The 70,299-nt window shown below is 45.1% G+C and overlaps 1 protein-coding gene across 1 annotated transcript; it reads left to right on the forward strand.

The window, feature by feature from the left end:
* The first annotated feature begins 12,260 nt into the window (after window positions 1-12,260).
* Window positions 12,261-58,529, forward strand: LOC129332256 (cytochrome P450 2J2-like). Its single transcript, XM_054983229.1, has 9 exons — window positions 12,261-12,431; window positions 30,063-30,225; window positions 32,235-32,384; window positions 34,414-34,574; window positions 35,848-36,024; window positions 50,786-50,927; window positions 52,608-52,795; window positions 54,341-54,482; window positions 57,951-58,529. The coding sequence occupies exons 1-9, from the start codon at window positions 12,261-12,263 to the stop codon at window positions 58,136-58,138; spliced, it is 1,482 nt and encodes a 493-aa protein (XP_054839204.1). The 3' UTR covers window positions 58,139-58,529.
* Window positions 58,530-70,299: the final 11,770 nt, after the last annotated feature.

The following is a 70,299-nucleotide window of genomic DNA, read 5'->3' on the forward strand; positions in this document are numbered from 1 at the left end:
ATTGCAATAATTGTTGGAAATAAAATCATTAATATAAATCAGACCTGGATAGACAGGACCCATTTTTTTCTGAGACTCACAGTAGATTACACAATTATAAGAACAATCTAAAATAATGAAAAAAAAGTGGGAGGCAGGGATATACAGATCATGTGACATCAGCAACATCACCAATGTCAGTATATTATTTCTGGGTATAACTGGTTTTACCATTCATTTTTGGGTGATTCCTAGAGCTACCCATTGTCAATTCTGGGTTGCACCCAGACGTGATATGCTAACCAGTAGGTCGCTCCCCCCTTTTATCTCACCACCACTCCAATTACTCAATTAAAAGCTGTCATTCAGGGTGCCATTTAGGGTAATTGTTTTACTGAATCGATCTGTCTGTTATTTATGGTTTCATTGTTGGTTTTAAATATGGTTGTTATTCGCCCTGAGCCCATTCGTGGGGAGAGGGAATATAAGTCAAATCAATCAAATAAATCAATAAAAAGCAAAGAAATAAAAGCAAAGAAATAAAAACAAATTTTACATCCCTTTCTTGGATACACCCTTTAACGTGGTGAGGGGGTTTGAGTGTTTCAGTGACGCTGAGAGCAACACCATCAGGATTACAGGCTTGGTCAGGAGTCTAAACTTCTGGAAGAAACGCTCAAGGCGGAATGGTCAAAGCTGAGACACCAGACTAAGATGTATCCACCTCCTTCAAGAATCAACGGTCACATCAGCAGAAGAGAACTGAATGTTCCAATGGTGATGGGAGTGGAAGAATTCTTGAAGTTTAGCTACTAGGCAGCAGCAGTAGTGGAAGGTGACACTGGCGGAGGATATTTCACAGATAACAGCAGTGTCACTTCATCTAACCCTGGTCACTACTCCGAAGCGGAAGAAGGCAATGATAAACCTTTCTGCTAATCTCTTACCTTGAAAACCCTATGATGAGACAATCCAAAATGAAAAAAGATATAGTGCTGGAAGACAGAACCCCCAGGTCAGATGGCACTCAATTGGCTACTGGGGAAGAGCCAAGGACAAGTACGAATAGCGCTATTCTTAATGATGGGACTGGATTAAAGCCAAAAGGATGTCCAGTTGCAGACATGAATGGATGCAAAAGGAACACCCAAAGCTGTGCGACACACATAATAGGAACATAGAATGTGAGAAATATGAAAACAGATAAGCTAGAAATCATAACACAGGAAATGGAATGTTTAAACATTGCAGTCTTGGGTGTGAGTGAACTAATGTGGACCGACTCAGGACATTTTCAGTCAGAAAATCACAGTGTTTTATTGTGGAAATGAACTCAAAAGAAATGGTGTTGCTCTAATAGTGAGGAGAGACATAGCGCAAGCAGTTAAGAGCTACAACGCAAAGTCTGACCAAGTAATATCAATCAGACTTCAGGGAAAGCCTGTTAACATAACCATCATTCAAGTTTATGCTCCAACTATGGCTACTGAGGAGAAAGAAATAGAAAACATTTATGAAAGTATCCAAGAAGAAATTGACCATACACCTAAACAAGATATGCTGATAATCATAGGCAACTGGAATACAAAAGTAGGCGATAAAGCAGAATCAAACATAGTTGGAAAATTTGGATTAGGATCATGAAATGAAGCAGGAGAGCGGCTCATAGAATTTTGTGAAGCCAACAACCTGTTCATTGCTAATACATGCTTCAGGCAACCAAAAAGATGATTGTATACGTGGAAATCACTGGGTAACCATTACAAGAATCAAATAGATTACATAATTGGAAGCAGTAGATGGAGAAGCTCTATTCTCTCAGCTAAAACAAGACCAGTAGCTGATTGCAATACAGATCATGAGTTGCTGATATCAAAAATAAGAACAAAGCTGAAGAGAAACACTTAAAGAATCATAATGCCAAAATACAATTTAAATAATATTCCTGAAGAATTTAAAGACCAGGTAAGGAACAGATTTGCAATACTAAGTTTAATTGATTGTGAATGAGAAGAACTATGGGCTGAAACTAGAGATACTATCAAGGAAGAATGTGCAAAGACTATTCCTGTAGCCAGAAGAAAGGAGAAGGTTAAATGGATGTCTGATGAAACTTAAAATTGCTAAAGATAGACGAGAAGCAAAAACAAAAGGCAACAGAAATAGGGTAAAAACTCTAAATACATCTTTTCAGCAGCTTGCACGCAGAGACAAAGAAATCTAATATAATAACCAGTGCAAAGAAATAGAAGAGAACAACAAAAAAGGAAGAACAAGAGATTTGTTCCAAAAGATCTGAGAAATCAAAGGGAAATTCAAGCCACGGCTTGGGGTGCTGAAAGATCAACATGGAAATACAGTATCTGACCAGGACAAAATAAAGGAAAGAGGGAAACAATACACTGAGGAATTATACAAAAGAGATGGAAGGATGACAGATACTTTTGACGAAGAATCTTTTGATGAAGAACCAGAAATCCTAGAAAGTGAGGTAAAAGCTACACTCAAAGCAATTGAGAGAAACAAAGCACCTGGAGTAGATGGAATACCAATAAAACTAATTCAAGCCACAGAAATGGAGTCCATCAGAATCTTAACAAGAATATGCCGACAAATATGGAAAACAAAACAATGGCCCACCAACTGGAAACATTCAGTCTACATTCCAATCCCCAAAAAAGGGGATGCCAAGGAGTGCAGCAACTATCAGACAATTGAGATAATTTCCCATGCAAGCAAAGTGATGCTCAAAATTATACAGCAAAGACTCTTACCATATATGGAATGAGAAATGCCAGATGGTCAAGCTGGATTCACAAAAGGAAGAGGCACCAGAGATCACATTGCAAATTTACGATGGTTAATGGAACATACCTAGGAATTGCCGAAGAAAATCAGCCTGTGTTTTATAGATTATGGCAAAGTTTTTGACTGTGTAGATCATGAAAAGCTATGGAGAGTTTTAAAAGAAATGGGGGTTCCACAACATCTGACTGTTTTGATGCACAACCTGTACTCTGGACAAGAGGCTACTGTCAGGACAGAATATGGGGGAAAAGAATGGTCTCCAATTGACAAGGGTGTCAGACAAGGATGCATATTATCTCCCTGAGGACAGAAGCTCCCACAAATGCCTTCCATTGGCAGTGGATATTTTATGTTACAGCTGCTGTCCTACTTCGTGAGTTCAAGTTTTGCTACATTGAGCTGTACATTAGCCAAAGTCCACTACAAAATAGAAGATTTTGCAAAATAAGTAATGTGATGTATCCTCTCCCAACAAATAGTCTTATATTCAGAAAAAATGTGTATATTTAGAATTGCATCAGAAAGGGGGAGGGGGTTACATCTCAGCCTTGTGACATCATCCATTTATCCCTGTTTTCAAAGCAGTTTTTTTCTATTAAAACAAAAATATTGGCTAAAAAGGACAGATGCCAAATGGCCTTTGAAATGCAACAAGTAAGGTTTTGAGTGATGAAACTCATTGGGTAGTCGATGATAAATGGATAGATTTAATTAAGCAACAAATGGTAAAAAGAAAAGGGAAAGGGGAAAAATCAGGGGAGATAGTGACTTAGAAAAAGGAGATTGGAACTGCAGGGAGATTAGTTAATGCTCAGCTTACAATTGATCACATTTGTAAGTTGTGTGCCTGATTAGTGGAAGTTTAAAAATTCTGAGGTTGTGTTATTCCAGAGTCAGTTAGAGTATAGTGAGCAAATAGATTAAAGAGAAGTAGAATTTGCTGCCAGAGGGGCTTAGATTGATTCATGGAGGATAAGTCTATCAATGGCTACTAACTTCTGGTGTGAGACACCCCCTCCCTTATTTTCCTGGTTTCATTTACTTGATATGTTTGAAGATCATGCATTTCTCACCTGCAGATTACCTTCAGTCACACAGTAAAGATCCTTGTCCTGGCATTATTATATGCCAAAGGAATATGACTCCCATCAATCTATCTTGAAGTGATACCTTTATAAACCCTTGTCTCCAACTACCATTCCAAACATCCATCAATCTCCCCCTCCCTGAGATAATATTTTACCGCCAAGTTGTTGTCAGTAATATCCAGGGCTTTTTTTCAGCTGGAACGTGGTGGAATGGAGTTCCGGCACCTCTTGAAAATGGTCACATGGCCAGTGGCCCCACCCCCTGATCTCCAGACAGAGGGGAGTTTAGATTGCCCTCCGCGCCATGCAGCGTGGAGGGCAATCTAAACCCCTTCTGTCTGGAGATGTGACCATTTTCACTGAGGCCGATTTAAACTTTTAAAAACTCCCCCCTTGTTCCAGCTGACCCAATGTAACGTCATTGTGCGGTCCTAAGTTCCACCACTGAGTTCCACCACTTCTTTTCCCAGAAAAAAAGCCCTGGTAATATCTACCAATAAAGTTCAAATTTCTTGGCTCCAATCCAATCACAATTAAGAACATCCTATTTTCCCTGTCATTTATGCATTTTTCTGTTTAAATATGGTCTCGGAACCCCCTGTAAACTGCAGAAGGTTTTTCTCCAACTTCCTACTACAGCTCCATGTGTGCTGATGTATGTCCTTTGGAGCCTCATGCCAGCCTTTCTCTTCCCTTCATCAGATGTCCCAGGATGACCTTTTCAGGACAAGATTGCATGCTTTACCTGCCTCTATTATACTATTAGACCCAGTCACTTGAACGTGCAGAATAGCCATCCACTGCTGCCTTAGTACTCTTTGGTCAGTACAAGCAAGTTCAAACAATGAAAAATAACTTAAAACATCCTGTCCTCCTTATGCTGGGGAGACAGTTTGCAATAAAAGTTCTGTGAAAACTTAACTGGAGCAAGAGCCTGAGCTCACCTCCATCCCAGTTGTAAATCTACCTCCTTATCGAGAATCTCTGCCAAACCCTCAGGCTGCTTCCTGGTATGAGGCAAGCAAAACTTATCCACTTTCTGAGCAACTGCCAAAATAGGCTTCATCTCAGACCGCAGCAACTCTGCCAGCCCTTCTCCTGATGCTTGGCTCTGAATGCTCTCTGGCACAATGCTCAGCAGCCTCCGTTTTCTGCGTTTCAAAGATGAGCACAAACTCATATTGAAGCAGCACTTTGTAATCATTAGTGTTTTCTGCACTGGGCTTTTTCATCAGTTTTGGTCCCATATTCCATCGATTTCTTTCCAGAGTTCTGCATGCACAGTCAAAATATCCCGATTCAGTCTCCATACTGTTTCCCAGACTTTTTTGCACTCCACATGGAGAAAGGCTGCATCTGCCACAGAATCAACCTGCCCCTGGCTTTTCTGCAGCTTTTCTCCCTGCACACATTCCCTGATGTATCCCCCCCCTAAGAAAGTCAAACCAGGGCTTTTTTGAAGTGCAGAATGTAGTAACGACACGAGACAGGGTCTGGATGCAAAGTCTGTTCCTCCAACATGGAGGCGAGAGTTTTATTCACTTGTATTCAGGAACTCCCGGATGCCCAAATATGGCTATTGCAACAGTTACAAGTTACACATTCCATTCTCAGCCAACTAAGCAAAATATGCTGTGTCCAGACTTTTGTCTTATCTAGGAAGCATGACGGAAAGAAAGGTACATCATGAGCCTCTGAGCATAGGAGAATGTTACTTAGAGTGTATGGGAGTGTTGTGCTCTGTGAATGGTGAGAGACTTATTGTTACACATTTAAACTACTCCCTGAGTCTTCCCGTGTGGCATGCCAACTGACCAGGAGATCAGGAACGTAGAAATGTAAAAGAGCAATTAATGGAGGCTGTGTGGCATGCCTACTCCAGCCTACAGCAGAATGCTTTCTTGGGTATGAGACCTGGCCCTGGTCCTGCCTTTCACCCTCCCCTTTATTTCCTTATATTCTGATTGGCTGAACAGCAACCAATCCAGTCTTTTCCTTGTTTTGTTTTTTAAAAATTAAATAGCAACTTTGCAAAAAAACAAAAAACAAAAAAACCACCCTTCTAACTAGGGGGGGGGGATACACTGCAATATGGCTAACATGATAAGTCTGAAGATATTTTAAAGTTTTCACCTGTGCTTCCAGTACTTTTTTTAGTCGATTCCTTTATCACGTAATTTTTTTTTTAAAGAGAGCAATGTTGCAAAATGGCAACTTTAGTTCTATTTTTAAAAGACAAAATGAATTTTTCTAGTGCAGAAATAAAAAACAGACACTACTTTGGTTCGATGCCCTCAAAGCGTAGAATTAAAGAATCGAAGCGGTTCTTTATTGATGAATAAAGCAGATCCAATCCTCATGGGTTGAATAAACAGAAAGCCCAATGTAAAGTTCACCCTGCGGAAGAGGCCATTCTTTCTTGGCTTCTATTGACTTGCGAGCCTCAGTTTGGAGATCTCCTTCCCGGGTAGCCTCAACTCTAGCCAAAGCTGAGTCTGTAGTCATAGTCTATAGTGGCAAAATCCATTTTGCCTCCAGACGACCATAGGTAAGCAGGCAAGTAGACTCTCCTGGCTGCAGGAAAGTTATTTTACTTCTCCTGCAGCCTTGCTGTCACCCCTCTGGTTGACTCCATCTTGTTTTACTCATTCAAAATAACAAACATTCCTGAAGCACAAGATATATACCCAGCACAACTAGCTATCAAGCTGCATGGTGCTTTGTGGCTTCAATATGCATCCCACTTCTCCCACCATATCACCAACCTCAAGTCCCTAGGACCACTAAAGTGGGGGGGGGGGCTCAGGAATAAAATACACTTCTGGGGGGCAAGAACCAGTTCCCTCTAGCTAACCCTCACCTTTGAGATGAAGGAAGTAAAGTTTCCAGCTGTACCAGATGTTAATCAAGAAGCCAGCTCTGAGATGTAGACCACCTGCAGAGGGAGTTCCAAAAAGTAAGTTGAGAGCTGAGACCTAATAGGCCAAAACACTGGATTCAGATTGAAGCTACCAAACCCGGTAATACCAAACAAGAGTAAAATTATATTGTTGAAGGCTTTCATGGACAGAGAATGTTAGTTGTTGTAGAATTTCTGGGCTGTATGGCCATGGTCTTGGCATTGTAGTTCCTGATGTTTTGCCAGCAGCTGTGGCTGGCATCTTCAGAGATGTAGCACCAAAAGACAGAGATCTCTCGCTGAGTTGTAGTTCCCGATGTTTCGCCAGCAGCTGTGACTGGCGTCTTCAGAGGTGTAGCACCGAATACCTCAGAATACAGTGAAGCCTCCCTCCATTAGCATTCCACACCCTGGGAAACTCTTACAGGATGACTTAGCCCAACCCCACCTGCCTGAGTAGATATAAATTACCTGCCAACTTCTTTTCCACACTGTGACACTGAGAGATCTCTGTCTTTTGGTGCTGGCGAAACGTCAGGAACTACAATGCCAAGACCATGGCCATACAGCCCAGAAAATCTACAATAACTAAAGAGTAAGATTAATAAATTTCTTAAGGGTTGTGCTAAAGATTACAAATATAGCAACTGTACAAGACAGGAAAGAAAAGAATAAAATCTAAACAATTAAAGCCTAAGATACTAAACAGGATGGGTGTTGCTAAGACGTGATATGGCTCTCTGTAGCCATAATCAGAGCAACCATCCATCACTTGCACTGTAAGCACTAACTCCCTTGACGGTAGTTCTACTCTTTGGCTTCAAAATCCAGGCCAGAGTTTGATGGATAGTTGACCTTCTAGAACCATCAAGGAATCTTCCTTACAATGCAGAGTTCCCTGAAAGTCCAGTGCCATCAACCATTTCCTTGTCTTTGTTAATCAGGCTTGCCACTCAGGTAAATCTATCAAGCCAGACCTCACCCTTTGTCCAACAGGCCTGAGGTGGCCACCTGTCAGGTAAACTGATAACCTCCCTGCTGACTTTTCCATACTTACCCCATACTTTTAAATCATGCCCATATCTGGAGTTCTTTCTACTGTTCACACCCCCCGAATTCAAGTCTTCCAATCGGCTTACTCCCTAAATGCAGTAACCCTGGTAAGGACCCGTAGCCTGCACACTTTGTTCTTGTGCCAGAAGATTGCAAACCACCCTCGCTGCCTCCTGACCTCAAAGCTTTTGCTCAGCTCATTTCTAGACTGCAGACGCTCAGCCAATCCTCGCCAGCCTGCAGATACTGAAACTCCCAAGTGCTCTGCACCCATCCTCCTTGCTCCAAAGCCAGTGTTCTAACTATTTCAGCAAGCCCTGCTGGCCTGCGCCATGCCAAGCCACTACCTGCTGCTGACACTTCCCTTTAACTCTCTAGATGCCATCCGAAGTTGCTTGGGGAGGGAAGTCTGCCATGCGCGCCCCAGTCATTGGACTTGAGAGGGGGGACAAGCAAGCTTAAAAGACCTTATGAACACTGCACTCCACAATGCTTTTTCTGCCCAATGCCTTTTCTGATACGGGGAGGGGGGATGGAATGCCACAGACTCATTCACCAAGTGAATTGTTCACACTGCAGTCTCTCTGGACTCCGGAGTGGAGGGGGGAAGGGGAGGAGATGTAAAAGCTCTCTTTACTTCATAGTGTACATAGTTGCATTTCTTTTACCTCTGATTACCATTTGATTGAATGTATTCCTGTATTGAACCCATTGATTGTTGCTTATTGTCTGAATTAATTTGGATCCGCTTTTAATTACTGATTCCATTGGTTGTGTCATGTTTGTGTTCAATCATGACATGATTGTCTCTATGTTGTAACCACAATGCTCATTATTTACCTGATGTATTCTCTCCTTAGTGCAAGTGTTACTTTTGAGACCCAGAGTGGGCATCTCTTGTTATCTTATAGAAATATCTCTTGTTATCTTACTGAAATATCCTCCTCTAAGCTAGCACTGACCCTGGAGCGTCCATATGCCAGCTCTTGCCACTTCACCCAGATGCTGGGAATGTATGATTGTATACTGAATGTCTAGACATAACTAGAGGTGGGCACGATCCAAAAAAAAATACCGATCAAGCTGATCGTGGATTGGCGCCGGCAACAATCCCGAATTAATGATCCACACCGGTCATCTCCCATTTCCGATCCATGGATCGTGGATTGTGGAGGCAAAAGCGGAGGGGCGCCCCACTGTTCCCAGTGATACAGGAACTGTGGCTGATGCTGGTGGCATCTGTGTTTGTGTTTGGCTGTCTGTGTTTGGCTGTCAGAGCTGCCTATCAGGGTTTGCAGGGATGAGATTGGAGTGCCCATGACTACAGAACACCCCCTTCCCCCTCCCTCAGGTGTCTTCTCCCAGCTGGTGACTGCTTTGCTGCTCTGTTGTTGGAAGGAAGCCCTGCTGATCAAGGCAAGCTGGGCTTCCATTTGGGTTTCCAGCACGACAGAAGGAGGGCAAACACAGCTCAGGCATTCCCTTGGCTCCATTGCCAGGGGAATAGATTGTTGGTGCCTGAGTGTCTGGCTTCCTGATCCGAGCACGATCGCCCCGATCCAGCCCCCCTCCTGACTGCTGGATCATTGGCCATGCCCAAGCACGATCCGCCGGGTCCCGATTGCGTGATCGCCATTATCGTGGTTTTTTTTTTAATCGTAATGCGGATTGTGCCCATCTCTAGACATAACTAAAAAGGGTTCTCACAGGACCCGTGTATATTGCGCGCCAAAACCTCAACAGTTATTTGAGTGCGGGGAAATCAAGTATAACATAGAACTGCTGGCCTTGCCTTATCAGTTCTACCAAGCTCTGTGATGGAGTGCAGACCTGAACTGTCAAATCCTAAATAAAGGTTTTCTACTGGAACCAATGTGTGTTCACTGGAGCGGGGCTGAGGGATCCACCTGCCAGGAACTGGCAGGTTGCTGAGTTGATCTTTGGTTATTACATTCTGCTTTACTGGATTTTTATCATTCTCACTTCCCTTTATTCTATCTGGACTTACTGCCTCCATTTATGCCACTGTTTGTGTGTTTTTGTGGTGCATTGTCATTTATTTTTTGATTATTTGCTTTTCATTAACTCTATTTGATTTCCATTGGACTTTTCCATTAATCATGTTGCCATTAATGCCTAGGTTAATTTACTGCATTTCCTTCACTTACTGCTTTGGGGTATTTTTTTAGTGTATCACATTGTTCGCATTTCCTTTGCTTTGGTTATCACATTCATATTCATTGCTTATGTTTTTCCATTCCATTGCTTTATGGTGTAAAGTTTTACTGTTTTGCATTTTAAGTAAAGGTTAGTTAGAAAATTGACTTCTTCCTGTCTCCTCAGTCCACAAGAGAGCAGCCACTGGTTTCCAAAATCATTTTTTGCTTTTAATCTCGCTTGTTCTAAATGCTCCCGTTTTTTCTAGTTGATGACTCTGCCTCCCTATTCCTCCTCCATACACCCTCTTTCCTCCTTCCTCCTTGATTGGAATCTCCAACACCATTGACACTCTGAAAAGATGGGACAAAAATCGCCAGTGGGACTTGCTCCTTTGTTGGGGGGTGGGGGAATTGTAAATGGTCACACCTGCCCTCACAATATTAAGATGACTTATGGCAATATCATAAGCACTTCTCCTCATTTGTTTAAAACACAGACAAGCTGCCTAGTTAGGCAGGAGATGGGAAATTACTGGAATGTGAGAGGTGAAGTAAGACTAACTTAGCCCCAGCCTGGATGTGTACAAAACTATAGAACAATGGAGGTCTCCAGAAGTACTTTAATGAACCCATTCACACCTTTCCCATTCTATACTTACCCACTTTCCTATTATAGCCTTATCCATCCAGTCATTGTGGGTTATCAAATAATCTTTTTACACCTATAGTTCGTCTCAGGAAGACCTAATCAAACCTTCCTAGTTGTTCCACCTTGGAGAAAATTCAGTAACCTTATTGTCTTACCTCAGAGACAGTTTCCCAATCCTTTGTCCCACTTTGGGAAGAACAATTAAGGTTCCACTGCCCTAAACCATTGTTTTAGGGCAGGACTGTCAGTCCTGCCTCAGGGCATGTTTTACTGTCCGGCCATGTGCTTAGAGTGTGTATGTTCTGGACCTTCCACCACCCTCAAATGGCATGTCTGAGTCCTTCTCCTCTTCTTGCCATGAAGTGCTGGTCACTGAAGCTGCTCTCCCTCAGACTCTATCTTCTGGATCTGGTAACTATAAGCCCAACTCTGCAATTCTCTCCAACTTTCCTCTCATTTTTTTCTAGTTAGCTCTGTGTGTGTGCTGTGTGTTTTGTGTCCAATTGATCAGTAGTATTTTAAATAAAAAACCCTTTTTCATTGAACATCTGCCTGCTTATTGAAAGGGTGCTCTAGAGGAAGGGATCCTCATGTACACAGGTGCAAAAGATTGTAGTTATCCCCCTCTTGCAAGCTTCTCCTTGCTGCTAATTCCCCCCAACCCACAAGGAGACCTGTTCTTTGGGTAACACACCCTCTGTGGTGTTCCCTTCACCTTTTCCCTCACACTACTTTCTCCTTGACTCTCAGCCAGCATTTATGAGGAAATGGGCCTTCTACTGGACTCTGCTGGGTCCTTTCCATTCCTTCAGGACTTGGAGGCTGCTTGTAGGTGGGTCAATCCCAGATGGCCCACTTGTGGTCTTCCCCGGTGGTCTGTAGCCCACTGCGCCATATCCAGCTTAACAGGAAGGCTGTCTCTTTCTACGGGCCCTGAGTACTTGAATTCCAACTGGGATAACCAGTGCTGCCATCATTCTCTTCAGCCCAGCCTTTTCCCTTTAAATCAGGCCCCATTCTCCCAATGTTTTCTCTATGCCCCTTCCGGCCCAGCTGTGTTTTCTTTCATCTGGGCTGTCGGAGGTGTGGTGACAACACCCAGGCCTTGTGGGCTCACCAGAGGATGTGGTGCCAGAAACTGTGCTGGGAAATGTAGCATTAAGAGCCACATCAAGGGCCACAGTTCCAGAAGACACATAGCTGGGAGTCGGGCCGTCACATTGGAATAGCTCTGGTTGATGGTTGATGGGAGTTGTTAGGAAATATACTATTTTGCTTGTTCTTTGTTTTAATATCTGCTAGCATTTAATCAGGAAAAGTTTTACACTCTCACTGTACTGTACTCAGTCCTTCAATAAACAACTTTGGAGTATACTGACGTTTGCTCATAAATTGTCTTCCCCATAATTATTTTGATAGTACCATTGTTACCACATTCCAAAACTACTTGGCTATGGTGCCAGGAGACTCCCTCTATATTTAGCTTAATCTATGGAGTATATAAAAGGATGCCCACAGAAAACTGAGACAACACTCTGAGGAAAGAAAAGCCACTAGAGAAAGAACGTTCATCTCACCTAGCTGTGCTAGAAAGACACAAGGGCGGAGAAAACAAAACAAGGATAATGCTGAGTGTACAGGCATTTCTGCTTTTTCTACTGGCATGTCTCCTAATTCTGTATCTTCTGAAACTGCTCTGGTCTCAGAGTTCTTACCCTCCAGGGCCTCCTCAACTTCCATTCATTGGAAGCACTTGGGTATTAGGGTTGACGCCTTCTCTAGACACTACCATTAAGGTAAGTCATTCTATTTTATTGATTTATTTAATCAGTTCATTTTATCACCTCCCTACACAAAATATGCAATGCAACCAGACTAGATTATACCATTCGGCAATAAACAATTCCATCAAATGGAATTATATCACTAAACAAGAAGAAATGAAGAACAGTATAATATACAGTAAACAATGTGATGAGTATAATGAAGGTAATATCGAGTAAACAATACATTGGGGTTGGACAAAATGTTTTAAAAAAACAGAGTTAACTACAGCCCTCTGTGTGTGTGTTACGTGCTGCCAAGTTGCTTCCAACTTAGGGTGATCCTATTTATGAACACATCCTATCATTAACAGACTTGCTCAAATCTTGCAAACTGGAGGACGTGGCTTCTTTTATTGAATCAAGACGTCTTGTTTTAGATCTTCCTCTTTTCCTACTGCCTTCTACTCTTCTTAGCATCGTTAACTTTTCCAGAGAGTCTTGTCTTCTCACGATGTGACCAAAGTACGGTAGCTTCAGTTTTGTCAATTTAGCTTCTAGGGAGAACATAGGGTTGATTTGATCTACAACCCACTTATTTGTCCTTTTGGCTGTCCATAGTATCTACAAAACTCTCCTCCATCACTGAAGACTGAGGTGATGTTCATTAGAAAGGCTGAGGTCTTAGAGGGAATTGTGCTTCCTATGTGTGATGGAATTCAGCATAACAACACCAACTCAGTGAATAATCTATGGTTTAAACTAGGCTCAACATTACTAATGGAGAGGCAAGTTATTTAAGCTGTAAAAAATGCTTTCTGCCATTTTAATTTAAATGTGAGGGTGGCTCTCTACTTTGATGTGGATGATGTGGTATATAAATGAAGCAGACAAAAAATAAGCTCGTAGGAGTCTTTGGCTCCATCATTTTGTGTATCGGCAAAGATCTGAAGTCATATTTTATCACAGAAGGTGCAAAGTCATTGTTTAATCTTTTTTGTAAGGGTTCTATGGGGCTAATTTAGGACGCAAACTTTCACACACATGTAAGTTAAGGGGGGGGAACCTTTTATTTATTTATTTATTTATTTATTTATTTATTTATTTTTATTCTCCCCCCCCCCACATTTCCTGCAGGCTCAGGGCAGATTACAAGATACATAAAGATTAAAATATATAAAAATTAACGATTCCAAAAAGATCACATTTACACAAGCCTTTAAGAATTAGAACAATCAAACTATTGTTTTCTTTTATTTAACCAAAATCATAAGTGCAACAAAACGAAGAAACTTTCAGCCAACAATGTCTATGAATCCACTCAAAGTAAGCAACTTCAACTTGTTGGATCCCACCAAGTAACAGAGACTTTTGCCACAATCCTTCCAATTTGAAGCAATTGGCTTCTCTCCTTCTCTTGGGGAATTACAGCCCTGAAAGACCATTGCTATCCCAGTAATAACACCAACCAAACTCTGTACTCATATACCACTTTTAATCATATTGTTCACATACAACATTTCTGATTACCTTATTCAAGGTGATAAGAGCACATTAATTATTATCAAGCTCCACAGCAACCAGCTTCCTCCTCAGCTGCCTGGCTCTAACTAGCTGAAAGGGGTTACAATTGCATTCAGAAAAATCTGCACCAATACCTGCATTCAGGTCATTACCATACATCCCGGAAGATCTAGTTATTATTCCGGAGATAGGGGGGATAAAAACAACCACTCCTGTGCTGTTTATCTTATATGTTTTTTTTTAACAAGCCAATTGCCTTAACAGTAATTGGCTTGTTTGGAAGATGTTGAGATCTAAACGTGATACAGACACTCCCTTTGAGAGGATATATTAGAAAGAGAACAGTTTAGTAGATTTCATTATTTGGGGTGTAGTTAATTCCACACCCCATTGCTCCATATGCTAGAGTATTTTAAAAGAATTCAGAAGACATCAGCAAAATGCCCTTCCCTTCCTTTCTGCTCTACCTCTCTTCCATTGCTATTTCTTTCTTTCCTACTGCACCTATCTTTAAGTATCTATTGATTCCGGTTCCTGCAAGCCTTTCGAGATGACTTTGGAGATGCTGGACCAGCACCACATGAGAAGAGTTTAAGGCAGGACTTAACACGAATGTGTGTTTGTTTATGGAGTTATGAAACCAGATTTCCTGGTTGGAAACCGGTGGAAGAAAAACATGTGATTGTTAATTCCAGCTCCACTGGATCATTGGCTCTGAAGGACCATTTTGCAACCCGCTATTAAAGTGATTTTGATACATTTTAATTGAGGAAATTTTTGTTAACTTGCATTCCTGATAGAATTAAAAAAGTGGAAACTGGTAGCTTTTATATTCTTGAGTTTGTAAACATGAACCATAAATATATGTGTTTGTATTAATACACATGTATTTGTGTATGTGGGAATTGATGGATTGTATGGTTAATAAGCCAATACACTGTTGATTAACAGAGTGATCATATACCCCAGTTACTTCTCCTGGGCACCAGAGGCCAGAAACACTGCAGGATATAGAATCTGTGTCCATAACACCATCATTTTCTTATGAGACTCTTTTATAGGCAGAACAAAGCCAACACAAAGTCCAAAATCAGGTGACCTCACAGTTCTGAGATGGATGTTAAATTGGCATCCTTTGCTGGCCCACAGACTGAAACCACTGCAGCACTGTTTTAGATATTTTCAGGAAAGTAAATTGCCTACAAATAAGTAATACCCACAACCAGAATCTAAGGTCCAGAGTAGACATGACACGAACCAGAAAAACCCCAAACCATGGGGTTCATGGTTCATGGTGTTTCCATAAACTACGAACCATGAACCACAAACTGGCAGCCACGAACCATAAACTGGAAAGGCTGTTTTTGGCTTCCTCTGCTGCCCTGTGTGGCCAAAGGGCAGTGGAGGAGGCAAAAAAGGGCCCTACCACCTCTCAAATGGCAACCGTGGCCTCCACCACCCCAGAATCAGATGGAAGGTAATTGGGGGGCTGGGACTGGGGCTGGGGGGTGGGGCTGGGGGGTGGGGGGTGGAGGTTGAGTTGTTTAAAGGGTCCTGCCACTTGCAAGCAGCAGGTCCCTTTAAACTATCAGCTGGCAGTCAGCGAGGGTGGGGATCCTCCTCTGCCGCCTGCCAGCTGATAGTTTAAAGGGAACTGCTGCTTGCAAGTGGCAGGAAAAGTTTAAATGGCCATTTCCCTCGGGGCCCTTAAACTGGCCCTTTAATATGAACCAAACGAACCAGTAGTTCAGTTCATGGAAGTTCATGGAAACAAACTCCCACGAACCCTGGTTCGCGAACCCCAAACCAGGCTGGTTCATGGGGTTTTGGGGTCGTATTTAGGTTTGTGCCCATCTCTAGTCCAGAGGGGCTTCTATCCAAATTTCATATCCCAATGTTTACATTGTCACCTCCCTTTGGAGTCAGGGAGCATGCTAGGCCAGTCTTGAAGTTTGGACTTTCTCAGAGATCAAGATGCCTCCTTCCAGTTATATAGGGGGAAACATTCAGAGGATCCAGAAAAGGTGGCCACAAAGTTTTATATCACTAAGCAATAACTCACACGTTTCATTGTATTGTACCTCTTATCAGAACTTTAGCCGTACTGCCTAGACAAAAAGGTCATACTGAATTTAATCTATCTGATCAATTGGTTTTCGTTGCCCTTCACACTCACAATCAACGGCCATACCTCTCCCTTCAGCTTGGATGTGTAACCACCAACATTTCTACATGGGTACTGAATAGAAACATCAGGAATCTATCTCTAAGCAATCAGCACCCATCAGCCAACCATTCTGAGAAATTTCAAGTAAAGGAGTGGTTAGCAAACATTCCCAGAATGTCTAGAACAGATCAGGGAAAGGGTGGACTGTTGCAACATGGCAAGTAACAAAATAAACAGAAACTGTGATGAAATAGGGGTAGGGGAAGCTAGAAAACCAAAAGGGAAATGGGAAATAGGAGCAGCATCAGAGATAATAATAACAACAACAACAATTTTCAAGTTATATACTGCCCTTTAGGACAACTTAACACCCACTCAGAGCAGTTTACAAAGTATGTCATTATTATCCCCACAACAAACACCCTGTGTGGTGGGTGAGGCTGAGAGAGCTCTGGAAGAGCTATGACTAACCCAAGGTCACCCAGCTGGCTTCAAGTGGAGGAGTGGGGAATCAAACCCGGTTCTCCGGATTAATGTCCCATGCTCTTAACCACTACACCAAACTGATATAATAGCACTACAATAAAAATATGCTTTGGTTCAAATCTGGTAGTTTTTTTCTGAAAGGTGAGACAATAATAAACATTTCAATCTCTGTGGTTGAGTTGAGCAGACAACCCTGAGGATTCTGTTTAATTAAAGGGGTCACAATTTCACACAATTGGACAATCTTTATTACCGCCTTTCAATTTGCACAGACTTCCTCAAACACCTTTATTCACAAAGGCAATGAACACAAAAGGTCAGGTGGGGTGTGTGTAGCTGAGCGGGTCATTATGACCCTTCTCACAATCAGGATTTCAAAAACACTTGCCGTTTGCCCATTAATGGCAGATAAACTCCTGGCTGTGCTCCTTATCTCCTCCCTTTGCTCAATGGAAAGCTGAGGGAAAATTGGTGAAGGGATGACATCACCACATTGAGCAACTCTCTAGGAACTAGCCGTGTAGCTTATGCTACAATAAAATTGGTTAGTCTTAAAGGTGCTACTGGACTCTTTTTGATTTTACTCTCTAGGAAGTCTCCCAATCTCTATGCTCTTTACATAAAATAATAATAATACAAATTAAAAAGCATGTTATTATTATACCCACAACAATCACCCTGTGAGGGGTGTGTGTTGAGAGAGCTCTGAGAGAGCTGTGACTGACCCAAGGACACTCAGCTGGCTTCAAGCGGAGGAGTGGGGAATCAAACCCGGTTCTCCAAATTAGACTCCTGCTGCTTTTAACCACTACACAAAGATTGGGGAAATTAGAGTGTTGCTCGATGTTGTGACATCACTTCCCATACTCTACCCAGAAGTTATTTCACACATCATGTGACTCTTCTTCTCCCCAAGTACCACCCAAAAGCTCCAGCTGTTGCCAGGAGCAAGGCTGATAATCCTATTGAAAAAGCTGCATTCTGGCTGACCCCTGGAAGTCCAAATAACCCTGGCTCATTGATACTTTTATGAACTGACTATGACTACACCTTTTCTTACATACTGCTAATTTTAAATCTCTCTCAGCATCAGGGGAAGTTCAACAGTCTGTTTTCATGTCAAAACTCACAAAGTGCAGCTTCAACTGGGGTTTCGGAGGAAACTTGCATCATAATATTTTTTTAAAAAAAATATTGCACAAAGTATGCAAAATGTTCAAATGGACAGTATCATACAACCATAGAGTTCTGAAGGGCTTATTGATCACCATATTCAATGGTTTGCTTAATGGTGAAATCAAAGCTAGAACACCCCCATCAGACAACTGTGCAGCTTCTGGTTGAATACCTTCAACAACTAATTATTTTCACTCTTGGGCCACTGTCCGGGGCTTGAGAGCGGGGGGGCTCTGGACTTACCTTCCTGGCCCAAGGCCAGGCTGATGAGGAGGAAGAGAGCTGAGAGGAAGGGAGAACGGCAAAGGTAGAGAGGAAAGAGGAGAGACAGAGAGAGAGAGAGAAAGCAAAAATCACACTAGGCAAGCTCAGGCGAGGGAGAGAAGGTGAAAGGGTGATGTGAACCCCTCTCCTCCCCCAATCTGAAACCCTTTCTTGAGGCAACATTAGGCTTGGGGCCATCCTAGAGGGCGCCGCACCCCCAGACACAGGACCTGACAGCCAACCTGACTGTTAGTAAGCTTGTTTTGATGCTCAACTGAAATCTAGTGGTGGTGGGAAGTGCTGTCAAGTCATAGCTGACTTATGGTGACCCCTGGCAGATTTTTTAAGACAAGAGACTAACAGAGGTATTTTGTCATTACCTGCCTTTGCAACCCTCATTTTCATTGGAGGTGTTGTATATGGATGACATGGCAATAGTGTGGTTTACCCAAATTGGCCTTAGAAGGTTGTTAGCCAACCTGTTGGACTACTGTGATGGGGAGGAATTAAGAATCAACTACACGAAAACAAAAATTGTTGTCTTTTGCAACAACCATCTTAAGCACAGATGGTCAGTTAATGCCCATGAAACAGAGCAATGTCCCTCCTTCAAATACCTAGGCATAGTTTTCCAGGAGTCCCTGTCACGGCAGGCTCACCTTAATACTACTCTATCAACTGTGCGACCCACTATGGATATTAGTTTAAAATTATTTTTTTCAAAGGGTGGCCAATTAATCCCGCTGGCCTTAAAGGTCTTTCAGGGCAAGGTGATAGCACAACTTTTATAGGGGGCAGAAATTTGGTGGTGGAATGAAAAAGAATTAAAGCAATTAGAAATTATCCAGAACACCTTTCTAAGAAAAATCTTGGGCCTCCCCCAGGGAACCCATGCATCACACTTAAGACTGGAACTTGGTTTACCATCAATTACATCAAGAGTACATTGGAAGCTATTAAAATATTATAAAAGGTTTGACAACACCCCGGGTAACCATTTGGTAAAATATAGTTTCCAGTATTATAGTGAGGTGAACCAGTGATCTAAACTATATCACCTGTTTTACATCTGTATTCCCTACCCTCTCTAGAGACGGTAAAGCACTGGGATTCAGGCAGAATACAGGAGTGTATTTTTTTTTGTAAGGATGCTTTATGTATTATTAGCCAGGTATGCCACTCCAAATTCTCTCTTTGGTACCCTACGTTTAAGAAAAATAAATTTCTTTCATGTTGCCTAGCTGACCTTACTAACCTTCATTTAAGGAAGGCATTTACCTAAGTGCGTTTCCAAACCGTGACATCAGCATATATCCAGGGTAGATATCAAAAAATACCAGAGGCTCAGCGCCTTTGGCCTTGCAGTTCCAATGAGGTGGAAGATATTGCTCACTACATTTTACGCTGCCCCTTTTATGAGCTCATTAGAAACAAAATTTCTGAACCCACTCCTCACAAATTTCTCTGGTTCAGAGGAGGAATCCATTGAGTTTTATTAGCTGGTGCCATCCCAGATGTTACTTTTACAGTGGCTACTTTTATCTTTCTATCAACAAACATAAGGAAGAGACTAATCCGATCTGCCCCTACAAGACTTTTAGCTTCCACAAGAATTTTACCTAAATTATAAATATATTTTATTCCAAGGTTTTATTGTATTTATCTGTACAGATATTTTAAATTTTATTAACTTGTATTTTGTTATGATAGACTGTCTAATTGGTACTGAAATGAATTGTGCTATTTGTATTTTGTTAGGACAGCCTTCTAACTCATACTGAAATGTACTGTGCTATGGAGTTAAGATGTTATGGCCCACGGCTACAATAAATATTTTGTACTTGTACTTGTACAATGTACTTGTACATTGGAGATGTTCTATCCAATTACTAGTTCCATCCAATTAGCTTCTGAGGTTTGATGAAATTGGGCTCATTGAGTTATCCAGGTCAGGGCAATTGCCATCAGGTACATGGCACACCTATCACCACATTTGTTAGATTGCACAGATACTAAGAAGCAAACAGGTTACTTAAGTGTACCTTGTGATCTTTTGGTTTTATGTGCGTGGTAAGGCAAGCTACCACCCATTCCTTGCAGATGTCTTTCCTTTAACTAAGGCATTTGTATGGTGGATACGAAGCTACCAGGTAAGAAGTACTTTTAGACATATCAGGACACCTTCTTCCTGCTAAGGTGAGATCTGTGCAGATGTAGTACTGCCTGGATCACTTCCAAAGAATGTTGAGCCACCTGTGTAACCCTAGGAAGAAAAAGACTGTCAATGCTTTAAATTTTTTTTAGCAGAATAATTAATTATTCAGGAGAGCACTTTTACAAATACTATAGGAATGTGGTAAAATGAAAGTGTGCAAAAGGAAACTTTTTATATCGGGTAGAGGGCTGGAAAACAAAACAATGGCTCACAGAGAGGAAACACTCAGTCTACATTCCAATTCCAAAAAGAGGGGATGCTAAAGAGTGCAGCAACTATCAGACCATGGCATTAATTTCACACACAAGCAAAGTGATGCTCAAATTTATACAACAAACCCACATTTAATGAGAAAAGCCAGATCCTGCACAAGCTGGATTCAGAAAAGTAAGAGGCACTAAAGATGACATTGCACATATACGATGGCTAATGGCGCTTACCAGGGAACTTTAGAAGAAAATCAGCCAGTGTTTATCTCCAAATATTTCATGCATCCTTGGGGGGAGGGATACAGAAGACAACTCACAAGGCATTTTTCAAAAATGGAATGAGCTTTCTGAAGTCGTACAAAAATGGTCCACTTTCTGGATTCTTCCACTAGAGGAGATAAATATATAGCAGTAAAGACTTAAGACTAGACATGGGCACGAACCGCATTACGAATGCAAAAGACCCACAAACCGCTGGATTGGCCGTTCATGATCCGGCAGTTCGTGAACGTCCAGGGTCAACGAACCAGCGTACATAAGAGGCCCAGTTCGTTGCATTCTTCCGCGGTTCGTGAAGCCAGACAGTCAGGCACCATCAATCAAATCCCTTGGAAACGGAGCCGGGGGAATGCCTGAACTCTGTCTGCACTCCTTCTGTCGCCCTGGAAACCTGAATGGAAGCCCAGCTTACCTTGATCGGCAGGTCTTCCTTCCAACCCTGGAGCTGCAAAGTGGTTACAACTTGGGAAAAGACACCTGGGGAGGGAAAGGGAGGAGGTGTTCTGTAGCCACGGGCACTCCAATCTCATCCCTGCAAACCCTGATAGGCAGCTCTTACGGCCAACCACAGACCTCCTGTGTTGCTCTATGGGACCTCAGCTTATAAAAAGCACTGGGCTCCCAGGCTGGGTTTCACTTTCAGTGAGCAGTGGAGTGTGACAGAGCTGTTGCTTGCTACTTGCTGGCCTTTGGGGAGAGAGACAGAGTGTCAGGTCTGACATAAATTCCTTGTATGATCTAACCAGAGAGACTCCATTTTAATCCTGTCAGTGTTTTAAGCTCTTCTTTTGCAGGTGACAAGCAGTCCAGTAACAGTTATCTAAGATAAGAGGAATGTTTTGACTACAGTCTTTCCAGCCTTGGGAAAGTTTCACTCTCTCAGCTTAATGTCAGACTGTGGCTTATTAAAAGTTGCAATCCAGACTATCTCTTGCAATTAGACATGAGTCCATTGGTTTCAAAAGATTTTACTGAATATAAACAACCATTATAGTCCACTGGCCAAGATGCAATATCCTAGCTGGTACACATGTATTGTTACGAATGAAGGGAAAGGTTAAGGTACAGAGTAGCATAGCCCATCATATCCCATCCTCCCTTCACAGTTCTCAAAACAAACGGCTTGAAGCTGAGAGAGTGAAACTTTCCCAAGGCTGGAAAGACTATAGTCAAAACATTCCTCTTCTTTGAGATAACTGTTACTGGACTGCTTGTCACCTGCAAAAGAAGAGCTTAAAACACTGACAGGATTAAAATGGAGTCTCTCTGGTTAGATCATACAAGGAACTTATGTCAGACCTGACACAAAGAAAGTATAATTGAGCTTGGATTTTTGGGATAGGCACCTATCTCCTCTGGTTCCAGGGCTACTGCCTGGCTCTGGGGCCAAGCTCAGTGGGCACCTCGGCTGAGGGCTCACAGTATTATTAGTGCCTGATTTGGTCAGGTCTGTGGGAGTGGTGGGCTGTCTGCCAGTGATGGTTTTGGCCATGAGGGGCAGCTCAGGAGCTGTTGTGTGTATAGTTGTGCAGCACGGTGCACCCCTATCCATGTGCACCTGCTGTCTTCTCTGTGCATGGGGGGAATGGGTCCCATGACCAATCATGTCCTTTCCCTGAAGGCAGGAAGGTGGGTGATGTCTGCCAGTGGTGGTTTTGGCCATGAGGAGCAGCTTTGCTGCCATTGCACATAAAATTGTACAGCATGGTGTCCCCTGTCAACAGCAGCGGCTGTCCTCTCCAGGCAGGGGTGAATGGGTAATGCCACAACCAGTCACATCCTTTCCATGAAGGCAGGAAGCTGAGTGATGTTGGCGACAGCCTCCCCTGTGACATAGGGGGAGCGGACAAGCCTCTGCCACAGCAGTCTGTGCACTCTTTCAGGGTGGATGTCCCTCAATGGGACCCTCGGATGAGGCCCCACGGTTGCTGGGGGAACTTCCCACTTCCCCTCCACTTGACATCTCTCCCTCCCATCCTTTCTGCCAAGGCAGGAAGGTGGGTGATGTTGGCTGCTGCCAGATTATTCATCAGTGGGACCCTCGGATGAGGCCCCATGGTTGATGGGGGTTCTTCCCACTTCCAAGACCCCCCGCCTCCCCATGCCCACCAGGCCTGGCAGCCGTAGATAGCACCCGCCTTCTGGCAGCGCCGGGAATAAATGCACGTTACTCTGAGGCCTGGTGGGTGGGCACATGGGGGGTGCCACTGGCAAGTGGCCAGACCCCCCACCCCCTGAAGGGAGGTGGCACACCCCTTCCTCCCCGTGCCCACCAGGCCCTGCGGCCGCCGTCATCGCCCACCTTCTGGCATGCACCAGGAGTAAACATGCTCTCCTCTGAGGCCTGGCTGGTGGGCACATGAGGGGTGCCATCAGCAAGTGGCCATACCCGCCGCCCCCTAGAGAGGATGCGGCCCACCTTCGAGTACACCCCTTGTACACTGGGCCAACGTCACCTGGTGGCTCTAATTGTATCGAGTGGGAGTTTCCTGGGGGCCTCGTATTGGAGAGGGTATAACTCCAAGATCCCTATTGCAATCGTGACCAAACTTGGGTGCTGGCTGTAGGAGAGCCTGCTAAACACTCCCCATGAATATGGGCTCTCTAAGTCTAACGGGGACCAAACTGAGCCCCACGAACCACAAACCTCAAACCGGTTCATCAGCAGGAAAAGTTGGTAGTGGTTCGTGACTTTGGGTTCATCTGTGGCACCGAACCATGAACCGCAGGTTCGTTAATTTTTTTTTATTCGTGCCCATGTCTACTTAAGATCTCCTCTCAGATCTAGGGTTCAAACCCGAAGATGTCAACGAAGAAGATGCTCTGGTCCACTTGAGCTCAAGAATCTTTTTGAAGTGCTAGAGATGGTGACAGAGATGAGAGTGGAAGGAGAACCGCAAAGTGCTGGAAGAGGGTGTGCAGAAGACATGGGGCCACATGGGAGTGGAAAAAAATGGAAGGTGGTAGTCGCCGGGGACTCTTTGCTCAGGGGTATGGAACGCCATGTCTCTGGGCCAGATCCCCTATTCTGAGAGATGTGTTGCTTGCCGGGGGCCAGAATTCAGGATATTACTGACCGGCTGCCGAAACTCATCAAGCCTGCTGGTAAGTACCCATTTGTGCTGATTCATGTGGGAACGAACGACACGGCTGCAAATACTGTTGCAAGAATTAAAGAGGATTATGAAGCTCTTGGAAGGCAGTTGAAGACATTGGGGGCTCAGGTGGTATTCTCTTCTGTCCTTCCAGTCACAGGAAGAGGAACATGCAGGGAGCGGACCATACTTGAGTTGAATCGTTGGCTGAGTTGGTGGTGCCAGCAGGACCACTTTGGGTTCTGGAACTATGGGATAGGTTTTCTTAGAGAAGGCCTTCTAGCACATGATGGGCTTCACCTCTCAAGGGCAGAGAAGAAAACGTTTGGAACGAACCTGGAGAACATCATCAGAAGAGCTTTAAACTGATGCTGCAAGGGGAAGGGGACGATCGACATGGTGATTTCAATGACAAAGTGAAAACAGTGGGGTCCCACCTGGGTAGGAAAGGTCAAACAAAGATACAAGGCTACAAGTGTCTACATACCAATGCCCAAAGTATGGGCAATAAGAAAGAAGAGCTTGAGCTTCTATTGCAAACAGAGGGCTACGATATAGTAGGAATTACTGAGACTTGGTGGGATGATTCCCATGACTGGAATGTGCTAGTGGATGGGTATGAGTTGTTCAAGAAAAACTGAAAGTGTAGAAGAGGAAGTGGAGTGGCGTTGTATGGGCTTGATTGTCAAGAAGTTATGGAGAATGGGGCGGACAGCCCGGTGGAAAGCATATAGGTAGAAATAAGGGGAGGAAGGACAAACGGTATTACTGTTGGAGTCTGCTACAGACCACCTGACCAACGAGAAGAAACGGATGCTGCCCTTTTTGAACAGATTGGTAGAGTATCCAGACATCAGAACCTTGTAATTATGTGTGACTTCAACTTCCGTGATGTGTGCTGGGAGACAGGCTCAACAAAGCGTCATGCATCACACAATTTCCTGACCTGCCTGGCCGATAACTTCCTTTTTCAAAAGGTAGAGGAAGCTACAAGGGGCTCAGCCATACTAGACTTGATATTAACCAACAGGGAAGAATTGGTAGATGAGATGAAGGTGGTGGGGACCTTAGGGGGAAGTGACCATGTCCTCCTTGAATTCCAGTTGCTGTGGGGAGCCAAGGAAATTTGTAGCCAGACTTGTAGGTTAGATTTTCATAGGGCCAACTTCAATGAACTCAGTGGCTTGATGAGAGTCATTCCGTGGGGAAGTGTGCTGGAAGGGAAAGGAGCGAGTGAAGGGTGGGCCCTTCTCAAACATGAGCTTTTGCAAGCTCGAGCCCTCAGTATCCCAAGAAGACGGAAACATGGTAAGGGCTCCAAGAAACCGATGTGGATGCACAGAGAGCTCCGGAATAAGCTAAGAGAGAAAAAGGAAATGTTCAGGAAATGGAGAGAAGGACAGACCTCTAAAGAGGAGTATATGAGGGTTACTAGGCACTGCAGATCAGCCATCAGAGAGGCCAAAGCTCAGTACGAGCTGGGTCTGGCCAGGAGGGCTCGCTACTAGGGGTGTGCAAAGGCACACTGTTTCATTATTCTTGTTTCGGGTTTACCCGAAACAAGAATCTGTTTCGGATACAGGCAAAAGCCGAAACGGCTTTCGGGTTTGTTTCTGCTTGTTTAGGCTTTCTTTTGGCTTTTTCAAAGGGAAAATCCCTCCATCTTCCCGGACGCCTGGGGGAGGCATTTTCCCACCGAATCATCCCAAAATTGGTGGAGACCTTCCTCTAACCCCTCTCTAACAATCCCCCAAGTTTCATACCGATTGGACTTTGGGGGGCCATGTTATGGCCCCCCAAACCAGGTCCCCCTATCCTCGCATAAGAAAGGGAAGGGTGAGCATATTGTTAGCTTGCTGCTGCTCATCTTCTTCTTCATTATTTCCTATGGGGGAAAAATGAAGAGGCAGGCTTCCTTTCCCAGGGGTGGCATTTTGCATGCAAAATGCCCCCCAACCCTCTGGGGCCCTTCTCCCACCCTTCCTCCCACCCCCCACCAAGGCACAGCCTGCTCCCACTTGGGGGGGGGCATTTCATGGCCTCCCCAAGTAGGTGCTCTTTTCTCTACTACTTACAGCTGGGGGAGGCTTGTCTTGCCAGGGGTGGCATTTTGCATGCAAAATGCCCCCCAACCCTCTGGGGCCCTTCTCCCACCTCTACTCCCACCCCCCACCAAGGCTCAGCCTGCTCCCACTTGGGGGGGGCATTTCATGGCCTCCCCAAGTAGGTGCTCTCAGCCCCCAAAGTCCACCTCGTACAGCCCCACACAAACCCAATTCCCCCCCCAGCTGCCACACACAGACCCAAATCCCCACATTAGCCCCTCACAGACCCAAATCCACCCCCAGCAGCCTCACACCCATAACCCCAGGAACAGGCTGGCAAAGGCCAGCCCTCTCCCTTTGTTCCCTATGCTGGGAACTTCTAAACTCTCTTTCCCTGGGCAATTCTGCACAGCCCAGGGGTGCCACAATGGTGGGCACACTTCTGAGTGCCAGCTGGTCCCTGTGAAAGAGCACCTGAACCACAGACACCCTCCCTCAAATTCCCCCACCACCTACAGAGATGCCCCATTGTTCCCTATGATGGGAACCAACTGCACAACAAAGAATAAAACACGAACAACACAAAATAAAGTTTTTTAAAAATTATTTTCTCCCTTTCAAAGTACAAGTAGGCAAAGCATTATGACACATTACACCAGCAGTCCCCCACACAGAAAAATAACACAACTCACTTAACATCAGAGAATCACAAAAGCACAATTCCTGTCAGAAACACTTTATTTCTTGAACAGCTTTAGGATACACAGCAGGGGGGGGCACACCAAAGGACATTCCAGCATTCCACCTCACAAAAATAACACAACTCACTTAACATCAGAGAATCACAAAAGCACAATTCCTGTCAAAAACACTTTATTTCTTGAACAGCTTTAGGTTACACAGTAGGAGGGCACAACAGGACATGATAGCAGTGTACTATTTCCCAGGGTGTGGAATGCTAATGGCGGGAGGCTTCACTGTATCCTGAGGAGGTTCTTTTGCATATGGATTGGTGCTTGATGTGCTAATCTTCTCTGCAGGGCTATTGTCGGGTATAGAGTGTTCTGAAGTGCATGGTTTAGATGATTAATTTCCTCATTGAGAAAGCATGGCTCACATATCCGTCTTGCACGATCCACTAATGTTTTCAGTATGCCTCTTTTCTGTCGGGGGTGGTGATTGGAGTTTTTGTGTAAGTACCGATCAGTGTGAGTTGGTTTCCTGTAGACCTTGAGACCTAACTGAAAGTTTGCTTTCTGGATGACCAAGGTATCCAGAAATGGAAGTTTTCCCTCGATTTCTTTCTCCATTGTGAATTGTATGTTCAGGTGGATGTTGTTGAGATGATTCAAAAACCCCATCAATTCTTCCTCCCCATGGCTCCAAATGATAAATGTATCATCCACAAACCGGAACCATACACTAGGTTTGTGGGGTGCTGATTCTAGAGCTGTTTTTTCAAAATGTTCCATGTAGAAGTTTGCTATAACTGGGCTGAGAGGGCTCCCCATGGCCACCCCATCCATCTGTTCATAGAATTCGTTATCCCATTGGTTGTAACTGGTTTGCACCTCAGGCAAATGGCTACTCCAGAAATGAAATCCGAAGAGCAATCAAACCCAGGATGAATCAAACAACCAAGGAAAAACAGTCTCCTACAGGAAAAGTGTTTTTGCCATATATCAAAGGAATTACTGATCAGATGGGAAAGCTTATCAAAAAGCATAACCTGCAAGCAGTATTCAGACCCACCCGAAAAATACAACAGATGCTACGATCAGCAAAAGACAGTAGAGACCCCCTCACCTCTGCAGGAGTATACCGTATACCCTGCAGCTGTGGACAAGTTTACATTGGGACCACAAAGCGTAGCATCCAGACAAAAATAAAAGAACATGAAAGACACTGCAGACTTGGACAACCTGAAAAATCAGCAGTGGCTGAACATAGCCTAACTCAAACAGGGCACAGTATCTTATTCCAGGACACCAAAATACTGGACATTTCCAACTACTTCGTCAGACTGCACAGGGAAGCCATTGAAATTCACAAGGATAAGCAAAACTTCAACAGGAAAGAAGAAACCTTAAGAATGAACAGAGCATGGTTTCCAGTTCTGAAAAACACCAGGCCAACAAAACACTCTATACCTGTCAATATCCCTGCAGAGAAGATTAACACATCAAGCACCAATCCATATGCAAAAGAACCTTCTCAGGATACAGTGAAGCCTCCCCCCATTAGCATTCCACACCCTGGGAAACTCTTACAGGATGACTCAGCTCAACCCCACCCCTCCTGAGTAGATATAAATGACCTGCCAACATCTTTTCCACACTGTGACACTGAGAGATCTCTGTCTTTTGGTGCTACACCTCTGAAGATGCTAGCCACAGCTGCTGGCAAAACGTCAGGAACTACAATGCCAAGACCACGGCAATACAGCCCGGAAAACCCACAACAACCATCGTTCTCCGGCCGTGAAAGCTTGCAGAAAAATTTGAAATTTGTTAGCAATCTATCCTGAGGGTGGAAGAGTTGTCCCCAGGGAGAAAACATAAAGCAATATTCCTCCTTAGATTAGGCGTCCCAGTTCCCGCCAATAGCGAGCAATCTTCTGGAGGTTTGCCTCATTGCCCGTCAATTGCTGGCAAATGGCAGGAGGTGCCAACCTGGGAACGTGTGTACTAGGCAAGCTCCCATCAGGGAGCAACGATGTCACTTCCCAAAGTGATGTCATCACATTGGCCGCAGGAGTGCTCCTGTACCTCGTTGGGGCTGGCACGGTGAGATCACTTCCCAGAAGTGTCATCATCATGGGAGCACCAGGAACAAGCGCATGGGAGTAGAACCCTCCCAGGAAGTGTTAGGTAAGTGTCAGGTTCCTCCCCTTCCTGCTGGGAGTATATAGGGACCTGGAAACCCTGCTTAGATGCCGAGGTGAATCAGTTTAGTCTTTGCTCACTGCTGTGCTTCCCCCTCCCTTTATCTTCTGACCTTTTCACGTTTCATTCTAAATTTCATTTTATAAAATGGCCACTACAAGAGGTAAGGGGAAATGAAGGGCATATGTTTTTTTTTTTAATTTTTATTGGGTGAGTAAAAATTAATATTACAGATTTTCAATTAAAACCCTCACTTCCATATTCTCCCACCCTTTCCCCTCCCCCCTTAATCTAAGACTTCCAACAGTTTTCCAACCCGCTGTCTAAATCTACTACTTATATCCCCTTTTCTATTCTTAACTATCTTAACACACTAGTAAAATAGATAATATATATTAGATTAAACAAAACCTAACATCAAACTATCAGTTACATTATGTTTCTAACTTATCTCCTCTCTTCTCTTGTAAAGGTCAGTATCTCCTCCTTTCTGCAGAATTAATAGTTATCTAACAACCATAATTGTCCCTTTACGTCCCACTTCTTTTCCAAATACTGTTTTAGTTTACCCCAGTCATTAAGAAATTCTTCTGGATTCTGTTCTCTCAACTTTCTCGTCATTTTATCCATTTCTGCCATGTACAGCAATTTTTGTATCCAATTTTCAATAGATGGTACCTTGCGTCTTCCACTTCTGAGCATATAAAATTCCTGCCACTGTTGTTATATAAAATAATAAAGTTTTTTGTTGCCTGGGAATCTCTTCTAATTTCAGATTCAGCAACAACAGTTCTGGGTTCTTATTTATTGGGATTTGTAAAATTTCAGTCATAACTTCTGTAATATCTCCCCAGAACTGCTTTGCTACCTCACAGGTCCACCACATATGATATAATGAACCTTCATGGTTTTTACATTTCCAACACTTGTCTGACATTTTGTTGTTCCCATATGCTATTTTCTTCGGCATTAGGTACCATCTATATATCATCTTATAAACATTTCTTCCAATTCAGAGTTTTTCCATTTAAATCCCGATTTTAAACGATCCTTGTCATATAAGTCTTTAATCTGTCTGTATTGGAACCATCCATAGTGAGAGGATAATTCTGCTCCTGTTTTAAGTTTAATCATATTTTGCTCCATTTTCAGCACCTCCTTATATGACAAACATTCCTCTCTGTTGTAAATTGTTCTCGGGTCAATAACTTCCAGTGGCACCACCATGAAGGGCATATGTTTTAATGAAGCACTCGCGTTATAAGAATTCAGCTAATTTGTTTGACTGTAACTTTAGTCTCTTCTGTTGTTATTGGAAGCTGGCAAAGCGCTATGGGAACGTCTACACACTGTGGCTGGGTTCTAAACCTATTATCATGCTGTCTGGATATGAAGAGGTGAAAGAAGTGCTAATAAATCACTCAGAAGACTTTGCTGACAGACCTGTGACCCCTTTAGTTCAAGCGGTAGTAAAAGAACGGGGTAAGTTGTTAGAAATAGTAAACGAGCTTCCTTGTCTTCTCTGTAAAAAAACAAAAAACACATTGGCAGGCCCCGTGATGGGTTTTTGAAGCCTGGTGTCCTCCAGGTTGTCCTATATGTCAAGTCTGACTCAGGGTAGTCCTCAGAATTGGGAGGAGGGGGTTTACAACACCCTTGCTCCCTCTCTCACTCTGTAGGGGCTGGCTTGCTTCTCCTCTATCCTTCTCTCTGCCTTGTATTACTCTTCCTCTCTCCCTCTCAATCAATCCCAACTACTCTTCACCAGCTTCCCCATTGAGTCTGCCTTATAAGGCCCTTCTGGGGGAGAAATTCCAACCGCTTCCCCAGGCTTTACCCTGTCTGAGGCTGACCCACCCCCTCCTGGGTGACTGCCAGTGCTACAGGCCTGTTTGTGGCTCCCTTGGAGCTTCCACTCTCTCGGACCACCCTCCCATCACTGGTGCCCTGTGGGGAGGGGCTGGTTGGGCCCAACCGGCCTCTATGGTCCTGCCACCATGCTAGCATTCTGGTAGCTGCCCTGCCTTCTGCTGCTGCCCTGTCAGCCGCTGCAGCTTTTTCAGGCTGTGCCATCACTCCTGTGGCCTTGGCAGCATTCCTCGGCCCTCCTCAGAGCTGAGCTGCTACTTCTACAGCTGCAGCTGCATCTCCTGGTCCTCCCACCATGATGGTCTTCTCTGTCTCTCTTATGGCCATGGTGGCATTCCCCAGCTACCTAGTGGACCATGCCACCACAACTGTGGTTTCAGAAGCATTCGACAGCTCTTCTGAGGCACAAGGAGGTGAGTCTAGGGGTGCGGGCCATCGTCCCTGGACACACACACCCTGGGTGTGGTGATCAGCATGAGGGAGTCAGGCTAAAAGAGTCGAGACATAAAATCAGGGCCGATTCCAGACGGCCCTCCGCATCCCGAAATGTCGCGCGTCGTCGCACGGAAAACGCAAAATATCACGTTTTCTCGCACGAGTTTTGCGCAAGGTCACGCAAAACTCGCGCGAGAAAACGCGATATTTCGCATTTTCCGCGTGACGACGCGCGACGTTTCGGGATGCGGAGGGCCATCTGGAATTGGCCCAGGACATAACAGGCAATTTACACATGAGATACTGGAGTTCACATCCCTGAATAACCACAAAGATTGTGGGATAATGGTGGACCAGTCACTTTCTTTCAGCCTTACTGACCTCAGATGGTTGAACTGGGGTAGCCTTCCTAACTTTTCTCACCTTGTGCACACATGAGACAAATAGCACATGTGGAATGATACAGTGGAATTGGCTGCCTAGGGATGTGGTGGATTCTCCCTAATTGGCAGTCTTCTGGGAGCGGCTAGACAAATCTCTGTCTGGGATGCTTTAGGCTGTTCCTGCATTGGGCAGGGAGTTGGACTAGATTGTTGCTAAAGTCCCTTCCAACTCTATCATTCTATGATTCTATGAACTGGACAACTATGTTTCATGCAACAAACCCCAGTCAGATTTACTGCTCAGGTCTGCACTCTTCTTTAACGGCATGACTGCACTTAAGTTTATCATGTGTGTGGGTTCTTGTGCATGTTTCCAGTGAGAAATACTCATGTAGCACTAGTGCTCTCTGCAGGAATTGTGACTTGTGTTGGCACATTTTGCAAACACTGTAATCACAGGAACTGAGTAATAATCCCTTTCATGTACTACATTAGCATAATAATAGGAGGGGAATTGCATGAATGGGGGACATATTGTGTCCACTCACTCTGAATTTCTGAATGCTGGAAGATGGGGGTGAATGTAAGTCTTGGTTGTCTGAAGCATATAGAGCTGGCCGACATCAGAGACAGATCACAGCACCAGACAGAATTTGATTCTGCATCAGCATTGCAAATTTTATGATCCTTGCATATGTAAGCATTAACTTTGATGTTTTCTATCCAAGCAACCTAACATTTGCTTTTTTTAAAAAAAATAATTTGTCTGATTACTAATTCCTAAGGGGTTTTTCATGGGTGCAGGTATTGCATTTACAAGTGGCCACACCTGGAAGGAACAGAGGAAGTTTGGCATAGTTACCATGCGGAAGCTGGGACTGGGGAAGAAAGGCCTGGAGAGCGAAATAGAAGAGGAGGCCCATCAGCTTGTTGAGTCTTTTGCACGGACAAAAGGTAAGTGATACCAGGAAACTGCCATAACCTGTGTTTGCTACTTTTCATTACTCAGGGCCAGACAACATGAAATGTATATTCAAAATTATAATCAGCTCCAAAATGCTGCAAATAACTCCCTGCAATGGCCATTTCATATTGGGGAAATGGTGGGGAAGAAGCAGTAGGTAGAGTTGCCAACTCCAGGTATGGAAATACCTGGATATTTTGGGAGTGGAGCTTGAGGAGGGTGGGGTTTGGAAAGGGGACGGAGCACAGCAGGTTATAACCTTATACAGTCCATCATCCAGGGCAGCCATTTTCTCCAGAGCAACTGATCTTTGTCACATGAAGTTCAGTTGTAATTCAGGGAGATCTCCAGCTACCACCTGGACGTTGGCAAACCTAGGAGTAGCCCATCTTCTCCCCCCACACACACACACCACAGCACTGAGCCAAATCAGGATGCTGATGCAACCTGCAAACAGAGATATCATGTATTTTGGCCTTCAGTGGATACTTGAATTAATTTACTGTGCGCAGAACTGTAAATTAAATTAAATTACATTAACTGTAAATCTGCAGGACTGCCTCTCCCCATATGAACCCCAGAGGACTCTCTGCTCCAGTGAGAAACATCTACTAAAGGTCCCTGGCCCCAGGGAGGCCCACCTGGCATCAACCAGGGCTACGGCCTTCTCTGTCCTGGCCCCAGCCTGGTGGAATGTTCTGTCCAATGAGATCAAGGCCCGGAAAGATTTGTTATCTTTTCGCCAGGCCTGCAAGACAGAGTTTTTCTGCCAGGCATATGGGCAGTGCTAGGCGGAGCCCCCCTGGCCAGTTGTTGATGGATTGGGCCCTCCCCACCACCAATGCCCCCATTTAAAAATCCTTGTACTGCGAAGATGCTCTGAAGATGATCTAAGTTTGGTCAGTGGAACTTTGTGCTGCTATGCTGATGTTGATATATGTATTTTAAACTGTGTAAATTGGATGTTTTTATGGTCACTCATTTATAATAATTGTTTAATATATTTTAACCTTTATGTATCTGTAATCCGCCCTGAGCCTGCTGGAAATGTGGGGAGGGTGGAATAAAAATCGAAAATAAATAAGTAAACAACCCCCCTGTATATGCTGAGCATTCTGAAATTGTCTCATCCACCACCGTCATCCCCAATCCATAATACATTGTTGAAGGTGTCCTGATAGACATTGTTGGCTATCCAACAAAAACAAGCAGTATACATTGATTTTTAACATCGAATTACTTTTAAAGATAGAACACTGAAGAAAATGTGGAAACAAACCTCTATATCTGTGCAACAAAATATCTGGAGATGTTTTAAAAATGAAAGTTGGGGACTCAGAGAAGTTCGTGCATTACGTCAATAGATTGTTGGACGGTTATTGTGCTATTCCGCTCTAGCATTTGCTGATTATAAATGAAAGAAGCCTGAGGCAGTCCTTCTGATGGTGGAATTATGGCTGCTGTAGTGGAATGAAAGAAGGAGTGTTCAGGGGAAATTGTCCTGGGGATACTTTATTGCCACTTGTCAATGAAAAGAACATGGAGAACCAATGTATTGTGGAAGCCAGAATTAAATAAGGCAGTCACAAATCATCTAAGGGCCAAGCTACACATGACGAATGACACTTGAACGGCAAGTGTATTTCTCCCTGTTCACTTGCCCTCCACTCAATCCACTTGCTGTTCAAGTGTCATTCGTCATGTGTAGCTTGGCCCTCAGTCAGTTTTGAAAAATACTCCTACTATTGGACATTGACAGAGTCAGACACTATCTGGAAGCAGCCTTTACTTCCTTGCAGCATTAGCTTTATTAGAATTGCTAAAAGTAGGAGGGATTATTGGTATATTTTGGACATTTTGGAATGGAACTTGATATATTTCTACAGGTTTTCTAATATGTAAATCAGATCTAAGATTTCAGAGACCTCTTTTTCCTTTAGCTAACTGAACTATCATATCCCACTCTCAGTATCCACTGAGAAAAATAATATTACCATTTTGTAAATACTTTATTTGCAGGGCAGCCATTTGACCCTTCATTGCCCATCACTAATTCCATCTGCAATACGATCTGTGCTGTGGCTTTTGGACACAGATTTTCTGTGGAAGATGAAGAATTCCTCAGGTTGATGGAAGCCATTGATGATTTTGCCAAATTTGTAGCCAGTATCTTTCATTCTGTAAGTCATCTTTTTGTTCCTTGTTGAATCTGACAGGTGCTGAAGAATGTCACATATTTTATTGGTTTGACTAAAATGTCAAAGGTTTGAATGGATTCTTTTAAATAGAGGGAACCATACTGGTTAAAAGATTTCCAACAGAACAGGGGGAAAGAAAGAAGGAAAGGATGGACATTCCCCCACTTGGTACTATGCCTTTGAAACCTTTCTTCTTGGTCAGAGAAGACACTGCACACACACAGACACACCCAAGAAGAAGAGAGGGAGACATGAAAACAACTAGAAAGGAACACATCAGTATATAAAGGTACAATGCAGCTTGATTAGATGGGAGGGGTGTAGCAAATCAAATTGCATTGTACCTGAACATCCTGACCTCTTCCTTTGCTCCTGTCTTCCCATCTAAGCAAGCTGCTTTGTACCTTTACAAGCTGCTTTGTACCTTTGCTACCTTTGGTAGCAAATCAAGTTGCACTAAAACTTTACATCCTGATGCCCTCCCTTGTAACACCTTACCCAGCTTTGGCTAGGTTATAAAGGCTCAAAGATTTCCATTGCGACTAGGGAGCTCTGACTCTCGAAAGTTTACACTCTGAAAATCTCGTCGGTCTCTTAGGTGCCACTGGACTCTAATCTGGCTGTTTTACTTCTACTAGTTGATTAGTTGCTAGACATGCAAGATCCAAAACTTTTCAAGACAGTACAATAAGAATCCTGAGATATTAACTATCTGCTGTTAGGTTAATCGCTCAAAGCAGGAGTCCAGTGACACCTTAAAGAACAACAACACTGATTTTAGCATTAGCATTCATAAGGCAGGGCTTACTTTGTGAGATGCAGGATGCTGGAATAATTTTTGTTAGTCATTAAGGTGCCAGGGGACATTTAGTTGTTTTTTTGCAACAGACTAAAATGGTTACACCTCTTGAATTAGCACCACCGTATTGATGTTCAGGCTTAGTAGCAAGACCTCAGAAGAAGCTGCTGGTGGCTATGAAAGGCAGTTCACAGAAGACTTGTCAATCTTCTGACAACTTGCTTCATCAGTGAAAAGCACCTTTGGAGGCTGCAATCAGGAGAGGAAAATGGTAGGGACAGCTGCTTAACCATTCTGGCCAGTTCTACTATTGGTCCCACCTTTCACTCATTGCAAGTTAGTTGGTATAATCCAAGCCATAATGCTGATGTGGGAACCCAAAAGAGGTGTTTTACTAACAGTTTCACTGCATGGCCACATGGAACTGATAGGATTTTGCTTTCTTCTTTCCTGTAGCTGTATGAAATATTCCCACGGATCATGAATCATCTCCCAGGGCCTCACCAGAAGGCACTTGCACATGTAAAAGCTGTGCACACATTTGCAATGAAGGAAATAGAGAAGCATAAGGAGCATGATGCTGTGCATGAGCCACAAGATTTCATCGATTTCTATCTCTTGCATATGAAGAAAGTAAGTATTCAGCCAGTACGTGAAATCAGAAACTCAATCAAAGGTCAGGGGGAGAGAGGTAAATGAAAACTGTAATCTTTGAACATGTATGTCTACCTGCTGAATGAGAAGACTGAAATGATGTCTCCATCCTGGCCATTGGATTGATTGTTCAGGTGATAGGTAGTGCTTACACACATTCCAACTGTGCAGAACTTTAAAACGTTTGTAGCACGCAGGGATTTATTGTGCTGTGTAGAACTGATGGAAATGGAATGAATTCAGTTGAGCAGGGAGCTTTTCCAGGCATTGATTAATGGTTAGCTTTGTGTGTTGTACTGTGTTTGTACCTGTCCAAATTTCTTTTTGATGCGTACAGTTATGTTCTATCGCTTTTGAATAATCATTGTCAATCATTCTGTAGATTGATTTGAACGTACTTTGGCAAAGCAGAGAGCAATAATGAAACTGCCAATAGCTTTCCTTGGGATATAATAAGCAACACAGGATGGAGAACATCATTTGCTCTGTTTGGAATATTTCCCTTACCTTTTAACCCACAAGAACCATTGATTGGACTATATATAGCAGAGGAAAGCCAAACTGCTCTGTCGTGGAGGTTAGGCTCAGTCTAGATGAACTAAAATATGTCTTTGTTCTCAGATGGAATCTGGGGGTGGGGGATTCTTTAAGACTGCTTGCAATAAAAACCCATATTCATTTTATAGGTGAAAAGCATGTACGGTAAAATATTTGCAGCCCAGCATGAGTGGGTAGAGGAGGGGAGGGAAGTATGGTGACAAAAACCACAGATACAGCTGGATGGAGTAAAAGGAGGCCACGGCTTTATTGAATAACAGTTCATGGAGCATTGGTGATGCATGAGGGATGGATCATGGCCTGCCTGCCAGCCAATGGACTGCTGTGTCTGCTCGGCCCGCTGCTGAGGCAGTCAGTAGTAGAGGTGGGCACAATCCCCCCCCAAAATACCGATCAAGCTGATTGTGGATCCGCGCCGGCGATGACCCCAGATCACCGATCCACACTGATCAAGTCCCGTTTCCGATCGGGGATCGGGGAGGCCAAAGCGGAGGGGCGCCCCCCCCACATACTCAGAGCATAGGGGGGGAGTTTTTAACCCGGCGACGAGCCACCTCCCCTCAGGGAGGGGACATTTTCACACACACACACACACACACACACACACACACACACACACACACACACACACACACACACACACTTAGAGCAGAGGGGAGGAATGTTTTTAACCCATCCCTGGCTCTCCAAATAGAGAGAGAGATACACCCCGTCAACAAGTTTCAGCCAGCTTTTTTAAAAAAGCAGGGATAGAATCCTCCATTCCTCCCCACCCGATTTTAAAAGCAAGCAGCCAGTCTTCCAAAAGCATATTTTAAACAGGAAGGAAGTAAAACCAGGATCCACACGGATCCTCGAGGATCCTATGGTTTTTTAAATAGGAAAAACACAAATGAAACATCAAATCACATATTACAGCCAGGTCCACAGACTGAAATATAAAAAACACAGATCCAAAAATATTTGGCGCTGCCACGGTGAAAAAACATGAATCTGAGACACGGATCCTCATGAATTCATATGATTTTTACATTGAAACAAAACAAAAAGGCTGTCATATTTTAGATCTTTTGGTCCTGTTTGCGGCATTGGACATGATTTGGTTTCGTATAGTGGATTTTGGGTGGCCTCATGTAAAAATCAAGAGGATCCATGAGGATCTGTGCTTTTGAACCATGTTTTTGCGCCGTGGCACTGCCACAAAGCAGTGGATGAATGATATTCTTGGTCCCATTTGTGGATATGGACATGATCTGGTTTTGTATGGTGGATTTTGGGTGGCCCCATGTAAAAATCAAGAGGATCCATGAGGATCCATGCTTTTAGACCATGTTTTTGCACAATGGGAGTGCCACGAAGCGGTGGATAACTGATTTTTTTGCCCCTTTTGGGACATGATCTGGGATTGTATGGTGGATTTTGGGTGGTCCCATGTAAAAACCTAGAGGATCCATGCGGATCTGTGCTTTTGAACCGTATTTTTGCGCCGTGGCAGTTCCATGAAGTAGTGGATGGCTGAATTTTTTGGTCCCATTTGTGGCAACAGACATGGTCTGTGATTGTGTGGTGGATTTGGGGTGGCCCGACTTAAAAATCAAGAGGATCCATATGGATCCATGCTTTTTTAGCATGTTTTTGTGCCGTGGCAGCACCACGAATTAGTGGATGCATGATTGTTTTGTTGCTGTCTGTAGACTAGGACATGATCTATAATATGACAGCCTTTTTGTTTTGTTTCAATATAAAAATCATATGAATTCATGAGGATCCTTTTAAAAGCATCTGGATCCAGCTTTTACCCACTCCCTTTTAAACACACACACAGAGCCGTGAATGAGGTTTTCCCACAAAATACAGTGTTTTAAAAGCAGGTTAAAAACAGAGAGCGACAGACAGAAAAACAGCCATTCCTCCTACAAAGCCCTGTTTTTTTAAAAAGCAAAAAAACATTTGGAGTGCCCATGGCTACAGAACACCCCCTTCCCCCTCCCTCCCCTCTCTTCTCCCAAATGGTGATGCGTTGCTGGCTGCTCCGTGGTTGGAAGGAAGCCCTGCTGATCAAGGAAAGCTGGGCTTCCATTCGCGTTTCCAGGGCGACAGAAGGAGAGCAAACACAGCTCAGGCATTACCCTGGCTCCGTTGCCAGAGGAATAGATTGCTGGCGCCTGAGTGTCTGCAAATCCCGAACAGAAACCGATTGATACGATCAAGCCCCAAACAAGCAAACCCCCGACCGCTGAATCGGTTGCCGTGGACGGCACCGATCAGCCGGGTCCCGATGGCACGAACGCCATTATCGGGTTTTTTTTCAAATCGTAATGCCGATTATGCCCATCTCTAGTCAGTAGGAACCAAGTGGGCGTATACCCCTGTGTTGATCCCCTGCCACCTGGGAGTGAGTATGCATGAAGTGAGGAGAAGGAGGAGCCAGCAACCTTTAAGAACCATGCTGATGGACATGAGAGGAACCCTCACTTCCCAGCTTTGATGCCTAGCTCTGCCCCTGGCCAGCCTACCAGGCCAGCCCCCGATTGGCCATCCCCAGGGTTTGAATTTTCCCGGGTCATGGTTCAATGCAAGGGGCCGCTGAGGAGGCCACATGGCAGAAGCCTTGCCTCCATACCTCTCTGCTGCCCCACAGGCCACAACTCAGCCACTAGGTAATTCTGGGAGCCAACATATCACTGATCTAGTGGCTTTTGATCTAATCATGAACATTTAATATTAAAAGTAAACTGGAACAATCAATCTCTTTGAGGAAAGGAGGCAGTTGTCTCATTGTAGGTTATTTCCATTTTTCGGGCAGAGTCTGGTGGACGTCTTCAGCCTACAGCCTACTGAAGGAGATGCAAACTTTGTACAGAATACAAGACAATAAATATTTGCCAAGTGTCATGGGTCATACTTGTGACCATGAGAAATTTCTAATATAATGTGGCTTTGAGTGCCGACAAAATGATTGCACAAGTTGGCAATCCTAAAGTCAAAGTCAATGTTAAACAGTATAGGGAATTGCATATATATTTACACATTATAATCCAATCAGCTCCTCAGAAGAGCTTTCATCTTTTTTCCCTCTCATATCTTGCTTACTCGTTTCTTAGGTAATGCGGTACTCCTGGCTGCCACACAGTGGCTTGAGCTGGGGACCGTACTTTGCCACTTCGGAAGGAGAAGCAGGCAGAGACATCTCCCAGGCATATGGGGATATAGCTGGGGGGGCGGAGACAAAGCCTTCAGAAGACGGCTCCGCCCTCCCTGCTGGCAGTTACTCTGCGTGCTCGGCCCACCCACCTCACCCTGTAGTAGTGCAGGATTAGCCGGCTGCTGTTCCCAGAGCCAGGTAGGAATTTTTTCTCCTCTCCCCATATTGGCAAGGTGGGAGAGGTGGTTTTTCGCCTACCTTGCACTGCAGGCAGAGGTTTGAGTTAATTGGCAATGGTGGTGCATCGTTGTAAGTCACTGGCAGGAGAGAGTTTGGGGATAGGGAGCGGGCCGGTGAGCACCCCTTGGCAATTCCCCATTGGTGGGGAAATGGGGTCTACCAGGAGCGGATGGTATGCTTGTGACGGCTACCACCACCTGGAGACTGCCTGCAGTGAACCCCATGTGTAAGTCCTTCCCTCATGCTGTACGGCTGAGGCTTTAGGAGCTTGAAGGGGGGAACCATTTTGCCTGGCTGGCCGGGGAAAAGCCATTGCATGGATGGCTCCTACCCGGGGCTGTGGGGCTCGCCCAGACAGGTCAAGGCGGTGGTCCAGGGGTGACCCCGTGGCTTGACCTGTACCGCTAGTTTGCCCTTGCCGTATTTAATGGTTGATGTTATATTAATAAAGTGGCCCTTTAGTTCCAACTCCTGTGTCTGCCTCTTCATTCCGACTGGGGTGGCAATTGCAGCTGATCTTATGTTTCTGTACATTTTGTAGAGTCCAGTTTATTCTCAAGAAAATAACCCATAATGCACAATTGCTTATTAGAATTCTCAAGCTGTTTATCCAGTCCAAAGATTGAGTAAAACACAATACACGTTTGTGTGTGTGTGTGTGATGTGCCATCAAGTTGCTTCTGACCTATGGTGACCCTATGAATGAAAACCCTCCAAAACATCCTATCATTAACAGACTTGCTCAGAGCCTGAAAACTGGAGAACATGGCTTCTTTTGTATTGTTGAAGGCTTTCACGGCCGGAGAACGATTGGCTGTCCATAGTCTCTGAAAAACTTTCTTCCAGCACCACATTTCAAATGAATCAGTTTTCTTCCTCTCAGCCTTCTTCACTGTCCAACTTTCACGTCCATAAATAGTAACAGGGAATTATATAGTTTGGATTATCTTGATCTTGATCCCCACAGAGACATCTTTAAGGTTCGATGTATTGTCGAAGGCTTTCACGGCCGGAGAACGATGGTTGTTGTGGGTTTTCCGGGCTGTATTGCCGTGGTCTTGGCATTGTGGTTCCTGACGTTTCGCTAGCAGCTGTGGCTTGCATCTTCAGAGGTGTAGCACCAAAAGACAGAGATCTCTCAGTGTCACAGTGTGGAAAAGATCTTACCTTAAACAACCATCTTTAAGGTTGTTTTCTAGTTCCCTCCCAGCCACTCTTCCAAAACTCAGTCTTCTGATTTCTTGGTTGCAGTCTCCCTTTTGGTTGATGGTTGAGCCAAGGAATTGAAGATCTTGAACAATTTCAATTTCCTCATTGTCGGCTTTAAAATTTTGTAATTCCTAAGTAGTCATTACTAGAGATGGGCACAAAATGGAACACGAACCAAAAAGAACCACGAACTGGCCCAGTTCATGGTTTGTGAACCAGCGGTTCATGGAAGCTCCTTTCCACAAACTTCTGACCTGGTATGCTGGTTCATTTGGTTCGTTTTAAAAAGAAATGCTCCTTTCTGTGCCGCTGCAAAGCAGCACGGAAAGGGGCATTTAAACCTGTGGATCAGCTGCTTGTCGGGGAGACCCCCAACAAGCACCTGATCATTTGGGGGGGAGACCCCCAACAAGCACAGTGGTGCTTGGCTGCCTGTCAGAGAACTCCCAGCCAGCCAGCCAGCCAGCCAAGCCCCGCTGTTTAAATGATCAGCTGCTTGTCGGGGATCTAAGCAGCATGGAAAAGGGCATTTAAACTCCACTAACTATGAACCATGAACCAGTTCACAAACTTGCCCCAGTTCAAGGAAGTTCATGGTTTGTGAAAATGCATGAACCATGAACTGCATGGTTCATTTTTTTCGCAGTTTGTGACCACCCCTAGTCATTACTTTTGTCTTCTTGATGTTCAGATGTAATCCTGCTTTGGTGCTTTCTCCTTTAACCTTCATCAGTAGTCATTCAAGTCTTCACTATTTTCTGCCAGCAATGTGATGGCATCTGCATATCTCAAATTGTTAATATTCCACTAAATTTCACTCCACCTTCTTCTAGGTCTAATCCAGGTTTCCTTAAGATATGCTCTGCATAGAGGTTGAACAGGTAGGGAGATAATATGCATTCTTGTCTGCCACCTTTGCCAATTGGAAACCGTTCTGTTTCTCCCTATTCAGTCCTGACAGTAGCAGCCTCTTGTCCAGAGTACAGGTTGCTCATCAAAACAATCAGATGTTATGGTACCCCCATTCCTTTTATCACTCTCCATAGCTTTTCATAAGCCACGCAGTCAAAAGCTTTGCTGTAATCTATAAAACACAGACTGATTTTCTTCTGAAATTCCCTGGTATATTCAATTAGCCATCATAATATGGCAATGAACATGAGCTTGAACATCTGGCATTTCTTGTTCCATATATGGTAAGAGTCTTTGCTGTAGAATTTTGAGCATCACTTTGCTTGCATTGGAAATTAACGCGATAGCCCAATAGTTGCTGCACTCTTTGGCATCTCCCTTTTTTTGGAATTGGAATGTAGACTAAGCTTTTACAGTCTGTAGGGCATTATTTTGCCCATATTGTTGTCTCTGCATGTTAGTCACAGAAAAGCTACATATAGAATTTTGACACTATTTCCGTCACCTTTTGCTTTTGCTTCTCATCTATCTAGCAATTTTAAGAGTTTCCTCAGTCATCCATTTAGGCTTCCCCTTTCTTTTGGTTCCTGGAATAGTCTTTGCACATTCTTCTTGATAATATCTCTGGTTTCAGTCCATAGTTCTTCTGGCTTATGATCAATTAAACTTAGTATTGTAAATCTGTTCTTTACATGGTCTTTACATTCTTCAGGAATGTTATTCAGATTGTATTTTGGCACTATGACCCTTTTAGCAGCAGAAAAGAGAAAGAATGTAGTAGCAGTAAGATGCAAAAAATTTGAAATGGGGTATAAGCTTTCATGAGTCATAGCTCACTTCTTCAGATAAGCTGCAATATGGCTAAAACAAAAATTATGCAGAGAGTCCTGAATTCCACTGGATATTTGAAAATTCTCCTCTGTGTTTTCTGTACAGTTCAGTCCATTCTTTTTTGGCAATTTTTTTTAAAAAAATATTTTTAAACAGTAACATTGCACCCCTGCACCTTGTGCCTAAAAAAAAAGAAGTAAGTTTCTTCAGACAATCAACTGACGAAAGTGACCAGTCCTCAGCTGATCAACTCACAAAAATGACATGTTCCTCAGTGAGCTTGCAGCAGAAATTCGGCCCCTTCCTGGCAAGCAGCTACGCTGCTCAGCCAGGGGCCGTCCATTGCCGCACTGGAGGGATAGACGGCACCACCCCCTCCTTCCTTATATGGAAGTGCTGGGAGGGCTGAGCGAGCATAGCTATGCAGCTCTGCCCTCCCAGCTCAGTGCGGTTCAGTCGCTCGGTGGAGAAGGACGTCTCCAGCGAGCGACTGAGAGGCGCGGAGCTCGGCTGTGCTTTAGGCCAGCGGCTTGGGAGGCTTGCCTGCGGGCTCGGAGCTTCCTCGGCGCGGGCGGCGGCGGCTGCAGCGAAGAACGGCGGTAGAAGGGCCGTTTCAGCGGCCGAGAGCGGCTGCGCCGGCCAGTGGAGGCGCGGCGTGGCGCAGCAGAGCCGAGCGGCCTCCCACTCACCTACCCGGCTTGGGAGCACGTGGAGTGCGAGCGAATTTGCCGGGAGGGGAGTCAAGGAGCGGGGCGCGGGGAGGCCTGAGCGCCCTTCGGGCCCGTGCTGCTCCCGGGCAGCGAGGCCGCGGTCCCGGGAGGGAGCCCATGGGTTGGTTCCCCTGCCAGGGGACATAATCTCAGTTGGGAGCCCAGTGGGCGGCGGCTGTTAGCCTACCTTGGGCACCCACGCCATTTTACCGGCGTAGTTGCCGGCGGCCATTTTGTGGGCAGCAGAGTGGTCGGCCATTTTGGGCTGCTGCTCATTACTGGGGCAGCGTGGCCTAGTGGGCAAGTTGCCATTTATTGGGCATAGGCCTGCTTTCCTGGTGCCTGGTTTAGTGGGGATTTATTCCTTCCCCCCCCCCTAAGAGCCAGTAACACCCTTCTCATTAGATTGGGAGCTGGCAGGGTCAGCCTGGCCTAGTACCTGTGAGGCGGGGAGGTGACTGACGGTCATTAATTCCTTGTTGTCCTACTGGTCAGTCCGGCCCAATCTCGTCAGATTTTGGAAGCTAAGCAGTGTCAGCCTTGCTTAGTAAATTGAGGCCTGACCCAATAGTGGTCGGGGGGGGGATTTAGGTATTGAGGTTGAAGGTTTTACGTGGGGGTTGAAACTGGTGAGTAGCATGGCACCCAAGACGGGTGAAGGGAATTCAAAAGGGAAGCAACCTGCTAAGAGGGCGCCTTCCAAGCGACCCCCTCCCCCGGCTCTGTCTTCCTCAGACGATGAGGACTCCTTTGGGGAACAGCAGGATATTTTGAAGCGCCTGGAGGCGCTGGAGCGGGCAAGAGGGGATGCGGTGTCAGTAAGCAGGGGTGCGTACAGTACAGCCAGTGCGGCGAGCATCTGGAATCGCAATTAACCGTGATATTTTGCGCCGTTTATCTGCCTTGGAAGGTTCTGCTGGATCCCCAGCAGCTGGAGGTTGCAGTGGTCCCCAGCAAAGGTGTCTGATGCCTCAGGAACCGGCTGTAGAAGTGGTGGACTCACCTGCGGAGTTACCGCCTGTTGCAGTGGCTGTGGACCCGGTGGAGGCACCTGGTAAGGATCATGCACCACACTACCCTTACCCTTGGCCTTGGGGGCCAGGGGCACAGGCTGCTGCTTGTGCGTTGATTATTGGTCTGCAGGACGCCCCAGCCAATCCTGCGCTGCCCTTGGGTGGGGTACAGCCCACTTTAAATCAGGCTTTCAGCCTGGCTCAGCAGCAACAGGCAGTTCCCCTTCAAGTTTGGGGAGGCCCATCTTGGGGTTATTATCCTTATCCGGCACTGAACTATGGCCAGGTTCCTTTTCTGCTATGCCCTTTGGCGATACGGCCCTTCCTTTGGGCGACCATTTGGCACAGGCCACGAGGGATAAAGTTCTACGTAGGGAGTATGTCAACGTCTTTTCCGTTCTCTACCATGAATTAGAGAAGGAGGATAAAGATGTGATGGACAATAGAGACAAGGAACGCCTGAAAAAGTGGCGAGTTGACAGGACCTGGAACAATTGGCTGCCTGGCTTCCTGATTTACGCTGGGGTAATTGCCAGGGCGCTGCCCAACCGGGCTGTGTCTCTGTTTCAGTATCTTGACATCATTCTGAAAGGTTATAGCGGCTTCTCAGGTGCTGCATGGATGCAGTACGATGTGGAGTTCTGCATGCGGGCAGCAATGTACCCCAGCCTTCCGTGGGACCGCATTCACCAACAGTTGTGGCTGTCGGTGATGTCTCCTGCCATGCCTAACTTGGGGGACCGTTCGGACAGCGGCCAGGTAGTTTCTCGCAACTCCCAGCCGACTAATACCCGCGGCCGGGTGGGACAGCAGGTTCAACACTGGCTGCTCTGCTGGGAGTATGCGTATAAGGGAACTTGCCCTAGGAAACCTTGCCGATTCCGGTATGAATGCCCATCTTGTGCGGGCCAGCATCCATACAATGCGTGTGGTAAAGCCCGTCAGGGGTGGGGGAGGTAGGAAGCAGGGGGGCGGCGGCTCCACCAGCCAACAACCTCCTGGAAAAGGGCCCCCAGCCCGGTAAAGATGAGGGTCCTTGAACGCCTGTTATGTTCTTATCCTCTTAAGGAGGCTGCAGTTTATTGGTTGGAAGGTTTCAGGGATGGTTTCAGAATCCCTGTTCAGGGGCCTAGGGCCCCATTTTTTATGGTTGAGGACTGGCGTTCTGTTCATGGCAAGGAAGACATAGTTAGGCATAAAATCAAGAGGGAATGCACAGAGGGTAGAGTTTTGGGGCCATTTGTGGCTCCTCCAACCCCCAATTCCGGGTGTCTCCTTTGGGGGTGGTGCCGCAGAAGGCGGCTGGCGAGTATCGCCTTCTCCACCACCTTTCGTATCCTAAAGGTGGTTAGGTTAATGATGCCATCCCTGGGGCATTTGTCTCTGTCCGGTACACCTCTTTTGATCAGGCTGTGCATTTGGTGTGCAGATGTGGGGTGGGCGCAGAGCTGGTTAAATGTGTTATTAAGTCTGCATTTTGCCTTCTCCCTGTCCATCCGTTGGATTTTGAGCTATTGGGGTTTGCCTTTGAAGGTGGGTATTATATGGATCGTGCCCTACCGATGGGTTGTTCCGTGTCTTGTGCAGCCTTTGAGCGCTTCAGCTCATTCCTGGAGGGGGAACTGAGGCGGCGTATGTTTAGCTGTGACTCCGCCCACTATTAGATAATTTTTGTTCGTTGGGCGGGCGCAGTAGTCTCAATGTGCTCGGCTTTTCACCTTCTTTATGGGGCTGGCAGATGAGCTGGGGGTTCCATTGGCCCCCGAGAAGACGGGTCCCTCTACAGTGCTTACCTTCTTAGGCATTGGTTGGACACGGTTCAGCAATCCTTACGATTGCTCTTTGACAAGGGCGACGACCTTAGGGCTCGTCTGCGGGATTTTAAGGGTAAGCACAAGGCCTCCTTGGTTGAGCTGCAACAGCTTGAGGGGCACCTTAAGTTTGCGTGCAAAGCTGTTTCACCTGGGAGGCCGTGTTTGCGTCATTAGTGCGATGCTGTGGCTCGCCTGCGTGCACCCCATCACAGGCTGCGAGTGACAGGTGGCATGCATGCCGACCTAGAGGTGTGGTTGGAATATTTGAGTGGCTTTAACAGTATTACCTTTTGGCAGCAGGATTTGTTGCCCGAGGCGGAGTTGCAAGTTACATCTGATGCCTCGGGTTCCACTGACTTCGGAGTTTGTTTCCGGAGGCACTGGTGTGCTGAACAGGGGCCCGCTGATTGGCTGGCATCAGATTTGGTCCAACTATGGGGCGAGGAGCTGGCAAATCACACTGTCCACTTTTGGGGTGACAATTTGGCCGTGGTTCACGTCGTCAATTCCTTGTCCTCTGAGTCCCTCAGGGTCATGTGATTGGTTAGGGCATTTACACTAGTGTGCCTGTGGCGCAATATATTGTTTAAGGCCAGGCACGTTCCTGGCGTGTGCAAAGGTGTCGTGGACGCTTTGTCTTGCCAACAGATGGAGTGTTTCTGGCAGCTTGCCCCGGAGGCAGATCCTCGTACGGCGGTGATGCCCCCAGAGCTTTGGCTGCTTGGGAGGTCGAGGCGGGCCGCGCCATCCAGCTAGCCATCACACCCAGTACACAGGGCGCTTGTTGGAGAGCGGGAGGCCGGTTGGACGGGTTTAGGCGAGAAGCTGGGATTGGTAATGCCTGGCCTATTCCGGTCGAGCACATTCTCCAGTTTTGTGTCCACCAGAAGGTCTGTGGGCTGACAGTAAGTCCATTAAGGGGCAACTATCAGCCCTGGCCTTTGTTAGCAAAGCTCGGGGATTTCCTGAGGCCACGGGTGATTTCCGAGTGCGGAGGATACTCGAAGGATGGTCCAGGGAGTGCGCGGTCCACAAGGATCCGCGTCAGCCCATTTCCCCATCCGTCCTTAAGGGCCTTAGTGCGGTCTGGAAAAGGGTTTGTACTTCGGCCTATGAGGCAAGGCTCTTTCACGCAGCTGCGTTGACTGCCTTTTTCGGGGCCCTTCGGGTCAGGGAGCTGGTGGTTCATCCTGTAAGGATAATTCCGGCCGTGCCCTTATGGCAAGTGACCTAGCTTTCGAGGGTGACAGGGTTTCAGTGACGATCCGCTGGTCCATGGCGGACCAGATGTGTAAGGGGGCTTGCGTTCAGTTGGGCTCTTGCTCTGAGGCGGAGCTGTGCCCTGTCCATGTATGGAGGAGGTAACGGTAGGTGCGTGGCAGTGAGCAAGGCTGCCTTTTCTGGCACTGGGATGCCTTCCCCTTAACTCGCTACCAGTTCTGGGTAGTGACTAAGTGAGCTCTGGTGGCGCTGGGGTTGCAAGGCGTGAGCTTTGGTACTCATACCTTTCGAATTGGAGCGGCTTCAACAGCCGCTGCCATGGGGTATTCAGGTCAGGCCATTCAAAAGGTTGGGGTGGCGGTCTGCGGCCTACTGTTCCTGGGTACGTCCATTGCAGCATGTTTAAACGTTACTAATTGTTGTTTTTCTTAGGTCCTGCGTCACGGGTTGGATGACAACGCATCTTGATTCGGGGGCACAGTTTGTCTTCTGGGCTGCCCATCAAGCACGCAGGACGCCAGTTGGGTCTCAGCTCGGGTTAAGTGACCGGGCTACTGATGAATGGCAGGGTCGGGGGCCTTCGGTGGCCAGGCCTGATGCCAATGCTGTTTGGAGTTGGGCGTGATACGCCACCCCATATACTTGTTATCCATTTCATGGGAAATGATTTGGGTTTGATGCAGTGATGGCATTATATTCTCAGGCGCTATCTGATATGCGCCTCATCGCGGCATGTTGGCCGGGAGTGCTGATCAGGTGGTCGGTTATGATCCCTCGTCAAGTTCGGAGGGAGGCTGAAGATTGCCAGGCCATCGAGCAGGCCAGGATGAAGGCCAATAGGGCCATCCAAAGGTTTGGGGGCCGGGTTAGGCGTTATTTGCCTCACCCTCGGATCAGGGCCGAATTCCCCGACCTCTACAGGGGTGATGGGGTGCACTTGTCTCAGACAGGCAACCACATTTTTCTTGACGATCTGCGGCAAGGACTTCAGTTGGCCTTAGGCCATCAGTGGGGCGCCAGGGCCTAAGCAGAGGCTTGGTCCTGGCGTTGGCTGGTTTGTAGGAGTAGGGTGCGGGACGGTGAGCACCCTTGGCGCTTCCCTATGTGGGAAGAGGGGCCTGCCTAAAGGGCTGGTACTGCTGTGACGGCTGCCAGGCCCACAGGCAGGCTGCCTTCGGGAACCCCAGCCTGCGAGGCCTTTCCCTCACTGCTTGACGGCTGAGGTGTCAGGAGCTTAAAGGGGGGTGACCAAATTTGCCTGGCCGGCTGGGTCCGCCCCATCCACTGGATGGGTCCCACCTGGGGCTTCGGGGCTCGCCCAGACAGGTCAAGGCGGTGGTCCAGGTGGGACGCCGTGGCTTGACCTGTACCGCTTTAGGTCCTTGCCGCTGTTTAGCTTGTTTTGTCTGTATAAAGTTAATAAAGTGGCCCTTAGATCCAACTTGGTGTCCGTCTCTTTTCTGACTGGTGTGGCAATTCGGCCCCTTCCTGGCAAGCAGCTACGCTGCTCAGCCAGGGGCCGTCCATTGCCGCACTGGAGGGATAGACGGCACCACCCCCTCCTTCCTTATATGGAAGTGCTGGGAGGGCTGAGCGAGCATAGCTATGCAGCTCTGCCCTCCCAGCTCAGTGCGGTTCAGTCGCTCGGCCCACCCACCTCTCCCTAATTTTATTGGTGTAGGACTAGCCGGCTGCCGTTATGGGGTCAGGTAGGAATTTTTCCCTCCTTTCCGAATTGGCTGTGGTAAAAGGGGGTTTTTCGCCTACCTTACACCGATGCTTGGGGATTGAGAAATTTGTTTTGAGGTGGTGCCTGTTAGGAGTGTCCTGGCTGGTTTGTAGGAGTAGGGTGCGGGACGGTGAGCACCCTTGGCGCTTCCCTATGTGGGAAGAGGGGCCTGCCTAAAGGGCTGGTACTGCTGTGACGGCTGCCAGGCCCACAGGCAGGCTGCCTTCGGGAACCCCAGCCTGCGAGGCCTTTCCCTCACTGCTTGACGGCTGAGGTGTCAGGAGCTTAAAGGGGGGTGACCAAATTTGCCTGGCCGGCTGGGTCCGCCCCATCCACTGGATGGGTCCCACCTGGGGCTTCGGGGCTCGCCCAGACAGGTCAAGGCGGTGGTCCAGGTGGGACGCCGTGGCTTGACCTGTACCGCTTTAGGTCCTTGCCGCTGTTTAGCTTGTTTTGTCTGTATAAAGTTAATAAAGTGGCCCTTAGATCCAACTTGGTGTCCGTCTCTTTTCTGACTGGTGTGGCAATGGGGTGTTTTTCTAGTGCAGAAAAAATAAACAGACACCACTTTGCTTCGACCTCCCCCCACTCAATTGCTGAATTACAAAGTCCCAAAGTGTGTTCGATCTTCGCAGATCAAAAATCCAGAAAACCTAGTGTAAGCATGCATATGGAAAAAACTAACCTCCAGGTAGAGCCTGGACTTCTCCCAGAATCACAAATGATTTCCAGATGACAGAAATCAATTGCCTGTGAAGAAGCCTTTTGTGTGAAACGGGACTGGACTCCTCATATGCCGGCGAATCCCGTAGGCGGTGTATACGGTGGCATAAATTACTTATGAGGAGGCATCTTCCATCGACATCTACTTGACCTTGGCAATTAATTTGCTGTGTTATGGACTATTATGAATTTATTGGAAGCACTTTGCTGCATAGATTGTATACTATGAATTTCTCTACCATTGTTGATACTTCAGTGTATGTGTAGTGAGATGTGTTGCATGTTTGAATTTAATTCATTGAGCACTTCAGAACTTTAAATATATATTTGTGTAATTTCTGGTTATGGTTTACTCCTAAGGGCTTTTGGTACTTGGTGTCATTCAGGTGCCCCGGGAGCAGCTCTTTTGTCTACTGAGGGAGGAAATGGCAGTTTCAGAGGGCAGACTCAATGGAGTGACATCCTTGCTGACCTCTCTTCTCTCCCCAAATGCTGCCCTCCCCAAGCACTGCCTGCCTCTACATTTCCAGAAACTGGTCAAGCCAGAATTGACAATCCTATCCATGGATGTTGAGTAAAAATGCCTAGAATTCATTGTAAACTTCTTTTTTTACTTTTCTTATTCTTAACAACAGAGCAAGAATGACCCCAACTCTACGTACAATGAGGAGAACCTGGCTCAGTGTGTTTTTGAACTTTTTGTGACAGGGACAGAAACGACGTCCTTGACTTTGCAGTGGGCATTGATCCTCATGGCAACTCACCCAGACATCCAGCGTAAGAAAGACTTCTGCACTGATTCAAAGAAAGACCACCTTTATAACTCCAAGGATTAATTTCCTTTTAATTTTTGTAAAGAGGTTATAATTCGTCTAAGTTTTCATATTTGGCAGCTAATTAACAGTAGAAACCTGTATTCCCTTATATAGGACTAAGTGCCATAGAATATTGTGGCATGTATGTCTGCAGGTCTCTTTACACATGCACAAAACACAAGTTTCATTGGAGGACATCCCAACTCAAGCTACACTGAACAGGTTGAAGCTTACTTTTAAAATGGGTGGGGGATAGGCTCCCATGTTTGTACAGGGGCAGGAGGAGCATCTTCATTCCCTCCTTTCTATTTGTCTTACTGCTGGTTCCACACATGTGGCTAAGATCTGCCTGTGTAACCCTTGTCCACTAGAGGGAGATAAAGTGTTTCGGTATTCCTTAGAAGGAAAAAAAAGGCGCAATTTTCCCTGAGAGACTGGAGGTCCTGAAGCTGCAGGGAGAAGCACTTTCTCCTCAGAAGCACTCCTTTCTATGAACTCTCTATTAATGTTGTAGACTCCTGTGAAGAATAGAAGATGTCCTACTGCAGAGCACAGTTACAAGTTGGTGCATTTCAAGGGACTGACCAGACAGAAGTCAGAAAGACTGAAACCTGGGTCTCCTTAAATAAAACAGGCATGTTTTGTTACATGATTGTTGTTGCTATATTTTATTATTGTATTGTTCCAAATAAGACGTTTTCTTTTTCCAGTTTTGTTTATTATTATTTTTATAAATGCAAGTGTCAGAAGGTGGGTTCATACTGTTATAGACATGAACTCTCCCAGTTCCCAAATTAGATATATCTATTTATTTGATGTTGTTCCTTGAACAAAAAAAGGTTACACCTGTATCATCTAATCATGCCTGTGGAGACATGTGAAACTAGCAGTAAGATAAATAACATGGAGTAAATGAATCTCCTTTAACATTCCTGTGTCCTCTTAACATTTCGGTGGTACAGCTCATTTTATAACCAGCATTCTTGAATCCCTATGGAATAGTTTCAGACACTGACTAACTTTAATGAGGTAAATGCAATGTCCAGATAAAAGCTTCCTCAGTCAGTCAGTCAAGCAAGCCTTTATTGGCATATATAAAATATAAAATTTTAAAATACAGAGACTCCATACAAAATGAGATTAAAATACAGATAGGAGCAGGGCAACAGTACAGCAAAAACAGTACAGAATATTACTTATCAAGGCATATAGCCATGGCACTGTAGAGAAACTTAGCTACTCTTTCAGTTATTTCTCCATCTGGATTGTCAAGCAGGAACTGAACTTTAAAATCATCAGAAAACTCTGAAAGTTGGGCTAATATAGGATGTAGAAGATCCCGGCGTGGCACCAGATAAAAGGGGCACTGGAGAAGAACATGGGAAACAGTTTCAACACAGTCCATCAAGCAAGGACAACACCTGCTATAATAAGGAATCCCATGAAATCTGCCAGATAAAATGGCTGAAGGAAGAACATTAAATCTGGCCAGTGAAAAGGCTCTGCGTAAATTGGGAGCCAGGAGTTGGTAAAGGTATACTGCTGGGAAACTTACATTAGGGAAAATTCCCAAGTTTAGGGGAGAACAAGTTCTATTAGCAGAACTATAGAGGAAAGCTTCCTTTTTTATTGTTTTCCTCAGAGAAAGTCCACAAGGAGATCGAAGATGTTTTGGGTTCCTCTCAGTCGTTTCGCTATCAAGATCGAAAAAGATTGCCTTACACCAATGCTGTAATTCACGAGACCCAGCGGTTCCGATATATTTTATTTACTGGGATCCCCAGACAATGTGTAAAGGATGTGAACATCTTTGGTTTTCTTATTCCCAAGGTACTGAAGACTGTCATAGTTACATTCCTGAATCCAAAATGTGTATTATAGGTACCAATTTAACAGATGTATTTGTATATAATGTGCTCTGTAAAGATTTCTGAAGGGCAAGAAACTCACACTATTTTCAAAACATGACACTGTATTATAGAGGGATTATTGTTTCATCATACCTGGCCCCATGTGTATTGACCTATTAGTGATCAAATTTGTTTATTTCGTAACTATATCCAGTACTTAGATGAGTGTCAGTTTAATATGTTTTTTTATTTTAAAAAAGATTTCCACCTTAGTTTCTGGTAGGTAACAACGACAACAGCAGCAGTGTGCTTATATACCACCTTTTTGGTAAAATTAGTGCCATACTCAGAGCAGTGAACAAAAATCAATGTTATCCCCATGGTACAGCTGGAGAGCTGGGGAAATGAGGCTGAGAGGAGTGGCTGACCCAAGGCCACCTGCAGAGTTTGTGGCAGTAGAACTAGCAGAGTGCTGATTTGGAGCCCAGCCACTATGCTACCGCACAGGTAGTTGTGTTGATCTGCAGTAGAACAGCAGGATTTAAGTCCAGTTGCGTCTTACACCCTGACTCCCTTCTGTGCTTCACTCCACCCACTTCCTGACTGAGATATAAAGTCTCAGAGATTTCCACTCCTCCTTGTATCTGACAAAGGGAGTTTTGACTCTCAAAAGCTTGTATCCTGAAAAACATGTTGGTCTCAAATGTGTCACTGGACTCAAATCCTTCTGTTCCATCTTCAGCGCTTAATTAATAATAATAAATAACAGCACTTCACAAAGGTGTTTTTCTTTTTACAAAAAAAAGATTTCCATTTTTGGTTTCTGGCAGGTAGCAACAACAACAGCAGCAACAACAGTGTGTTTATATACTGCCCTTCTGGAAAGATTATTGCCACACTCAGAGCAGTGAACAAAGTCAGTGTATCCTCACAATACAGCTGGGGATCTGTTCTCCAGTTCTCATTAAGAGCTGGAGTAGCATAGTTTAAAAAGTGTTGGATAGAGTGTAGGACTAGGAGCGAGGGAGACCCAGGTTCGAATCCCTGCTGCTTCCATGAAAACTCACTGGGTGAGCTTTGGTCCATCACGAACACTCTGCCTGCCCTATCTCATATCATTGTTGTGAGAAAATGGAGGTAAGGAGATGTTCTAAGCTGCTTTGAGTTCCCAGCTGGGGAGAAAGGAAGGATATAAATAAGCAAATACAAATACATTATCAGAGTTCTTGTCTGGATACATGCTGAGCCAACCCACCCCGCCCCCTGCTGGAGGCCAATAGTATTCTAGATCTCTCCTTTGTTCTTCTTGATTCTAAGCAATGGTAGAAACCTCTGGACTAAGTGAGCAAGAAAGAAAATGAGATCTGCAAAAAATGTTTTTTTTTTCAGTTTACTGTTTCTAGGAATATTTCCAGGAGTGCAGAATATTTTTCTTCACATCCCTCTCAGCCTAATGCAGATACAATTTTTATTTTGTATTCTAGTCTAGATGTATCCTCCTGAGTCATTTTTTTTTCCTTTGCAGGGGACCATTGTTAGTCCAGACCTACGTTCTGTTCTTCTTGATCCGAAGCAATGGGAGAAATCTCAGGAGTTCCATCCAAATCATTTTTTGGATAAAGATGGAAATTTCTGGGAAAGAGAAGCATTTATTCCATTCGGAGCAGGTAAAGGCAGTACTTGGACCTCACATTTCTGTAGCTATGTTTATGTGGTTGTTTGAAGAGAAATAACCAAGGCATGTTTGATTGTGATCACTGCGTTACTAAACTCTCAGTCAAATATGCAATATTGTAGTGTGGCTTGATTTTATGGAGCTGGAAAATATACTCTCACGTATTCAGCTTAACAATAATGAGATACTCATTTCCTTTTTGCATAATAGCATAGCACTCTTATCCTGTGTCTTTCCTTGTGGTGTGCTCTCTGACCAGGGCTCATTTCAAGGGGGAATGCATCGGAACACAGTTCTGGCAGTTCCCCAAAGAGGTCACATGTCAGGTGTCCCCACATACCTGACTCTCAGCCATTTTGGGCCTGTTTCAGCCTGGATTGGGGCCGAAACGGCCCAGATCGGGCCTCTGACAGGTGGTGGATCACTCTCCCATTCAGCAGCAGCCCGATTCTGACCATTTTGGGCCCAATTTCGGCCCTGAATGGCCAAGATTGGGTCCAAAACAGCCAGGATAGGTGATGTCAGGGGGTGTGGCATATGCAAATCAGTTATGCTAATGACACACTTCTGGTGGTGTCAAGGGGTGTGACATATGCTAATGAGTTATGCTAATGAGTTCCTCCAGCTCTTTTTCTACAAAATGACCTGTCTCTGACTGTCAGATGCTTTGCAAGATTTTTCCCACAAGACTAAGGAACAAGTAAAACCATTTGCATAAGAAGCTCAAAGACTGCTTTCCCCTGCCTTGTTCCTGGAGAGCCTATAAGTACTGATGGCAGAAAATGAATATGGAATTTTTTGCATGAAAAGCATGTGCTTCTCCATTTGGTGATGATTTGTCTCATTTAGCCTCCTTCCATGGCAGTACAACATTGCAAATATCATAGCTTTGTTGCGGGGAGAAATAGCAACTTAATCTTCTTTTAGAACATAAGACCAGATTGTACACTTGGGAAGCAACCCAGCCCTGAGCTTCCCTCCCTTGTCCACTGGTTGAATGCTATGCTGTAGAAAAAAGTTGTAAACAGCCATATTGGTTCATGCAAACTCCCCTCCTAAAAAGAACAAAATGTGTGTAATGCCTTTTATTAGGACCAACCACATTGACAAAAAAAAAATGATGCAAGCTTTTGAATTCAGCAGATCTCATCCTCAGGCTGAATGTTGCAAGATTTAAAAATACAGAGCGGTAGGAAGCAAACGTTTTCAGGCATTGCAGCCACATCCTCCACAGAACAGTAAAGAGTCCAGTAGGACCTTCAAGAGTCACCAACTTTATTGCAGCATAAGCTTTCGAGAGCCACAGCGGTCTTCATCAGATTCATGGAGGGTATGAAGAAACTGGCTAGAGATATATATGTGGTGAAGGGAGGGGGGACAGGGTGCAGGGAGTGGGGGCCATGTAAATGTAAATAATTTATAAGAAGTCATGAAAGAGGTGGAATGCACAATCCAGGCTGAGTATGACCCCTCCCCTCCATGGCAGAATCTGAATAGAATGCCTGAAGGCAGTTACTTTTGGTAATGAGGTAACCATTCATAGTCTCTATTCAATCCAAGTCTGACTGAGTCAAATTTACATATGAATTCCAATTCAGCAGCTTCCGATTGGATTCATAATCTCTATTCAATCCATGTCTGACTGAGTCAAATTCCAATTCAGCAGCTTCCCATTGGATTTTGTTTTTGAAACGTTTCTGTTGAACTATGGCGACATTTAAGTCCTTGATGGGAATGTCCTGGTAGATTGAAGTGTCCTCTCACTGGTTTCTGGATGTTGCCATTTTTAATGTCAGATTTGAGTCCATTTATTCTTTTGTGCAGAAGTTGGATGGTTTGTCCAATGTACAGAGCATACGGACATTGTTGGCACATGAGGGTATATGTCACGTTGGAGGATGAGCAACGTGAGCAAGAGATAGCATAGTTGATGCCATTGGGTCCCGTAATAGTATTTTCTAGGTAGATAAGAGGGCAGAGTTGGCATCTGTGTCTGTTTCAGGGTCTGGTACCTGTGCTGCTGCCTCTGTTAGAGAGTCACTCTTCTAGAATTTGCAAGTCAAAAATATACCATTGCCATGATTTTGCAGAACAACTACACAAGTTCAAGATTTTGGGGGCATTACAAAAAACTCCACCCTGAAAAATCCATATTCTTTTTTGTGTTCAGGTGCTTACCCGCAACAGCAGCAGCAGGCATCTTGTTTTTCTTTGAGTCTCTGAATTTCTGAGTGACATTTTCCCTTCCAGTTGAACCTGCTGGTGAGAGTCTTTCGGCCTGGGGAAGTTGGCTCCCAGCTGGCACCCAGTCTCACCCGGACTGGAGAGGGCAACTCCTGGCCAGTGCAAGGCAGGCGCAGGGCCCAGCAGAAGTGCAAGTCTAGTTAGCTGTTTCTCAGTCCTGCCCTCCTTTGTGAGGACAGGGCTAGCTCTGCAACAAAGACGGCTGGGGGCATCTTGTTCAATTTGCTTGAAACTTTATGACTCTTTACTGGACAGGGAATATTCACTTTCTTGCAATTTGGGTGCCACTCCAGGCCTCCCCCAAAGTGCCCCCCTCCTCAGTAGTTAATAATGGAAGCCAAATAATCCTGGAATCCTGAACCTGAATTCCAAAATGGTTCCAGTGGACCCAAATACCATTGAATATTATTCCTTTCATAAAATCCAATTTAAAAAAAAAGTTTTTTTTTTCAGGTGCACATCGCTCAAAACAACAATTGTAATCTCTCAAGGTTAGGCCCGCACCATTGTTTCTGAAGAGGTCAAACCTATATTGACATATTCTGTCATGGATTTTGGAGAATGATGGTGGGATAGTAGCTTCTGAATTTTCTGACTCTTATGCAAAACATGACAGGGCTGAGTCATAAGAAGTAACTGAGAAAGATGCATTGGTAGGGACAGGGACTGAACACCACCAGGTTGGGTACTGCCTGCTGATGTAGACATGTGCCTACTAGGGAGTTTCCATGTTACTAAACATGCCATGTAAATTAGGTATGCTTGGTTTAGAAAGATTTCGTCTCTGTGCTTTGCCTTGAGTTTTATTTTCACTTTTCCTGCCACCATGCCCTATGCTATCTGTTTCCCTGAATGTCCCATGTTCATTATTGTACTTTGCTCAGTTATTTATTTATTTATTTATTTATTTATTTATTTATTTATTTATGTCATTTATAGTCCACCTTTCTCACTGAGACTCAAGGAGGATTACACAGTATGAGATTAGTACAATCAATATCAAGCATAAAAATCTGAATAAAAATGGAAGCAACTTAGCAAACATGTGGAAGGAGCCATGATAGTATCAATGACGACAGGCCATTGGAAGGAATCCTTGGCTCACCAACTCATATTCCCCTATAAAAATCCAATCTAGATGCTCCCCTGGAGGATGCATGCTAGAGTCTGCATGGAAAGGTATTACTTAATTACTTTTCGCTGATTTCCTTTTCAGGAGCCCGTGTGTGCCTGGGAGAACAGCTGGCGAAGATTGAGCTCTTCATCTTCTTCACCAGCCTGCTGAGGTCATTCACTTTTCAGCTTCCAGAAGGCATGAAAGATCTCAGCGAAAAACCTATAATAGGGGCAACAGTGGCTCCCCCACCTCTTAAGCTCCGTGCTGTTCCCCGCTGTACCAATTAGAGTGTCTCATTCATTTCTATCCATTTCTCCTGCATTCTTGTAATCATTTAACCCTCAGCTTCTTGATCAGAGATTTATGGGTTCCTAAATCAGTAATTATTATTTGAAAAATATTTAGGGGTGTGCACCGAAAAAAAAAATCAATTTCAGTTTCGGATCCAGGCTTTCTGATCAAATTATGTACTGTTATCATTTTTTTCTGATGCGGCATTTCTGGCTCTGATCTAATCCATTTGGTTTCTTTCGATATGAGTTTTGGACACATTCTTTGCAATGAGGGCTTCCAGGCTCTTTGGGGCAGCTGTTTTTGCCCTTGATGGCACAAAAATTATAAAAAATACAATTGTCTCTAAACCATCACTCTGAGTTTTCCCTTAGTTACACTACACAAACACACAACAACGGACCCTGAAGAAGTGAGGTGTGGGTGAGTGCAGACTGTAGCACAAAACTGACTGTGAAAGGAGTAATGGGGCAATGGCAGTATTAAAAACAATCCTGCTTTATGTTCACTTTTACTTTTTCTACAGTGCCAATAAATTATTCCTTTTCCATCCTGCTGTTGTCTGTTGGTTCCATGTTTACACGGGCTTTGAAGCTTTGTTCCCATGAAGAGCGGGTATTCTTGCATTAATTGCTGCCAGTCTTCATCACCCAAGTGTAGGCAGGCAAACAGACAGGCAGGTGGGCAAACAACATGATTGTTTGAACTGCCCACCCCAACCTAAACAGACCTGTGTTTTTTAAAATAAGTTTTCCGTTTGTTGTGGGGAGGCATGATTGTTTCGTGTCCCCTTCTTACATGCCCACAGTAATGTCAATCGGTACCTTGGGCTCAGGTAGAAATTTTCCCCAGGCGAGTTGAGCTACCAACTTCTGGGCATGGAGTAGGGGTCACTGTGTATGTGTGTGTGTGTGGGGGGGGTGAATTTCCTGCATTGGGCAGGGGGTTGGACTAGATGATCAGAGATGTCCCTTCCAACCCTATGATTCTATAATTTTATGAAAGCTCAAGAGTAGTCTAATGACTCAGAGGATAGAGAGGAGGAGGAAAAAATCCTAAACAGGCGTACTCAGATATAAGTCCCATGTTATTCAATAGCACTTACTCCCTGGGAAGTGTTTTTAGAGTTGCAGCTATGTTGAATTCTTCCAGGGCTTTCGTAAAGTTTGACTGATTGAATAGACCATTCCCCCCACCCCTACATGTCACTTATCTGCATAGTGCCAGACTCTCCAAGTGCCTTGGGGTGGAGGAGACAGAGCAGTGCCTGTGTAGCACTGCAGAACAAAGCAAGATGCACCCCACTAAATGGGTCTACTCAGATTCAAGTCCCATTTTATTCAATAGTACTTACTACTTACTCCCTGGGAATTGTCTTTAGAATCATGTCCTATGATTGACGTATGCACATTCCCTGCCCCCCCCCCCGCTTCCAAATGTTTTCAGAGCTGATGGGCAGGGAGGGTTCTGCCCTTGCAAAGACCTAATTGACAGGGAGACAATGCCATTGCACTGGACACCTGCAAAGGAAATAAAGGCAGAGTGCAAGTGAATAATATCTCTTCCCATTATTGCTCATTATGTGCCACTCTGGCTTAGATTCTGAGGAGGAAATTTGGATTGGCTGGCCAAAACACCTTCCTACTACCCAAAGTGAGCATCAGCAGCTCCCCTTACCACACCCACTGCTAGAGGTGGGCACGATCCAAAAAAAATTACTGATCAAGCTGATTGTGGATCTGCGCCGGCGACAAACCCAAATCACCGACCCACACCAATCAACTCCTGTTTCCAATCTGTGGATTGGATCGGGGGGGGCAAAGCGGAGGGGCGCCCCACTGTTCCCAGCTATGTGGGAAGGTGGGTGGTGGTGGCGACCGCCGGGTGCGGCGGGCACAGGGAGGCGGCAAAGAGCCGCCTCCCCTCAGGGAGGAGACGTTCACACACACACACACACACACACACTTAGAGCAGAGGGGGGGAGTTTTTAACCTGTCCTTGCCTCTCCAAATAGAGAGAGAGAGAGACACCCCGTCAACATGTTTCAGTCAGCTTTTTTTAAAAAAGCAGGGACAGAATCCTCCATTCCTCCCCACCCAATTTGAAAAGCAAGCAGCCAGTCTTCCGAAAGCATATTTTAAACACACACACAGCCATGAATGAGGTTTTCCCACAAAATACAGTGTTTTAAAAGCAGGTTAAAAACAGAGAGCGACAGACAGAAAAACAGCCATTCCTCCTACAAAGCCCCAATTTTTTAAAAAGCAAAAAAACATTTGGAGTGCCCATGGCTACAGAACACCCCCTTCTCCCTCCCTCCCCTCTCTTCTCCCAAATGGTGATGTGTTGCAGGCTGCTCCATGGTTGGAAGGAAGCCCTGCTGATCAAGGAAAGCTGGGCTTCCATTGGGGTTTCCAGGGCGACAGAAGAAGGGCAAACACAGCTCAGGCATTCCCCTGGCTCCGTTGCCCCGGGAATAGATTACTGGCGCCTGATTGTCTGCATCCCCGATCAGATCCCAATGGCCCAAATCAAGCCCCAATGAAGCCCCCCCCTCCTGAACACTGGATTGGTTGCCGTGGATGGCACCGATCTGCTGGGTCCCGATCGCGCGAACGCCATTATCGTGGGTATTTTTCTATCGTAATGCTGATCATGCCCATCTCTACCCACTGCTCCCATCCTGTGGTCTCTGTAGAACACCTAAGGAAGCCGGCTGTGAGTTACCAGTAGCTCAACCCTAGAGTATGCAGTTTTAAGATTAAGGCTTGGAACCTATAAACAAGTTCCACATGTGCCAGGTAGTCTCTGCCATGAGGCATGTCTCCTCTTGTGCTGGCCCTTTTGTTTGTGCAAGGGCTTAATGAAAAGCATTCATCTTGCCCAAGGGGAACTTGTTTGTAAGATCCAGTCCCCAGGTTATATCTCTGGCTTAAGAGGTTTTTGAATCTCAAAATCAACATGAGTGTTTAGACACAAGAGGTCGCTGTTGTACACTGAACAGGTTTAGAAAATCATCTGTGGGCCAAGCTACAAGTGACGAATGACAATTGAACAGCAAGTGGATTGAGTGGAGCACAAGTGGAGGGCAAGCGGACAGGAAGGAATACACTTGCCCTTCAAGCATCATTCGTCACTTGTAGCTTGGCCCTGTAACTACAATAAGGGGTATTATAGGTATTGTAGGGGTATTATACGTATTATAGGGGTATTATAGGTATTATAGAATTGGAGTATTTTCCTCAACTATGATGCACTCATGCCTTAATGAGAACTGTACCAGATTCCCCAATAACAGGTGTCCAGAGTCCAGAATCTAACTCGCTTATTGATGGATGTCGCACATGAAACTGCCCTTTACTGAATCAGACCATTGGCCCTGATTTATATTCAATAAAATCACAACCATAAAGGTAATATATACAATGAAATATTTGCTATACAAATTCACAGAACTTACTGTTCACCACACCAATAACTCACATCCACGACCCAAACGAATCAGTAAGTACAGAGCAGTGCCGTTGAAGGGCTACAAACCAATTACACTCTATAAATACCAAAAGTAATTACAAAGCATAACCGTTATTTTTGCAGGTTGTAATGTAACAGCCAATGAAATATTGCCAACATGTTATACAAAATTCAAACGGTGCAAACACAACCAATGGAAAGTCCCCAGGTCAGATTGACAAAATATGTATTTCTTAAAGAGCAACCCCCATTCTCTACGGGACCTCACAAGTAGCAGGATAAGTCTAATTCATTATTTAACCCATACGGATGAAGGCTGTTGAGTCTAAAAATCCAAGATGCTTCCAACTGAAGAAGTTGTCTAGCACAATCAATATATTTGGACGTATCTACCGTTCTCATCACAGATATTTTAATCTCCTTAAAATGATGATTCTTCTTTAAAAAATGGTCTACCAGTGGTGCTTCTTTAAAAAAATACATTGGAATAAGTGTTCTGGATTTAATACCACCCTTCTGGCCATTGTGCAATATGACTGAAGAAATAAGAGTCTATTGACCCACGCACTATATGATTGAAGCAAAAGGAAACAATTGATTTATGAACTCTTTGCATATATCAGAGGACTATATTACACCGCTATATTGTATTTGAGCATATATATAGGATCACTTTGATATCTGTTCTATACATTTGTCTGTGCACTTTAGCTGTTTAGCTAATATAACTAGTAAACATTTTTGTATGCATTTCTAAAATTGTTTTGAATTGTTTCTCTACACCGGTATTGCTTTGTGTTGTTGACATGCTCCTAATACCAGCTGGGTTAAGGTGGGGGGCAGGCATTGTCACCTGCTCCACTCCTAATACCAGCTGGCTGAAGGGGGTGGGCATTGCCATCTGCTCCATTCCTAATATCAGCTGGGTTAATGGAGGGGGCAGGCATTGCTACCTGCTTCGCTCCTAACACCAGCTGGTTTAAGGGGGGGGCAAGCACTGCCACCTGCTCCGCTCCTAATACCAGCTGGGTTAAGGTGGTGGTGGGCATTGCCACCTGCTCCACTCCTAATACCAGCTGGCTGAAGGGGGGTGGGCATTGCCACCTGCTCCACTCCTGTTCCCTGCCTGGGCTTCCCACCATGGTATGTTTTCTGGAGTGATATGGTGAGTTACCTGGGCTTTCCTCTGTGGCAGTGCCCTCTGGCGGTGCACCAGAGTATAAAGTGAGTTATCTGAAACACGCTTACTCAATTATATAGTAAGATGGGGTGTGATGACACAATATCCATAATGATAACATGCTAAGATAGGGTTGCTAGCTCTTTACCCTCCTGATGGGAGGGGGCAGCAATTTCCTTGCCTTTGCTCTGCAGTAGGCTGATTTGGGCCCGCTACAAAACATGGGAGTGCTTTCAGAGCAGTGTGAAGATGTCACGCCTGGGAAGTGACATCATTGCACTGTCCCAGGAGCACGCCTTCAATCCTGAACCACTCAGGCAGGCCAGGTCCTATCTAAGGGGACTGGTCTAACTCACAATCTGCGGCTGTAAGACTTCATAAGAGGATACCACTGAGTCAGGGTTATGAATTTCTCCCTCCTCGTCTTCTAACCAGTCCTCTGGAATATATTGCTGCCCGGCTGCTAGTCCTTCTTGGGCTCTGGCAATAAATTGCACTTGAGGTGTTTTAGGCTCTTGCTTGGATTGATGCTGTGGGCACCTGGCTTGAGTGTGCCTTGCTTGAGCACAATGGAAACAAACAATTTGCAGTGGGGGTGCACTTTGCCCTTCAACATTTTTACGCTCCCAGCTGTTGGTATTTGGCAGACAAGGCTACAGATGGCTGGATGTAATAATAGACTTCCTTTGGGACCCTGGGGAAAACTCCCTTGATAGTGGTAGAGGTAGAACACAACTTACTGCTTGCTTCTGGAAGTAAGGTACACATGTAGGGATCCCAGACCCCTGGTGGGGGCAGGGGATCCCCTACTCCCGCTCCCCACCTGCCTCCCCCACTTACCTGAGCAGCAGGGGGTGTGCACCTTCCTTCCGTGCTCCTCCATAGTGCAGTGCGCTCCCGTGCACTGCAGCCAGCGGGATTGGGCCGGTCTGGGCCCAGATCGGGGATGCTGTGGAGTGCGGGAGCACTCCTGTGCTCTGCAGCTGCTGAAAATGGGCCTGGTCCAAGGCAAACTGGGCCCATTTTCAGCAGCTGCAGAACGCAGGAGCATGCAGCAGCACCCCAAAACCAGCCCATTTTGACACGGATCAGGCCCGTTTTGAGGCGCTGCAGAGCACAGGAGCGTTTCTGCATGCCACAGTGCCCAAAATGGGCCCATTCTGCCAAGGATTGGACCCATTTTGAGGTGCTATGGAGTGCAGGAATGGACCTGAGCTCCGCAGCACTCAAAACGGGCCTGTTTTGGCATGGATTGGGCCCATTTTTGAGCTGCTGTGGAGCGCAGAAACACTCCTGCACTCCACAGTGCCGGAAAAGCTCCTGCACTCTGCAGAGCCTCAAAAATGGGCCCGATCCACAGCAGAATGGCCTGTTTCAAGCACTGTGGAGCTCAGGAGTGCTCTGCAGCGCCCCAAAACAGGCCTTCCCAGGGGCCGCATGATGATGTCACTCCTAAAGTAGCATCATCACACCTGTAGGAGTGTGTGTGTGCACTCTGCACATGCTCACCCCCCTCTCCCCAAAGGTAAGTGCCAGGCCCCTGTCCCCCACCTGGAGGTTGAGGGGGCCTGGCAACCCCTGCCGAGGTGCAGGCAACTTGCTGAAACCTTTCCCAAACATGTGAAACCAATATTATTCATGAGACAGCTCTTAAAGCTAACCTCCCATAACAACATGTTTCTCAGATACAGTTATTCTATCCCGACAGAGGGCTTTAAACTAAATCCTATGGGGAAGAGAGACAAAAATTCAAAGCCTATACATGGAGATGACAACACTAAAGATTTCCAGGAAGTGGCACGTATGCTACGAAACATTAACTCTCAGATAAGTACAGAAACAAAAACTTCAGGGCATATAACACATGGATTCTGACATCTCTACACTGATGCACAAAGTATGAGGAACAAGCAGGAGGAACGTGAAGTCCTAATACAGGAAGGGGACTACAACATAATAGGCATTACTGAAAATCGGTAGAATGACATCCACAATTGGAATACAAGGATTGAGGGATACAACTTGTTTAAATGGGATAGACAAATAAAGAAAGGGGGGAATAGCATTATATGCAAAGCAGATTTATACTTGTGAGGAAATGCATCTATCTGTGCATGGAGGTTCAGTTGAGAGTCTCTGGGTAAAAATAAAAGGAGTAAGAAATAATAGTAATATTATGGTGGGGGTCTGCTATACACCATCAAGCCAGGCAAAGGAGTTGGATTAGATACTCCATAAAAAAAGCTAATGCTATGCTAGGGGTTATTAGGAAAGGGATTGAAAACAAATCAGCCGGTATCATAATGCCTCTGTATAAATCGATGGTGAGGCCTCATTTGGAGTACTGTGTACAGTTCTGGTCGCCACACCTTAAAAAAGATATCATAGCACTGGAAAAAGTACAGAGAAGGGCAACTAAAATGATTAAAGGGTTGGAACACTTTCCCTATGAGGAAAGATTGAGGCGCTTGGGGCTCTTTAGCCTGGAGAAAAGACGACTGAGGGGAGACATGATAGAGGTTTACAAGATAATGCACGGGTTAGAGAAGGTCGAGAAAGATGTGTTTTTCTCCCTTTCTCACAATACAAGAACTCGTGGGCACTCTATGAAATTATTGAGCAGTCGGGTTAGAACAGATAGAAGAAAATACTACTTTACACAAAGGGTGATAAACACATGGAATTTGTTGCCACAGGAGGTGGTGGCAGCTACAAGCATTGCCAGCTTCAAGAGGGGACTGGACAAATATATGGAGCAGAGGTCCATCAGTGGCTATTAGCCACAGGAGATAGATGGTATTCTCTTTGTGGGGAGGTGGTGCTCTGTTGTCTTGGTGCTGGAAGGAAGGCAGTGGGAGGGCATCTGGTGTCCTGGCCTCACTGACAGTCCTTTAGATGGCACTGGATTTCTAGCCACTGTGTGTGACAGAATGTTGGACTGGATGGGCCACTGGCCTGATCCAACATGGCTTTGCTTATGTTCTTATGTTCTTATACTCCTAGAACAAATTGCAAAGTTCTCCAAGAGATGAGACACCGTGATGATGGGAGAATCCAATTACTTGATTATCTGTTGGAAGTCCAACTCTGTTAAAAATGCCCAGATGAATTGCATCCATAGGTATGAAAACAACTTGTGGATGTAATTTCTGAGCCTCTGTCCATTATGTTTTAGAATTCTTGGAGAATAAGCAAGGTGGCAGAAGATTGGAGGAGGGCAAATGTTGCCCCCATCTTCAAGAAGAGGGAAAACAAGGATTTGGGTAAGTACCGAACATCAGCTTGACGGTACCTGGAAAAGTTTTGGAACAAATAATCAAACAATCAGTCATCGAGCATTTCAAAAGGTTGGCTGTGAACATGGGTTTCTCAAGAACAAGTCAAGTGTGACTAACCTTATCTCTTTCTTAAGAATGGCTACATCCCTTGCTGGATCCGGGGAATGCAGTAGATGTAGTTTATCTTGATTTCATCAAGGCTTTTGATAAGGTTCCACATAATATCGTTGTTGACAAGTTGGTAAAATGTGGTTTGGATCCTATTAGGTGAACCCAAAACCACCCCTGAAGAAGTCCAGCTGACAAAACACCGAGATTTACAGCCTGTCCTTCTGTAGTGTAGGGCGGAGGGGTTTCTGCCCCGTTGGGCACTTTGGCTTCTTGGCATCACCTAAAGAAAAAAGAGAGATAAGCATTTTATTACTCTATACCTTTGACCCTTGTGATACTTACCCTCTAGATGGTCTTCGTTTCTCCAGCAGCACCTATAAAAAGAAGAAAACACGATGTCACTTTCAAGTATTTATAGACTGTATTTCTGGCACTGTGCAGCTTTGAGCATTTTTGTCTGGTGACTATACAAAACTGTCTTGTTGTTATTTACATTTTGTCCACAGGGATAGTCTGCATTTGTAATATATTTATTCATACTTGACTGGGTTATTTATATTTTCCCTCCAGTTGTGGGTTCCCACTTTTTGTTCTAATTTAACTTTGGAGGGGTCTCTTTTTAATTCTGTGAACCTAGGCAGATCATGAGAAGGAAGGCAGGAAGGGTTACATCAGTGCTTAGTTCTCGTGGCCCCTTGTTACATGCCCAGGGTAAGGCCAATCACCACCATGGGGTCAGGAAGCAATTTCCCCCAGGCCAGTTTGGCCAGGGATCCAGGTGAAGTATTGTCATCTTCTGAGCATGGAGCAGGTGTCACTGGGAGTGTGGGGTGGGGAGGTAGTCGTGAATTTCCTGCACTACCCAGGGGTTTGGACTAGATGTCTCTGGAGGTTCCTTCCAACCCTATAATGTTTCTATGATTTCCACTATTGCCCCATGTGTGCTAATGTATATCCTTTGGAGCCCCATGCCAGCCTCTCTCTGTTCATTGAGCGTTTCTTCTGATACCCTTCATCAGATGTCCCAGGATGACTTTTTCAGGACAAGATTGCATGCGTTACCTGCCTCTATTATACTATTAGACCCAGTCACTTGAATGTGCAGAATAGACATCCACTGCTGCCTTGGCACTCTTTGGTCAGTACATGCAAGTTCAAACACTGAAAAATAACTTAAAACATCCTGATCCTCCTTATGTTGGGGAAACAGTTTGTGATAAAAGTTCTGTGAAAAGTTAACTGGAGCAAGAGCCTGAGCTCACCTCCATCCCAGTTGAGCCTGAGCTCACCTCCATCCCAGTTGTAAATGCTGTACCTGCCTACCACACCTGTGGATTTCTATCTATGGGGGGTGGACAGTAGTGTAGTTTGCTTTCTTGCTTCACTGTGTCTTTGCTAGGTTTTGTTGCTGTTTCTGCTGAGAAGGGTTATCACTACAGCTTGGAATTAACATCTGGGAACCAACCAACCTTGAGAAACTCAGTTCTGCATCTCTTTCAGCATATTCATGCTTCGCAGCTCCACACCATCTTTAACTGACTGTCATTTGAACTGGGAGGAGGAGACTGGGGGTATAACTTCTCTGGGAAGACTTTGCTTTGGCATTTCAGGCAATTACTATATACTTCTAGGGAGCAAATCTCTAATAAAGACCTTTAACTCATACAGCTGTGCCTGGTGAAACGGACAGTCTGAGAGAGTCCCCCTTGCCAGTCCTCACAATGAAGAGAACTGATATTTTGTTCTTCTCTGCTAGTTAGGGCTTCATGAGTGGAAGGACTAGACAACTCACTTCTCTCCTGTCTCACTCCCCATTTTCCCCATATTTACACCTTTAGCTTAGATGTAACTCCTCCAAACTGGATATGACATTTCCCCCAATGCCTCAGAGGCAGGGTGCTCTGGCTCATGCTTCCTGTGTCCCTGGACACTCATCCCCAGCCTCACCATCTGTGGTGTTCACTTCTTCTTTCATGCCACCTTCTCCTTGACTCTCAGCCAGCTGTTGTGAGGGGAGGGGCCTTCTGATGGGCTCTGCTGGCTCCTCTCCATTCCTTGGGACTGGGAGGCTGCTTGTAGGTGGGCCAATCCCAGCTAGCCTGCTTGTGGTCTTCCCCAATGATCTGTAGCCAGTTGTGCCACATCCATCTTACCAGGAAGTCTGCCTCCTTCTGCCAGCCCTGAGTACTTGGATTCCAACTGGGATGGCCAGTGCTGCCACCATTCTTCTCAGTCCATCCTTCTCCCTTTAAATCAGGCTCCATCCTCCCCATGGTGTCCTAATGCCCTTTCCGGCCCAGCTGTGTTCTCTTTCATCTGGGCTAATGGAGGTGTGGTGATAACACCTTCGGGCTCACCGGGGATGTGGTGCCAGATGTTGTGGTGCTGAGAAATGCAGTGTTAAGAGACACATCAAGGGCCACGGTGCTGGGAGACACAGAGCTGGGAGTTGGGCTGGCAGATTGGAATACTCTTTGTGGATGGTTTCTGAAAGTTGTTAGAAAATATGCTATTTGCTTGTGCTTTGTTTTAGTATCTGCTAGCATATAATCAGGAACATTCTTGCCCTCCCACAGTACTGTACTCAGTCCTTCAACAAACAACATACTCCTCTTTAAAACTTTTAATCTGTTTCTGTTGTCCTTTTCCTACTGAATCATGCACCTCACAGTTACTCAGAGCCACCTCATTAGGTAAAGATGCTTGTTCCTACTACCTACACAAAAAAGCAAGCCAATTCCTAGTCAGTCTGAACACACATGTTCAAATGAATGCAGGGACAGGGAAACACCCATGGAACAAAATTTGCTCTTGGTAGCTTTGGAGTATACTGACGTTTGCTATTAAATGGTCTTCCCCATAATTATTTTGATAGTACCGTTGTTATTATAATCCATGCCCAGATAACCACATTCCAAATCTAGTTGGCTACCGTGCCAGGAGACTCCCTATATATTTAGCTTAATCTGTAGAGTATACAAAAGGATGGCAGCAGAAAACCGAGACAACACTCTGAGGAAAGAAAAGCCACTAGAGAAAAAACATTAGGCCCTCCTAGCTGTATTGGAAAGACTCAAGGACGGAGAAAACAAAACAATGATAATTCTGAGTGTACTAGCATTTCTGCTTTCTCTACTGAAACGGCTGTTGTCTCGCAATCCTTACCCTCCAGGGCCTCCTCGGCTTCCACTCATTGGAAGCATTTGGGTATTTGGTTTGAAGATTTCTCTAGAATCTACCATTAAGGTATGTCATTCTGTTTTATTTATTTATTTAAGCAATTCGTTTTATTACCTCCCTAGTTTGTTGAAACTCAAGGCGAAGTGCAGAATTTGTAAAACCAGTGTAATGAAGAGCATTATATTACACAAAATATGCAATGCAACCAGACTAGATTATGCCATTCAGCAATAAATAACATTATCAAATGGAATTATACCACTAAAGAAGAAGTGAAGAACGGTATAATATACAGTAAACAATATAAAGAGGATAATATAGAGTAAACAATACATTGGAGGTGGGAGATTTCTAAAAAAAACCAAAACAGACAATTTAAGCTACAGCCCTCTCTCTGTGTGTTATGCTTTGCTAAGTTGCTTCCGACTTAGGGTGACCCTACATATGAACACACCCTATCATTAACAGACTTGCTCTCCCTCACCTCCTATATGGAGCTGAAGTGTAGGGTTAGAAGGAAGGTATTCTAACCAGTCTTCAGGTAATCCAAAATGAACTTTTGAGATGGATTTTGGCTTTACCCAAAGGCACTCCTGCTGCCCTGATGAGGGCCAAAACAGGACTCCCCTCCCTTAGGGCGCGGGTACACCTTGCAGTTTTCAAATACTGGAAATGGATCAAATTTTCCAGTTCGGACTCCCTAAACTGCCAATCAGTGAATTTTTTATTATCTAAAGACCCCTCACACCCTGGCTTTCTATCCACCATCCTGGATGGCCTGTTAGGGGTCTCAACCAACAACCTTCCACTTGTTTGTAACCTTCCACTTGTTTGAGTGGATTTGTAAGTCAGATGCAGTGATGGATTGGCTATCAATATTAAAATCTAAGGCAGCTGCTTGGTATAAACTAATCAAATTTGACCACTTAAGATC

This window comes from Eublepharis macularius, chromosome 6 (assembly GCF_028583425.1).
Source record: "Eublepharis macularius isolate TG4126 chromosome 6, MPM_Emac_v1.0, whole genome shotgun sequence".
Classification (NCBI taxonomy): domain Eukaryota; kingdom Metazoa; phylum Chordata; class Lepidosauria; order Squamata; family Eublepharidae; genus Eublepharis; species Eublepharis macularius.

What these genes read in the sequence shown, in the direction of transcription:
- LOC129332256 (XM_054983229.1), top strand. Translation starts at nt 12,261, where the DNA reads ATGCTGAGTGTACAGGCATTTCTGCTTTTTCTACTGGCATGTCTCCTA. An exon ending in CTCTAGACACTACCATTAAG is followed by an intron (nt 12,432 to 30,062) that starts GTAAGTCATTCT and finishes TGTTATTGGAAG; the next exon opens with CTGGCAAAGCGCTATGGGAA. An exon ending in AGCGGTAGTAAAAGAACGGG is followed by an intron (nt 30,226 to 32,234) that starts GTAAGTTGTTAG and finishes TCATGGGTGCAG; the next exon opens with GTATTGCATTTACAAGTGGC.